Consider the following 72,089-nt stretch of genomic DNA (forward strand, 5'->3'; position numbering starts at 1 on the left):
GTCACATTTGGGTTCAATAACATTTCTTGGTTTCCCAAGACCAAGAAAAGTTCTGAGCCTTCAATCCTAAGATGTAGGGGCCAAGTGAGAGTTTCTTGTTTGTGCTTTGGTTACTAATCCGAGTCATTTAAACTTCGACATCGATGGCCAGATTGGTGAAAAATTAGTCTAACTTTGCCTCAGATGGTTTCCGTAAATTTTCTTGGTTTTTAGAAACCGAGAAAAGTTTTCAGCCCTAAAATAAGATCTAGGGCTTTGGTTACCATTCCGAGTCATGTAAACTTCGACACCAGTTCCAAGATTGATGAAATATTGGTTTTACTTGGCCTCATATGGGTTCGGTATATTTTCTTGGTTTTCAAAAACCAAGAGAAGTTCTCAGCCCTAAACCAAAGGTCTAGATGACAAGTGACAATTTCTGTCTACTCATTTGGGTTACTAATCCATATAATGCATACCTTGACAATAATGGCAAAGGTGGTTATTCTTTTATCTGATGTAGTCACATTTGGGTTCAGTATCTTTTCTTGGTTTTCAAAAACCAAGAAAGGTTTTGAGCCCTCAATCCTATGATGTCGTGGCCAAGTGATAGTTTCTTTGTTTGTGCTTTGGTTACTAATCTAGCTCATGTAAATTTCGACACCGGTGTCCTGATTGAAGAAAAATTAGTCTAACTTGGCCTCATATGGGTTCGATAAATTTTCTTGGTTTTCAAAAAATTAGAAAAATTCTTAGCCCTAAACCAAAGTTCTAGGGGACAAGTGACACTTACTCTCTACTCATTTATGTTAATAATCTATATAATGCATACCTTGACACTAACGACCAAGGTGATAATTCTTTTTTCTGATGTAGTCACATTTGGGTTCAATAGCTTTTCTTGGTTTCTGAAAACTACGAAAGGTTCTATATCCTAAACCAAAAGATGTAGGGGCCAAGTGAGAGTTTATTTCTTTGTGCTTTAATTCCCATTCCGAGTCATTTAAACCTTGACTCCAGTTGCCTGATTGATGAAAAGTTTGTCTAACTTGGTCTCATATGGGTTCGGTAAATTTTTTTGGTTTTTAGAAACCAATAATAGTTCTCAACCCTAAACCAAAGATCTACACGACAGGTGAAAATTTCTCTCTATTCATTTGTGTTGTTGATCCGTATAATGCATACCTTGACACTAATGGCCAAGGTGATAATTCTTTTTTCTGATGTAGTCACATTTGGGTTCAGTAACTTTTCTTGGTTTTCAAAAACCAAGAAAGGTTCTTGACCCTAAATCCAAAGATGTAGGGGCCAAATGAAAGTTTTTTTCTTTGTGCTTTGGTTACCATCCCAAGTCATGTAAACTTCGACACCGGTTGCCAGATTGATGAAAAGTTGGTCTAACTTGGCTTCATATGGGTTTAGTAAAATTTCTTCATTTTCAGAAACTAAGAAAACTTCTCAACCCTAAACCAAAGATTTAGACGACAGGTGACATTTTCTCTCTACTCATTTGGGTTACTAATCCGTATAATGCATACCTTGACACTAATGGCCATGGTGATAATTTTTTTTTATTTAGTCACATTTGGGTTCAATAACTTTTCTTGGTTTTCAAAATTTAAGAAAGGTTTTGAGCCCTAAATCCTAAGATATAGGGGCCAAGTGAGAGTTTCTTTATTTGTGCTTTAGTTTCTAATCCGAGTCATTTGGGTTACTAATATGGGTTTGGTAAATTTTCTTTGTTTTGGAACCAAGAAAAGTTCTCAACCCTAAACCAAAGATTTAGAGGACAAGTGACAATTAATCTCTTCTCATTTGGGTTACTAATGGCCAATGTGACAATTCTTTTTTCTGATATAGTAACATTTGAGTTCAGTAACTTTTCTAGGTTTTCAGAAACCATGAACGGTTCTGAACCATAAATCGAAAGATGTAGGGGCCAAGAGAGAGTTTCTTTCGTTGTGCTTTGGTTACTAATCCGAGTCATGTAAAATTTGACACCGGTGGCCAGGTTGATAAAATATTAGTCTAACTTACCCTCATATAGGTTCCATAAATTTTCTTGATTTTTAGTAACTAACAAAAGGTTCTCAGCCCTAAACCCAAGATCTATGGGACAAGTGACAATTTCTCTCTACACGTCTGGGTTAATAATACATATAATGCATACCTTGACACACGTACTGTTTCAATGCACAAAACAACTTATGGGCAAGCAAAATTAAAATCTGCACAACGTTCCAATCTTCAACAAAATAAGCATAAACTATGGGTAAGAGAATAAATGCACATAATAAAGATAGTAAAACATAAAAAAATGGCAGTAGAAACAGTTCTAATGTGAAAATAATACAGGATCATACCCGTAGCTGACCTCCAATTTCATATGTAATTTACATTTGCTATCTGATAAGTGATAGCAGCTCGATATTTATAATTAATTCGACAAGTAAACAAGAACTTTTAAACACATTGAAAAATTACAGGCATGAAAAATACGTTAACGATGCTTGACAAAAAAAAAAAAAAAACAAAAAAGAAGAACATTCGATTGTTCAGGAATTGACAGCCATTTGCTTTGGATTCTGGGTTTGTTTTGCGGCGCGAGTAGACAGAGAATCGCCACCACCTTTGACATTTGTAGCTCGAATGAGTTGCTTCTGAACTGTGAATTCTACTTCTTCATTGTGATTAATTAATAAGGGTTCGACTATGATATCGAAAAGATATGTATTTGAAAAATAACTGACAAATAAACCAGAATCATAAACGTAGTAGTAGAAAACATGGTGTTATTTTATCAAACATCAAAATTCTTTCCATATGTATCTTTTTCTTTTCATAGATTTTTCCAATCACTTAATATACTAGGTTTCCATACCCCAAATTTCAAACATTTTCCGAGAATCGCCATCTTTTCAGTTTGTAGCTCGAAAGCCTCGAATGTGAGAGTTGCTTTTGAATTCTACCATCTAAGAACCAAGAATATTAATAAGATGTTGCCTGAGAGAAACATTCGGCAAAACGTCCTTCGGAGACCCTGCTTTCTTCTCGTTAATATTCCATGCTGAACTACGAATAAGAGAGAGACGAATCATTCGAGAGTTTGTGTTTCGTGGTGCCAAGGTCAGTTGGTCTGTAACTGATAACAGAATGAGCATCGAATGCTCTTTTTTTATTTGGGAAAGTTGAGTAGTGTCAAGCGAGTATCCAACTTTCAATTGTGCCCGTGCAGTACTTAAATTTCCGAAACTGTCAATTTAGCTTCTACGTTAATAGTTCAAATTAAAATTTCAAAATTACTCATAAAAACACTGTTCATTATCTTCTACCATAAGACTGAACCAAAATAGACACTGTTCATTGTTTTTATTCTTATATTTGCTCACTCTACTGTGAATTGCTACATAAGTGACACCATGCCAGTGTATGAAACACCATCTACCTAATTTTTTTCTCAGATTTTCCCTCTCTGTATTCCGTCGAGTGATCAACGAGTTTGCCGGCAACCTTATGGAAACTTCGGCCACTGTTCACTTGTTACAGCAGCAAGTCAAATTCAACGTTCCTGGACAGAACCAATAAAGTCAAACCAAACAGCCACCCCACCGATTCACTAAGGCTATGTTTGGTTTGAAGGAAAAGGTAGGGAAACCTATACAAGGACCAGCGGTGAAAAAGAGGGATAACAGAGGACCAGCGGTTGTTTTGGGGGAGCCAAAGTATTGAAAGAAGCTGATACAGGTGTCTGGGAGTAGGAGAGTACGAGAGTCAAGGAAAGTGGTGAATTCTCATTGAATAAATTGCAGAGGTTACATGAGTTTATATAGGTGAAGATACAAAATTTGAAATTCAAATTTAAATGTACAGATAAAATGATAAGTTCAACAGGATAATGATTATAATAAGTTGATAACAGGATAATTGTTATATGTGATTGATAAGTCCCCAGATAACAAATTATTGTTGTTATCTAACTGATGATGTGGCTGATGACCTAGCCAGTGTGGATTTATCTCTAGCATCCCCCTTCAAGCTGGACAGGGGTGGACCAATGGTCAGCTTGCTCTTGAGATGAAGAAACCGTGTGAAGGGAAGCGGTTTAGTAAACAAGTCAGCGAGCTGATCACTGCTGGGCACGTAATGGATGGAGAGCAGTTTCTTTGCAACCGAGTCTTTGATGAAATGAACATCAAGTTCGGTGTGCTTTGTGTGACTATGATGGACAAGATTGTAGGCTAAGGATTTAACACTCATATTATCACACCAAATAGTAGTAGGAGAGAGCTAGACGCCAAGTTCAAAGAGGAGCATGGTAATCCAAGAGAGTTCTGCAGCAATTGAGGCAATGCACCGATACTCTGCTTCCGTACTAGACCTAGAGACAGTAGATTGCTTCTTCGAGCTCCAACACACAAGATTGGGGCCCAAAAATATAGAATAACCACTTTGAGACTACCTATCAATAGGGCAGCTTGAGAGTTTTGGATGGAAGCAGAGATAGTCCATGTGTGATAGTACCCTTCAGATAGTGAAGTATGCGCTTGACTGCTGCCCAGTGAACGGTGGTGGGAGCTTTAAGAAACTAGCTGACTTTGTTCACATATTGGAGCGCACCAACAATGCTCCTATAGAAAGAAGGATCAGAGAGAGATTCACCCTGTGAGGAGTCAAGCCTAGTGCTGGCAGACATCAGGGTAGGGGACGGTTTGGCTTCATGCATCTGAGCACGTATTAATAAATCTGATATATACTTATGCTGTAACAAATGAATACCAGAAGAAGAGCGAATCAACTCAACTCCCAAGAAGTAGTGTACGGGGCCAAGATCCCTCAAGGCAAACCGAGATGATAAATTAACAATGAGAGATGAAATAGAAGCAGAACTGGAGCCCGTAAACAGAATGTCGTCGACATAAACTATGAGAATAAGAGTCTCCCCTTTGGTACATCGAAGAAAAAGAGAGGAATCAGCCCATGATTCAATGAAGCCCAAGGTGAGAAGATAATCTCGAAGCCTAGTGAACCAAGCCCGCAGGGCCTGTTTGAGGCCATACAAACTGTGATTAAGCCGGCAAACATAAGAAGGGTTCCAGGGATCAACGAACCCAATGGGTTGCTTCATATACACCTCATCAGTTAAAATACCATGTAAAAAAGCATTACTTACATCCAGTTGATGAACGCCCCAGTTGTAGGAAAAATTTTTATTGGAAACAAGTAAATCATATTTGGAAATAATGTGAGAAGTAATCCTATGATGGGATGCCCCAAACGCAAGTGCCAAACATCCTTAGAGGTGCATTCTCCAATCAAAACTGCAGGACTGCTAGAAGAAATGGATTGCACTTTGTATAAGCCATCTTTAATTGGTCCTCTGAAGAGAGTCTTCCCCGTCATCCGATCCTTTATAAGAAAACCACAAGCATCAAATATAAACACTACATCATTATCCTTGCAGAATTGGCTCACTAACAATAGATTCTTTGTGATTCGAGGAGGTACATGCAAGATATTATGTAAATTAAAGGATCCAGAGGAGATGTGAATAGTGGAAGAACGGATGTGAGAGATAGGTAAATGCATACCATTACCAACAGTGATTTCATCAAAACCATTGTATGGATTATGTAAGGACAAATTATTGAGATCTGTAGTAAGGTGATTCGTGGCGCCAGAATCCGGATACTAGACTGAGTCACAAGAAGACCTTGCAGAAGAGGTAGTGCGAGAAGCCACATTGGCATTCTTGTTTGAAAATTTCTTCACCCCTAGAAGCTCCATTACTAACAGAAGTATCATTACCACTAGGTCATTTAGAACCATTGTTAGGATGTTTCTTCTTGTCCGAAGAAGAGAACTACCAAGGTTTGTTTGAATAATGCTGTTGTGAGTGGCTAGAGGTATTCCCCCCTTTCTTTATTGCAACATTAGTAGAGGGAGAATCTACAAAAATAGCATGGCGAGCTAGGCGCTTTTCAAAAGTAAGAAGTAAACTCCGCACATCTAGCATGGTCAAATCATCCAAATGAGCAGTAATAGTGATAACAAAAGTATCATACTCTGGCGGCAAACCACCAAGAAGATAGTGAATGAGATCTGAATCTGATATAAAGTAATTAAATGCAACAAGATATTGCCTTTTTTAATATGTGCTAACTCCAGCTTCAAATCATGGATGTTGGATTTGTTAGTGGAGGAAAACAAATGGCTAAGCCAGTCCCATACTTCCGTAGAAGTTTTGCATCCTACGACTTGAGCAAGAACATGCTCTGTGAGAGAGGAAAGAAGCCATCTAAATATGAGCTGATCCTATTCATACCGGGAGATGAATTCGGGGTTGATCTGTTGATCATTAGTGCTAGGAAGAAATTTCGGTGGACATGGTAGTGATCTATCGACATAACCAATGAGTCGATATCCATTGAGTGCAAGGAGAATTTGCATAGATCATAAGAGATAGTTGTATCTATCTAGGCGTACCGTGATGACATTCATGAAATTGAACAAAATAACTAATCCATTATTTCTGGAAGAGGACTCACCTTGAGAGTTGATCGAAGAACTTTGAGCAGACATGACGTTAGTCTTCTAGGGCTCTGATACCATATGAGAGTCAATGAAAGTGGCGAGTTCTCATTGAATAAATTGCATGAGTTTATATAGGTAAAGATACAGAATTTGAAATTCAAATTTAAATGTACAGATAAAATTAGACCTAGCAAAAAGTTGACACAACTTGTGAACCCGACCCAACCCAACCCAAAAAAACAAGGTTAGGGTCTCATATTTGCTACTCGAATGTGAAAATGACCCAACCCGAAAAAACTAGGTTGTCATGGGTCAACCCGCTAACCCGATTGTCAAATCTAATTGGGATTATTTATGCATTGTTAGAAGTTTCCACTCTTTAATTTTTCTATTTAGTCTTTACTTTTTATTGTTTACTCCTTAAATTGTTAAATGTTCAAGTTTTTTATTTTATATTTGGAATTTTAAGGTTAATTCTTTTAATTTTGACATTTTTTATTTACTTTTTTTATTTTTTTAAATTTTAATTAATTTTGGGATGACCCGAATTGACCCATGGGTCAACCATAACCTGAATATTTAGGGTTAGGGTCTAGCATTTGACAACCCAACCCGAAATCCAACCCGACCCAAAATCAACCCGAAGTACTTTGACCCAACCTGAACCCAACCCACCCAACCCAATTGATAGGTCTAGATAAAATGATAAGTACAACAGGATAATGATTATCGTAAGTTGATAACAGGATAATTGTTATCTGGGATTGATAAGTCCACAAATAACAAATTATTGTTGTTATCTAACTAATGACGTGGCCAGTGTGGATTTATCTCTAGTAGAGAGATTCTGGAAAATGGTGAGAAATCATCGAAGATCTGAAGAAATGGGGAGAGTATCACCGCTGTGAAATCTCCTCCATAACCAGTGAACAAGGGTATTTTAAATGCCAACTAGAAGAAGTGGGGAAGAAGAGAGAAAGAGGAAGAGGAAGGAGGAAAGAAACTAAGGCTCAGTTTGGAAGGAGTATAAGTGCAAAACCTTGTATTTTATATGCATTTACACTGTACATATTTGTATTTATACTCCATCCAAGGCTCAATTTGAATGTAGTACAAATACAAATATATACTAGACAAATACATACAAAATAATATAAAATAGATGATTCTACGCTTTACATATTTGTATTTGTACTCCTTCCGAATGGTGCATAAAAAGAGGAAGGGAGAGATGATTTGTCTATACTTACTGAAATCACCAGCATCACCGACAAGCACATCGATATCTGACGATACAGGGGTATTGCATGCACGGATGGATGTGTTGCACATCCTTGCGGTGTGTGAACGGGCCCCCTGACTGAAGTCGGGACACCTTAGATATAATTGCAACTACGGCTATGTTCAGTTGCAATGCAAATAAATTTGTACTGATACAAAACCATGGCAGTGCAAATGATTTGTGTAAATTCTAATTTTTATCCTATTTTTGTGTCAATTTTTAACTTATTTTGTTTGGTTGTAGTATAAATGAAGTAAATTAAGATATAAGCAGAATAAAGTAAAATCCAAAATAAAATTAAACGAGGATTTGAATTTTTTTTTACATTTGCACTCCCATGCATTTATACTAGTGCAAATAAAATTGCACTGCAACCAAACATGGACTACAAAGTTGCTAAAATCAAAGGAAGTTGTTAGAGATCCAATACTAATCATAAGAAAATTAAATGATAAACGAAGGGCAATTTTATCTTTGGAAAAGTATGGACAGGCCTAATGCAGATTTCTGATTTTCACTACTGAGCTATAAACATTCAAAATGTCAAAACCCACACTCTATACACTAATATCCCACCTCTAAATTGGCATCACTGCCAAACTGACACTCACCCCAACTGTATAGGGCCCAAAAATTCTAACCCTGGGTTGAACCATCATTTTCCTTTTTATCTTTTATATGATATATAATCCCTATTAACGATTTTAAACCAACTTGACAATTTTTAAAAGTTTAGATGCTACAATAACCCGATTTGAAGTTCGATACTAACTTTTCACCGCCCCTAAAGTAGAGGGTAGTGGTAATAATATGAAATTTTTCCTTTTTATTTTGTTAGGAATAATGGAGAGAGCATCGAATGCTCTCCTTTTATGCTCTTTAAAGCATCTTTACCTCAACGGTCCAGATTTTGGCTGGAGAGTGGAGAAGGTGGGAGAGATTGCCCCGTGGCTTTGGTGGCCCAAGTCAAATGGACCGTTATCGGTGTCCATTCACAGCCGTGTATTGAGTATATCTCCCCAACCATGATAACATAGAAGTACGGGAGATCTTTCCATGTGTGAAGAGCAAATCCAGACTCCCGCAAATTCGGGAACTGCTGGAATAATCATCAAGGTGTTTTTTTTTTTTTTAATTGGACGGTTCATCAAAAGTGGTCGCGCAAGTTGCATATTTGCTCGGATAACTTCAACCGTTTGATCTACATTTCAATAGTTCAAACTTCAAAGAGGTTTTTTTTTTTTTTTTTAATCATGAGCCCATATTTTGAACGGTGGGATTAGGCGAGGTTATGGTGAAAGAGTATAAAATCAGCCCCCCACAACGTCCCACACCACATCCCCACCGTGTATTGTGAACATCTCCCGGTTGTGATATCATCATTTCTGGTATCATCAGCGGGAGATGTTCTCAATACACGGCGGGGATGTGCTGTGGGATGTTGTAGGGGGCAATCTTGTGGGGGGGGTTGATTTGAACTCGAAAGAGTTGGACCATAACGTTGACATCATCCATGTAGGTTTTACCAATAAAAGGAATTTTCCCAATAGTTACTTTCTACTTTAGGCCGAGTGCCAATTTAGTACCTGAATTTTAAAATGACAATCTAGTACCCGAACTCTCAAAATCATGGTTTTTAAAACCGACCTGGAGACTGAATTGGTCAGGGGTCCAATTATCGGGTCGAATGGTCTGACCCAAACGGTCGGCCCGTTCTGACAAAAAAAATTAGAAAAAAATAAAAAATGGTCAAAACCGTTCGAATAGTTCAAACGGTTAACTACCTGGGTCAGCGGCTTGCTGACCAAAATCAACGGTTTTTATGGAAAACCCGGTTTTGGGGAAAATCGGAACCGGTCACCTGACCGGTTCTCGATTTTTCTAGTCCATTCGTCTGGTCCGGTCCGATTTTGAAAACCATGCTCGAAATGTGATAATCTAGTACTTGTTGTTAACTAGTCGTTAGTGTCATGGGAAAAGACACAAATGCCCTTCAAGTGCCATCTAATTTCCTTTATCAACCTTATGTTAATAAAACAACAACCATGTAACAAACGGCCTTCAGGTTAAATGCATCTCAACACTCATCAATATTTTAAGGGAAAACCGGGGGAAGAGAACCTGGCGGAGCCGGTTTGATGACAGCCGGTGCAATGACCTCAAGACTCAAAGAGCCCGTTACAACAACATACCAGAGATGTAAACCAATAGAGCAAATAGCAGAACACCACATTTCCGGTGAACTGCAGAAAGAACGATGTAGACAAGCCGCTTCGCAAAAGTGTGCAATTTTGGGCTGCGGTTGCCAAAGTTCACATTCTTGCTCCGGTTGTGGCGGAATCTTGGTGAAGAAGGAGGCGGAACCTGGCGGAGCCGCATACCGAGTCAACACATCCACGTAGAGCAACGTAATCAAGACTACCCAGACCACACTTTTGTTGAACCCTTTGAAACTTATAGCCCTAGAAGTGCTCTTGATTTTATGGAACTCCACCACCTGCTTGAAATATTTGTAGTTGGTGTCACCGAGAGTGGTCATGAAACCAACGTCGCAAACAGGATTCCATAGATCATGCTGCCCCTGATTTCCTTCATCAACCCATAGCACATTACTAGGAAACCCACAACACTGAGACAAAATGTGGGGTTTTGCATCTTTCCATTCTCGCACTTGCTAATAATAGGTTGAGTCTGATGTACACCTGTAGCGGTAGAAGTGTTTTGTATCGAGAGGGTTTTGGTTCTTGGAATCGGAGGAGTTGTAGCGAAAGCAGAAGGCAAGAGTACGGTGGCAGTGGCCATATTGGATGTGAGCAGAAGATGTCGAGCTGTAATCGCGAATTTAGGTTGAATATGGACCTAGGGAAGACGAATATCTAGTACTTCAGTTAGAGTTGGCCTCTAGTTTTGTTTTGTGGTGAACTTTCAGGTGGGAGAATATTGTCGGTGAACCATAGCCGTTATCACAAGTGACTCCTTCACTACACCATCAAGCACTTTTTACCTTGCCAACAGAGTGCCTACAGCGTGCCTTCATGGTGTCATCATGTGTGTCATGGGTGGGCTATATATGTATCTTGTAAGGGGGACTGCCAATGGTATTATTGTAATTACTTAGTATGATTTTCCACTCTTTTGATGTATCCTTTTGTCACTCCCCCAAAAGTTTAGCGTACTCTTTGAGGGGAGGTAGGTAGTCGAGTGAGTCATAAGCATGTAAAGGTTAAGCACGAGATCCCCTCGACACTAAACTATGTGATTGTACTTACCATCGATTAATGCAATACAAGTTGTCTTTTGTCTAATTTGTGTGCTTTCTTGTTGCCTTTTGTGTGTTGTTTCTTGTATTTGTAGGCTTTCTCGACTCCATCGAGCGTCTTATGGGGTCTCGTCGATTAGCCTCATGACAGTTTGGTGAATTGTGTAAACTGCAAAAGGCCCAGTGGCCCACCATTAACTACTACAGGTGTACATCACACTCCACCTATATCAATGATTGCAAAGCCGTGAGGGTTACCAAGGTGGAAGAACTCGGCTCGACGAGGCCAACGCCTTGTTGAGACTGCAAGCCAACGAATGCAATGAAAAGGCCGATGCCTACCTCATAGGCAAGCCAGACTGGCTGAGGGATGAGATGCGCAAGCCTTGCATGCAAACCAAATGCAGCTATCTTAAGAAAAACACAACCCTCCACCAACACTATCGTCAGCGCGGTTTGGTATGAGATGGAACCTGATCCATGAAACCCCACTAAGCCGTATGCAAATTTGCCCAAGTCTTCAAGAATGGAATAATCTCGGCACTGCTTTCCTGTAACGACAAGTACATCCTTCGTGTCTCGAAGAATGGTGTAATTGAAAAGATTGGCTCATTTTCTTGAGAAAGAAGATGATGAACAGTGTTTTGTTTTCAAGGGTAATTTTGGCATTTCCAAAAGTCTTAAATTGCACATGAGGTCACGTGATATACATAACTGACGGTCCATTAATGGTAGGTATTAGATTGTCGCATTTTAAAGCTCAGGTACTAAATTGGCACTCGGCCTAAAGTGCAAGGTACCTATTGGGAATTTTCCCAAAAAAAAAGACATCATCCATGTAGTTTAGACTTTATAGCTTTTGCAGAGTCTTGCAAAAGCTAAATTATTGTATAGGAAAAAATGAATTTGTAAAAGGTAAATTTTTTAATTAATAGATTTTAAGAAAAATGATTTACTAAGTAGAAACTTATGAATAATAATATATTTAATTTAATAAATAAAATAATAAATAAATAAAAATTTTAATTTTGAAGTCAATTTAATATAAGTAAATCAATTTTGTTGCTAAATAAAGAATACAAATATTTTTTCTCAATTTTTTGGTTAGGCTTTGGGTTTTATATGGGGGTCGAGCTTGGGCTCAAGATCTAGACCTGATGGTCCAGTCATGCTCAAGCTTGGGCTTGAATATATTCTGTTGATATAAAGGCAAAGCCTAGCGTGGCCTATGAATAAGTTTAATCCCAACCCCGAGGCAAAGAAAGGGGGACCCCAAGGATCCATGGACCCCTTATGGCTCAACAAATCCCCACTCTTCATGTATATTTTCCCACTCCCCACCCCAATGGTTCCCCTGCCCCCCCAATCCACTTATATTTTGGCACTCCTTATAAAATTTCCTAACTCTTCTCCTACCCAACCCAAGTCTAACCTACTGATAGCCCTAAATTACCCCCTCCTCCCCAATCCACTTAGATTTTAGACCCCCTCATAAGAAATTCCTAGCTTCACCCATGCCCAATACAGACCTAACTTATTGATAGCCCTAAACTATTAAACTTGGGGAGAAAGAGAAATAATTTGTTAGTAAAATAAATTATTAACTAATTCAATAATTTAGTAAATTAAATAAATAGAAATCTATGGATAATAATTTACTTAATTTTATAAAATAAATAAATCAATTATTTATTGTAATTAAATAAATAAGTAACTATTCATTTATTATTGGGACATGACTAGTCAAGTTATCTAGAACCAAACCCGATCCATTGACAACCCTAAATATTGGACTCATGTTGAATTAAATAAATAAAAATTATGGATAATAACATATTTAATCTAATAAAATAAAACAATAAATAAATAATTAAAATTTTCACTTTTGAAGTCAATTTAATATAAATAAATCAATTTTGTTGTTAAATAAAGAATACAAATCCTTTTTCTCAATTTCTTGGTCAAGCTTCAGGCTTTATATGGGAGTTGGGCTTAGGCTCAAGATCTAGGCCTGATGGTTCGGTCATGCTCAAACTTGAACTTGAATATGTTCGATTAATATAAAGGCAAAGGTCACATCCCGGCATGACCTATGAATAGGTTTAATCCCAACCCTAGGGGTGGAGCCAAGGGGACCCAAGGAAGCCATGGCCCCCAATTCCACTTACATTTTGGCCCCCCTCATAAATATTGGGCTCAATCCAACCTATTGATAGCCCTAAATATAGGACTGTCAACGGGTCGGGTCCGGGTCGGAACCAATTGGAATCGTAACCAACCCAACATGAAATGTTGAGGACCCGGACTCGACAGGGTTTGTAATTTTTGGAATGGAACCGAACCGATCGATTCTCAAGACAATCGGGTCTAACCTAACATACCCAATTATAATAAATAAAAAATAAATATTTATGTATAATATATATAAAATATTCTATATATATTATATGTATAGTATATATATAATTTATTTATTTAATATTTTATACATTATATATATTCTAAATTGATAGTAATTGGGACCCTCTATATCAGGACCCAAAATTGACCCATTGGTTCCAGTTCTCAAAACTTGAACTAGCTTAATCGGTTTAGGTCCATTGGGTCCGTCGGATCAGACCCGACCCATTAACAACCCTACCTAAATCTTGGGCTCAAGGGGAGAGAATAGTTTGTTAGTAAAATATTTCTAAATAAATAAATAATTTAGTAAAATAAATAAATTAATATCTATTAAAATATTTCTCTCAATGTTAAATCTCCTTTATTTTATTGATTTATGAATAATTTATTTACTTTTATTAACTAAGTAAATGCTTAGATAATAATAATAATAAAATTAATTAATTAATTAAAATAAATAAATAAATATCTATTAAAACCTTTCTCATAATGTCAAATTTATTTAATTTAATTAAATAAATAAATGCTTAGATAATAATAAATAAATAAATAAAAGTTGAGATAAAGAATAGGAGGAGAGAGAATTAAGCGAAAGAGAAGAGTGAAGACATTTTATTTTGTAGGATGTCATAATCGTAAATAATTATATACGACATTGCTTTAATTTTCGAATATCGTAGAGGCATTGCTGTAAATAGAGTAAATTTGTCTTATATGTGGCATTCCTGTAATTTCTGAATGCCTTAGAGTCAATTAAATTGGAAGGTTTGTCATATATGTGATAATCTTATAATTTTCAAATACCATAGAGGCAATTACAAGTTGGAAAGTTTGCCTCATATGTGATAGTCATGTAATTTTTGAATAACATAGGGGCAGTTACAAGTCAACCACATAAGGGGATTTGTCTTTATGTGGCATTCTTGCAATTTCTAAGGAAAAAAAGACAAAAGTTATTGTTAGATTCCATTTCTTGCATTCTCAAGCTTTCCATCATACACATTTCAACTTAATATATTTATATAGATGCACTACCTTAAAAGTAGGAATGACAACAAGCGGGTTTAGGGTGGGGACCATATTTCTCATCCCTAACCCTGACTTTGAAACAAATCCTCATTTTCGATCCAGATTCTCATTGGGATAAAAATGACTCTTCATCCCTAGAGATCAAATCTCTAGAGTTTTTAATTAAAATTATTTTAAAAAATATTTACTTAAAATAAAGAGAATTTTTTATAATGTAAAAATATTTTGATATAAATAATAGGTTACAACACAAAAGCCTCCCCTGAAGTTTCTGGCAATCATAAAAACCTCCCCTATAGTTTCACTTTAGCAAAAACATCCCCTCTGTTTTTTAAAAATTCAACAAATACCTCCCTTCCGTCAATGACCAAAACGAAAAAAACGTCAAAGAAATGATCATTTTTTCAAAATACCTATTTTACCCTTTTATGAATTAATGTGTATCTGTTTTTACTAAAATAGCCCTTTATCTCAGCAACTCCATAATCTATTCGAACGTTGTTCATCTTCTTCATCACTACGCACAGCAGCAGAATGGTGGTGCACTCCCCCCTCCAGACACATCACATCTTCTAATACCCAGAACATCGAATTTGCACCAGAGATTCTCTAGTACACCTTCTCGCTCTGCAACACTAGATCGATGGTGGGCACGGACGGACCAGTTCGCGTGATATCCATGCCTTCCGAGCTCAACTTCCTCTGACTGATTTGTTTTGGTTGAGGACAGAAGGGGGATAAATTCACTCTAGACCATAATTTCTGGTTATGGTCTTTAGAGGTTTTAGAGTTTCCTTTCGACCTTCTCTAATGCGTCTGTTGGAGGAATATTTATGACATCCGGCCAGCCATTGCTTCCATCATCTTCTTGTGCTCCAGAAATTTTGTATGTGGTGCTGTCTTCCACCATCTCACTCTGGATTTCTGAGCTCAAGTTCCTCCGGCTTTCTGGAGATGCGTATCAGTTTGTCTTTTGAAGGATGAAAATAAAACATAAAAGTGAACAATAATCCTCTCATAAATTCTTTTGATTGGTATTAATTTAAATTATTGTTCACAGACACACTTTGAGCTCCTCAAGTTGAGCTTCTATCAATCCACCATCCTCCTTAGTCCCAGATTTTGTCAATCCACCCTGAGCTCCTCAAGTTCACAAACATACCCAAATTTTGTCAATAGACATAGGTAACCAATTAGCCAAATCAATCTCAATCAGCATCACAGTAAAGAACGTAGAAAGAGATGAGTACCTGTAAACATGATAGTAAAGAACCTGTAAACATGATAGTAAAGAACCATGAAGAATCTTATTGTCTACCACGCACCTGAATCAAAAACCCAAACCAAGGGGTGTTTGACTAATAGTTTCATGATAACAACAAAATTTGCATTCCTATGAGTGCATGGTGCTTACCCTAGTATTTCTTTGCCAACATCTCTTGCATTGTACCTTGTATAACCTAAGCCAGTGTAGTCCCAAACCTAAAACTGACTTGTTAGAGATGACCAAATAGATAGTACAATATCATAAAAGTGTAAGAGTGCAAGAGTGCAAAAGTGCCAAATTAAACTACCATAAAACAAGATGCAATAACATGAAATTAAATAACCTTTTCAACTTCCAAGTCTCTATAACCCATGAGTTGCAACTAGATAGTAAATATAAAAACATAAGATACACAAATTAAAATCTACTAAGTCTCAAAGACTAGTCATTGAATTAATACATAACAAGTTCAAATTTCAAATCCATAAACTCTTCATCGACGGAGCCAACTAAAACCAGGTGGTGCATCATCATCATCTCCAGGTTGTGTTTCACCTTCATCTCTAGATTGTGTTTCATCTTCATATGCATCTAGATGATCATGTTCTGGATTTTCCTCGAACATCTCATTGAAAAAATTATATTCATCTAAAAAAATAAATAGAAAAAATTAGAATTCTACACACATTAATCATAAGGCTCAAGATTCAAGACTAAAGTATGAAACAAAGAATATGAGATGATATTAACTAAGTTACCTTCATCCCTAAATCGCTTGTTTGCTTGAGGTTCCAATATTGGATTTGTTGTACCATCACCATAAAACATATCATCCTTTTTAGTATTGTCATGTAATGGAGGATTCCCATCCTCATCTAGCACCCAATCTTCTAGAATATCAATATGATCATCTTCAATTGGGTCAAACTTTTGAATTTGTCTCCTACAAGTTATTATCACAAATGACAAAGTAAAATGGAGTGACATAAGAAATTAAGAATATATTAGACACTAACAAATAATAAATAATATGCATTATGAAACATAAAATGTATACCCATCCATCAAATGCAGGTTACAGTGAATGTATACAAGATCATTGAGCCTTTGATGCTCCAACCTATTCTTTCTCTTTGTGTGAATGCGCTCAAAAACACTCTAGTTACGTTCACAACCAGATGAACTACAAGTCTGGCAAAAAATCCGCACAATAACTGTTGTAAGAATTGGGTACCACAACCAAACCTCATCCACCATTCACCTATAAATTAGATAGATGATAGAACCAAATAAATAAAGTGAAATAAGAGATTATATAATAAAAATGAAATAACAAACATGTCATAAGAAAGAAAACTATTACCTAGAGCCATTCTCTTAACTGCTCTCAAAGTCATGTCCCTCCCAAAATCACCAAGACAAGATTCAAAAAGAGAGAGTTCTTTGTTGATCTGTATTTTCACATCTTCATTTCTATCTATGAGTCTTTCAATGACATAAAAAACAGCTGACATAACTGTTGGGCTTTTAATTTTTGAGTTCATATCATATTGAAAGGTTGGATTAAGATAATAACCTACAAGATGAAGCTTTTGACTCATTTGCTTGTCCCCTTTTAAAAGTTTTCTGACAATACATGCATGTCATTGAATTTGCTCACCTAATAGGATCTACTTAAGGGTGACATATTCCCATGTAGAATCAGTTTTGGCCCGAACATTTGACGAGGTAGACTCTAATGCTGGTTGTGGATTAGACTGATCATTATTTGTGCTTGATTCCATCTCTATTCAATAAAAGAATCACAAACACCTATCAACCAAAAATTAAACCAAACAACCAATTAAAGTGAAATATATGAATATATGATTACACAATTCAGCTAAACAACCAAAACTAAAATTGAAAAATAGCTAAACAACCAAAAAGTAAACTTATAAACTGAGGAATTCCCTAAATGCCAGAAACAACTCAAAGCATCTGCATTTTTCTAATTTTCTTTGATATATCTAAAAAACTGAGTCGATGAAAGAAATTCAAATTATATATCTGAAAAAACTCTCATTTTTCTTTCAAAATGTTGTTAACTTTTCGCCTTGATCCCATGAACTGAAAGAAATACCAAATATTTGGGATGGCTATCGCTGCAATGTAGATTAACCCAAGTAGACCATAGGTAAAGGCCCAAAATCGATTGTTGTTTGAAGTCAAGAGGGGGGATTTGGCAAATAGGAGTTCATCAATGTTGGCCCTTAAAGAAAAGTTTAGAAGAGGAAAGACCAACAGGAGATGGAGTGCATAGCTTAAGCGGACTGTGTCATTAAGAAATGAGTTGATCGTGGAACCGGAATTTTGATCGAAATTGACAAGTATATCAGACATGATTGAGTCACCAAATAGCAAGTAGCCAAAAAATCCCAACAGAATTACAGAATAGTATATGATGGAGCATACCTTTTTGGTTTTCCAGACTCTAGTTATCTTAGAAAAAATGCCAAATTCAAATAAGAAAGAAACATACCAGTTTAAGCTTCAAATCGAAATTGAAAATCAGGGGATGCCTCAATCTTAGATTCTGCAGTTGCTCTTGGCTCCAATGGATTGGTCACCGGTGCAAATGGTGGTTCGGTTCTTTGAAAAATCATAATATTGCAAAAAGAAAGAGTTAATTAAAAATCATTGAAGATTTGAAAGGGCTAAATGAGATATAAAAGATTAAAAAGTTAAAAACTGAAATCTAAACAGGAACCAACTCACTTAGTTACCTGAAAAATCACAGTGTTCACCGGCAGCCACAGTGATAGTCACCGGAGGTTGGAGTCCATAGTATTCACCGGCAGCCGCAATGAAGATAGTCGTTGGAGCCGTTCCTAAGAGTGAAACCTTTTGGTTTCACAGTGTTCGCTGGAAGCTGTAGTGAAGTTTTAGTCGCCGGCGAGTGATTGCTCGGATTCTGGGAAGGGTGGCACCGTATCGCCGTTGTCGTCTTAGGTGAACGCCTATCGTCGCTACAACGTCAAAACTCAAAACCCTAACTTCCTAAGTCTTTCGACTTTCGAGTTTCAAAGGATATGTTAGGTTTTCTTGTTTTATTTTTGTTTTAAAATTAAAAATAAAAAACAAAATTTATAATAAATCGAACCGCTAACCGTTGGTCGGGTCGAACGGATCGATAGTTCGACTGGCCAGGTCGACATTTTTTTGACTTTTTCAATGTTTTTCCACAAGATGACAGTTCGAGGTAAACCCGGAACCGTTCGAGTGGCCGGTTTCTGGTCCGAATGGTCCGACCGTCCAAGTCAACGATGGTTCGAAAACGTTGATAAAAACTAATAGATTCATAAACAAAGAACAAGGTTTTAAAAACTGACTCGAAAATGGAATCATTCTAGGCACCGTTTTCCGGTTCGGCAGTTCAACCGCGGGTCGAACGGTTCGACCCGTGACATCATAAATAAATAAAAAACAAAAAATATTTATATATAATGAAAAATACAATAGAAATTTAAATAAAATATGAAAAATAAACAGAAAAAAAATATTTTTTGGATTTTTTTCAGTATCTTTTGTATTCTATGTATTTTATTATTTTTATACTTAGATATTTTTATTTTTTCCATATGTTGTTCTTTTTCCTGTATTTTTTGTATTTTATTTAAATTTATATGGTATTTTTATTATATATAAATATTTTTTGTTTTTTTATTTATTTATAACATCACAGGTCGAACCATTCGACCTGGACGGTTGAACTGCTGAACCAGAAAACGGTGCCCAGAAGGTTCCGTTTCCTGGTCGGTTTTTAAAACCTTGGTTTTTATTTTCAGAGTGAAGATCACTATTTATTGTCCACTTGAATTTAGTTCTCCTTGAACAGAAAGCTATACAATTCTACTAATTTCCGAGAAAAAAGAGAGACAGAAGGGCAGTCGGAGAAGAACTTGAATTAGATTTAAGGGGGTCGATTTGAAACAGAAGTTGGCTTGTTGCCTGAAGTTGATTGTGGGTGCGCAATAGTGATGATGGGGATGTTTGAAGAAATGGTTTTTTGTAGGAATCTCGATTTCCTTGCCCCGTCGGTAACAACAGGAGAAGGAGATCCAGTGCCGGAAACTGAACCGGAGGCCACTGTGGAGGAATATACTGACGAATATGGATGTAGACGAGCTGGAGAGAAGGATGTGGAGGGACCGGATGCTTCTGAGGAAGCTTAAAGAACAGAACAAGAGCAAGGATGGTGTCGATACTGCAAAGCAGCACCAGTCCCAAGAGCAGGCGCTGAGGAAGAAGATGTCGCGTGCTCAAGATGGGATGTGTCTGGAGGGGGAGTGCACCGCAATTCTGCCGCTGTGCATGTAAGGAAGAAGATGAACAATGTTCTAGAGGATTATGGAATTGTTGAGACAGGGCTTAGTAAAAATGGATGCACATTAATTTGTAGAAGTATAAAATAAGTATTCTGGAAAAAATATCATCTTGGTCTTCGTCATTGAATGGAGGTATTTGTTGAATTTTTAAAAAATAGAGGAGAGGTTTTTGCTAAAATGAAACTATAGGAGAGGTTTTTATGATTTTCAGAAAGAAACTTTAGGGGAGGTTTTTGTACTTTACCTTAAATAATATTATATATTTAATATATATAATCAGGATCACGGTGGGATGGGGGATTCACTCTCCATTCTCGTTTCTGTTCCCGATCGAGTATCATTATCAATCCCCATCCCGCCAAAGGAAATCTCCACCCCGAACGAGGAAGCCAAGTACCCATTGGGGATGAGAAAATTGCCATCCCTACCTCAAAGCCACATGCAAGTATGGTAGATGTTGCCCATATGCGGCTCTAATGTCTATGAGGTTAGTTTGTGTGAGGAGTAAATCCAAATCTCCTAGGAATTTGAGAATTGTTAGAATAATCATCATGGGTTTGTAACTTTGTTTAATGAGTCAGGGTCACATGCCAATAAGATATGTTTCAACACCCTACCAATACAGTCCGATATCACACATCTCATACATGGTGGGCCCACTTTTATGGTAGGTTCCAATTTCATGGTGTTAGATGATGTTGGTGGGGATTGGAACATGCTTTGTTGGCATGAGATCCCAACTCTTGTTCAATCAGATGATTCTCACACATTCAACTGCATATCCACCCTTTACATGTCTTGGTGTCCTAGGGGAGAGGTTTAGTATTTGATGGTAGAGTGGCCATAGGCCCTCGTTTAATCCTCAACATGTTGGAATATCCAATGGCCATGTGACAAGCCACATGTTGATGGAAGATGATTATTTTATGGTTATCTCCATGCAACACTCTCACACACAATCATTCATTTTAAATAATTACCTATTTATTTATTTTCTATAAAAACAAATTTATTTGATTGTTTATTTGAAAACATTTTTATGCATGGAGATACCAATATTATTGGATTATTTGGATCCATATTCCAGCTCTTATTGGGTCAATGGATATCCATTTGACCCAGTATAGACTGGATGACCAAGTGGTTAGATCCTTGGTCAACATGAGACACTTGTCTCGAATCTGATGGAGAATGAATTTTACTGTTGGGGAACACTTATCTCAATTGGTTATTCTGGTTACTATTTGTTCCTAATAACAGGGAACTTAACGTTGGAGAAGCAACTATATAAGGGACCACTCCTAAGTGCTTCACACACATGACATAAGTTCTTTACTGAGAAAGGAAAATATCCTCTCAGCTTCATCTCTAATTAGATTAAGTAGTTCTCTCTTAGACTTTCTTCGAGAGGTAGGTGATTCGGATCCTATACTGTGCAGCTGCTATTATTCTCTCTTTGCATGCAGGTTTGATACATGAAGATCTCAGCCGCTCGCCTCTGCATGTACTTGGAGCATTAGTATTCAACATGGGGTCTGACAAGGATGCCCACTATCACTATATCTTTTCATCATAGCAAATAAATGATATTCTCTTTTGATTCATCGGTCTATCTCTCTATTCAAGCAATTTGAACGGCATTTTTATTGGTAGAACAAGAGCGAAGCTGAATCATATTATATTCGTCATGACATAATGCTCTACTCTTGACTATGTACTGTTTATAGTCAGGACAAGAGGTTAACTTTTCAAAGTCTTCACTAATGTTCTCCAATGGTGTTCATTCATAGATGGTGAGAAGATCCATATTCAATGATCTTCTTATGAGATAAAAAGGGAGATTATCTTGGAGACCCAATAATAAATTTGGGTGGTAACTAGCTAGATGCAGTGACTACATGTATAATTAATATTGTTGATAATTAAATTGACTTCTATACTACATAGTTTCAAGCCCAATTATCTCTCCACATAACAAGTCTACCTTAGCTCCATTCTTCCTTATCAAGTCTCTACTTCCCTTGTATCAAAAATGGTTTATAATGATCATCGTCTCAATGGAATTATGAGAGATTTTTGGCATGGTTACAATTCTAATGGAGCCCATATCTACCTCAAGGCATCAGAGAATTTCTTGATGCCAATGGAAGAGGGTGGTCTCAATTAATAGACATGAACCTAGTCAATTTGGTCATGAAATTGCTTTGGCATCTCGACATTTTGAGAGAAATTCTCAAGCCTAAATATAGTGCTGCAAATCCGATACCGATCCATTAAAAAGTCGATTCAGATATCCCTCTTGATCCTAACAAATCGGATCGGATAGGAAAAATCATTCGTTAATTTAATGAATCGAATTCGAATATTGGCTGATCCGATCCGATCTATTAATTATAAAATATTATATATTATATATTATATATGCACATTCTATATATTATTTATGTAATTGTATATTTTATATTGTAATATATTATTTATATTACATAATAAAAATATAATTTTAGTCTAATCAGATTCGAATCCGATATCCGATAATATATTCAAATTTAAATTCGAATCATGCTTTTGAAAATCCAAGGGATCCTTATTGGATTCGGATCAATTGGATTTTCTTAAAGGATCGAATCGAATATGCCCTTACTAAATCCGATCCGATCCATTTGCAATCATCCTATCTAAATATTGGAACTAAGGCTGCGTTTGGAAATTATTCAAATAAGTATGAATGCAAATATGTAGAGTGTAAAATGCTTCATATAAATTGCAAAATTGGGTTAGTTTTGCATTAACAAATTTACTTTCTTACCAAACAGACTTTTAGATGTAATGGATGCAAATGTGAATTCCAATAAAGCATATGTTTTTTTTTTATCAGAAGCCCACTTGAATGCAAATTTACTTCTTTTTTATTGTACTTTTACATCTTATTATCAATGTAAATATGCATTGGTTTGTCATTTGTCAATGCATAAATGTAATGTTGTCAAACACAGGCAAAAGTGAACCAGAGTGCAAATTTACCCTGAACCAGAATTTACACTCCATTTGCATAATTTCCAAAGCGTAGCCTAAAGCTCAATTTGAAAGGAATACAAATACAAATTTATACATTATATGATTGCTCCAGACTTTGGCCAAGTGTAATGGATATGCAACATTTTTTCACCAGGGGAGCTTGTTGGATAATTGGTAACGATTAGAATGTAAATGTATTATATGATCCATGGGTTTTCCGTACGTAATGACTTATAGTGCATAGTTTATTCGGAAAAGTACGGACAGGCCTAATGTAAATTTCTGATTTACACTGTAAATCTACAAACATTCAAAAGGTCCAAAAACCACAGTCTATGCATCCATACCTGCCTGTGAATTGGCATCAATTCCGAGCTAACACCTACCCCAACTATACTTTGTGCCTATGAATTCTGACCCTGGACTGAATCGTCTTTCTCCCTAGTTTATTTGAAGGATACAGTGGTTTAGATTTAGAACTCTAATGGAAAAGTTGGTAATCCCATGAATAGTGGCGGCTGACAATTATTTCATGTCGACATTGCTTTCGAGTGTTAGTGGTTTGACCGCTTGGGCAACAGTTTGATCGTCGAGTTGAACTGATGGCCCATTATAATTTAAAAAATTAAAATAAAAATGACCAAAAACCATTGTTTGGTCGACAGTTCAACACTTCAACTATCTAAGTTTATTGACCAAATCAATAATCTTTTTTATAAAAATAAAAAAGAAAAAAACAAATCAAGGGTAAAACCGATAATTGTCTAAACGATTTCCGGATCGAATGGTCTAAATGTCTAAGTCAACAATGCTTAAAAAATCATGATTTTAAGTACATGAAATTAGGTACAATGTCAATTCAGGTTACAAATCTACAGCTTAAGTCTACGTGGAAACAAAATTCAGTTCATCCAAAAATTGTTTATTTTGTTTGGCGTGTTTCAGGGTGATCCTACCTTTGAATAACAAAGTTGGGATCCCACTTAAATAAGGTGAGCCCTTTGTGTCCGTCATGTTTCTCTTTTGTTGAAGAAGGGCATCTTTTTTTTTTTTTTTCTTTAGCGTATTTGGAATAAGTCAAGGTGTTTAATGGGAAGGCTTTCTCACCTAAGTCAGTTATACACATGGTGCAAGTCATTAAGGTTTTCTTTGTACCATTGCCACTTCTACTTGCATTGTGTTAAGTTGGTCAAAATATATTTTATGAGAATATATTTTTTCTACCACAAATGCTTTGAGTTATCAATACAACACTTGGTACTGTGCACTTCTTTATGTTGATGCTTCTAATATAAATGTCCGGAAGTGATTATTTAATGCAATGTAACAAGACAATTTCTCAAAAAATTGTATTAATAAACTCAAAGCATTTATAGTATAAACAATAATTATACTAAACACAACCTAAGTGGAACAAGGTTTAGTTGAATGCTTTAGCTGTTCAGAAGGTTATGGAACCATCACCATAAATAAAATAAATGGAGAAGTATAGATTTCTGAATTCCACTGCAGATTTATAAACATTCAAAATGCTAAATACCCACATTCTATGCACCAATGCCTGCCTGTAAATTGGCATCAATTCCGATCTAGCACCTACCCCAGGCTGAACTGACATTCTCCCTAAAATAAAAGGGGCCTACACCTTTTACAGTGGGGTCCATGGCTTTATTAATGGCAGCCAAAGCGTGTAGAACCTCATCATTGGTTCCACAGCCAAAGTGTTCAGTTAATCCAAAGTAACCAACATCGACATTCACATGATTAACTCTCAGCAATGGTTTTGAGAATGGCAGAAGTATTACTTGGTGCAGGCCACGTCGTGAATGCTGCAAATCAATGTTGATGGGGCCGCTCGTGCATGACAAAGGTAGTTAGGGTTTTAATTCCAAATGAGGTTGGCAACTTTATTATAGGACAAGCTCTTTAGTCTTCTTGTAATCAAGCTTTAGAGGTGGACACCTCTGCTTCTAAAGAAGGCATCCTTCTTGTCTTTCATTTGGGGTTGTCTTCCTTTGTCCTAAAGGGTGATGATGCTTGTCTATTTTTCAGCTCCTGTTAGATGGTTCTCTTGAGCCTCCTGGCGTATCTATATGGCGGACTGTAGGACATTTTTAAGTAGTTTCACCCAAATATAAATCAATCACATTCCTCGATTAGCAAATGGAGTTGATGTTCACAAGATCCCGGTCGGCCCCAGAGTGGTGGATGACTGTCTGGGTGATGACTGATGAAGGGCATTCTGGTAATTCACTTTGCATTTGGAAAAAGATAACTAAAAATCTCGTAAGGATGGGGATCGGTTTCCTAATTTGACATTTTTACCCCCACAATAGATAAAAGACAGCACAGGGAACAATAATCTTTATTTTATGGGTAAAATATAAAAATCTCCCTCTCTTGTAGTATTTTTTTTTCGCTTCATGGGGCTATACAACAGGGGGTAGCCCATCTCCTTACCCTTAATCCCCCCAACCCCTGGTGGCAGCAGGATTCGATCCCAGGTCTCTACTCCGATGAGTCAGAGAACCTACCACCTGAGCCACCGCCAGTTGGCTCCCCTTGTAGTATTGAAAAAACCTGCAGTTACCTCCCTGAACAGAAAATATTGTCTAGTGCATTAGTTTTCAAAATTACCCATGTCACTCTTACACCTATCAATTTACATAAAATTAACTAAAATACCCCCCAAAAAAACTTTTCACTTTTAATTAAAAAAAGATCTCCAAGTTAGATTGAAAAGAATAAAATAATTTTTTCTTTAAAAGAGTTTGGTATAGTGAAGTTTGGAAGAGCGAATCTGAAATTTTAAACTATATTTAAACATTCCCTAATAAGTTGTAAGGATACTTTTGCAACTTTGAAGTCTTCATTACTGGAACAAAGATGAAAGCAAGGCAATTAAACTATAGGAGATATTTTTATGAAAATGAAACGTCAAGAGAGATTTTTATGGTTTATATTTTACCCTTATTTTATTGCAGTTACCGCTCACTTTAGGAGTATAAACACAAACTAGTGAGGGTGAGGGGCGCCCATGCTGAGAACCGGCGAGTAATGACAAGTAACTGGAAGAGTAAAGAAAAAGAATAACAGAAGTGGTTAAAAAACTAATTGAAATTCTTCTATTACAAACATCAAGCTCATGCACACCTTTTCCAGCATGATCCTATAAAAACTGGAAACATTATTCATGATGCACGTAATCTGGCAAGATCCTGTTCAAAATTTCAAATTCATCTCTTTTTTATTAGAAAAGATTTCAACTTGCTAGTTAGCACATACTCTAGCTATGCTTATTGTTCATCTTATTCATGGGATTCGAAGTGGAATGATTATCCTCCCTCTTGCTTGGTTTTCTTTTTTTTTTTTTAAATAAATGTTTCAAGGCAACCAAGCATATTAACACCGCAATACAAAAAACTGTATTCATTTGAATTGCAGCAGCACAAAGGTTGGGACTTGATTTCATGTGGGCCATCGTTGTTTAAGCTGCAAATAAATAATATAATTAAATACATTTTTTTTTATATAAACCAGAGATCCAAAACAGGAGCTACACACAAGAACATTATATGAAGCTTTTATATGGTTTGCTTTAGTCTATCTTTGGTTTTTTGTCCCCACTGTTGGGTCAAGTAACTACTTTCTTTGTTTTTTGGTAGAAGGTCAAGTGACTATTGTCACACAGCTCAATTTGCTATTAAGTGGTGAAACTTCACGGTGCTTCACCACATGCTCAGGTGGATCCAAAAGTGCATCACTCGTATGGTTCAATTGGTGGGCCACTTCTTTCATGGGAAATTGATAGAAAACGAGAATGGATATGTAATCATTTTATTAGTTAGACAACTCTGTAACAGTTTCAGATATGCAAAGGTGGCAAAGTAAAGATGATGTTTAACTCAACCTTCAATTTGTAATGAACATGTTAGATTATGACTAGTATGTGACTACAGAACAGTGACTCCCAAACAATTACAGGAGAAACAGACTCTTTATATCAGAACAGCCATTGAAATGCCCAAAAAACATCTCATGAGCGAGATCTGGATTTCATACAGACATTCCCTCAATATACAGATAACGAGAAAAGAGTGACAAAAAAAGTTGTTGACTGGTTGCTGCTTTTTTTAACATGATTATGCATGGTATGATGAAAAACATGTCAAATATCTAATGAAGCTCTGAGAAGCATGAAGATAATGAGAATACTATTTGACTATATTATATATAGATATATATATTTAAAATGTCTAAACTATTGTACACGTAATGGAGAAGAAGTCATGTTACAGCTGCTTCCATTCCAAGACTCAAATATGGAATCTGCTGATATAAATGCTCAGATGAGAACCAACCTGAGAATTGTATCAACCTCTTTCTGATGAAATAAACAACGATGATGACAGTAGAGATTGCTTTGCCCAACAAGAGAGGCCTATGATCTCTTGATGTACTTGCCACAGAAATGATGAACACCCAGTGACAAGATCAAACCCAATTCAAGTGGGTTGGTATCAGTCTATCAATCTTATAAATCCTGATTAATTGATTTGTTGGATGTGATCTACATTATGGTATAGATGCAAGAATCTGAGCCCCCATCATCAATGTCACTTGTATCACTACAATTACAAAAACAAGGTCATAAATGAGATTAAGGAAATACACATTAAAACAAGAAATAAAGATTAATGAGCAAGCAATTAGCATTCTAGAAATAATTATTCTTTCTATATCTATCATCTCATATGCAAGATTATATTCTTCACTGGAACCTTTTCTTTTACATGTTCAAGTAGAACTATAAGTGTGTTCATGAAGAGCATGAAATGAGTTATTTTTCATTCTAGATCTGACTCTCATTACACAGAAGTCAATTGCAATTTCATATACCTGCCCCTTTCATTACTAAATATAGATGCATAATTTAACCAATAGATTTATCGCATAGGCTCATTACTTATCTAGAGATTAAAACAATAGATTTATCACAAATTATGTGAAAACAATTGAACAATTAGAGCTCTTGGTCCTTGTTTAAACCCAAAATTTATTATATAGACCTCATTTAGTGTACTACCTGTCTCAGATTTAAACTGACAAAAATAAAGAGAGAGAAGGGGGGGGGGGGGGGGGGGGGGGGGGGCGAAGAGAGGGAGAGCAGTGTTTTAAAAGGCGTGGGAAGCGTACGCCTGGAGACACGCCTCCAGGCGAGGCACTCCCAAAACACCCTGAGGCGCTGACACCTCTGAGGCGTACGCCTCAGGTGCAAGAGGTGTACGCCTCATGCACTTTTTTCATGAGGCGTGCTAGAGGCGTACGCCTCATGCACATCTTATATAAAAAACAGAAAAAAGAAAAAAAAAGGGAAGGAAAAGAAAAGGAAGGGAAAGAAAAAGAAAGAGAAGAAAAAAGGAGAAAAGGAAAGGAAAGAGAATAAAAGATAAGGAGAAAGAAAGTGGTTTGCCACCTGCCCCTTCGGCTGGGGGGCGACTCCTTTCAACTAATGTTGTGCATCTTTATTCTTCTTAATATAAAATATTTTTATTAAAAATAAAGAAAATATGAGATCCCCCCTTCCTCTTCATCCTCCTCCTAACCCCCCTCCTCTTAAGGAGGCTTACGCCTCCTTGCATTTTGAACTACACCTCCTCCTAACCCCCCTCCGCTTGAACTACACCTCACGCCTCTATCTATATAGAGAGAGAGAGAGAGAGAAAGAGGGAGAGAGAGAGAGAGAGAGAGAAATGAGCCTCAAAGGAGTCATGTTGCATTCATCAACAAATTGTGTATTAAAATAAATTACAGCAATAGCTAATAGCTATAAGATTCCTCCAGAGGTCCCAGTTGTATTTTCATCTTCTGGAGGTGCACCAGCATGGGGATATTCAATTGAATAATTTCTCTTTCATGCCCTTTCATTGGTCTCTTCAAGACCACAAATGTCTGTCCTGATTTCATATCCTTCATAGTATCTAATAGGATTTTTTGAGAAAACCATTAAAATCTGTTCAAACCATTTAAAAACTATTCTTTGATAGTAAAAGGAAATTTATTCAAAAGAAAATAGAAGATAGAAACTATGGTGATCAGACATCACCGGAACAGTCAAAAACAACTAAACATAAAAAGATACAAACCACTGAAATACATATCTGAGATACATCAGCTGCTCTAAAGCATTTGAGACAAACATGTCATCTACAAATAGTAATAAAGAGTTTCTATTTTCTTCTCCAATATTTCCCTGTTAGCCAGGCCAGGGATGATCAATGAGAGAAGACATATTTACTTATTCAAGATTGGAGGGTTCTGAGATGGTAGCATATCCATGTTAGTGGAACAAATGGGAATGGCAACATGGGATGATCTTGAAGGCAGTAACTGCTATGATACCCATGTTCTTCTTTTGCTGTTTAATGGAGATTTAACGATTTCAAATCCCATTCTTATCATTTAATTAGAAAATGCTCACCTATCAAAATCAATGTTCTATATTTTAATAAGTTAAAAAAGAAGATATTATGACCTTCACTTGAATGAGTTGTTCACTTTATATGTCAAAACTCTTGTATCCCTTGTGTGATGTAGCAACCATGGCCCTTATGATATTCTCTGGAAGGACCTATGGTGTGAGGATAGGGTCTTAAAACTCTTGTATCTCTTGCTGGGCAGTTGTTCCCTTGCCATTTCTTTGGGCCATCTGGCTAGAAAGAACCCCTACAATTTTTGAGCAGGAAAAAAATCTGGAGGTGGTATATAATTCTGATATAGTAGCAATCAGTGACCATTTCTTCAACTGTAAAGAAGCCTTTAGGCCCTTTACATGATCATTATTCAAAAAAAAAATCCTTTACATGATGTTTGGTGACCTCCACCGGGAATATGATTAGGGAAATTAAAAAGCTTATGGGGAAGATGAGGACAAGAATGGAATAGGTCCCTGGGGCTGCTATTGAGAATATACAACATACATACACTGATACACCAAACAAAACAGAAAACCTAGATCCCAAGGACCAAATGCCACCTTCATACAAATAATATATTTTTATCAAAAAACCTGATGTAGTCTGGGTTTCTAATCAGACACTTAATTTGGCAGTTTGATCCTATTCTGTATAAAAGTGAAAAAATTTAATCTATCTTCTCTGTTAGCAGGTATATCCAGGGAAGATGGGTATCATAACAAAGATTAAATAAATTGAAGCCGAAATGGCATGGACACAGAAAAACAAAGCCACAGGTTCTTTCTTGTTTTGAAAATTTGACAGGCTGAGTATGTTACCATACTTGTATGTTCAAGAGTTAACTTTGGCTGTTGGGGGTGAACAGCCTATGCTGTTGAGAGCGTTTTTAGGCTGGACACGCTCACCAATTCACGCCCATGTCTATGTTTATGGTCAAAAGGAAATAGGGGCAATTACTATTTTACTCCATTCCCATGGTAACATGACATTCCCAAAAATGTTCTCAACAGCATAGGCTGTTTGCACCCAACAGCCAAAGTTTTTTCCTTCAAAGGTGGTTATTGTGGCCATGTATTTCCCCATAAGATAAAGACACAGGATCTACAGTTCTAGGTTACACAAATGCAAAAATTAATTAGAGTTATATAGGTTAGTAGAAAGTTAAATAAAAAAATTGTAGTCCTAAAATAAATGAAGCTGGTAGTGATAAACAAAGAAATAAATAGAACTTATTTGCAGGCTAATCAGTCAAAATAAATTCTCAATTGTCACACGTTCTTGTTGTCATTCCCATTTTCCCTAAAGCTGGCTCAAATTCATATATATCCATGATTTGCACAACTGCAAGAAGGAATTGATTGAAGATGGAATGCAGTATAGATATGCTAGTTTTTTTTTATATTTCCTTTCGTGCTTGTGTGTTTTATTCCATTTATCTCTGTTTTCACGTTTTACTAATAAAATTTTTGTTACTACTGACAAAGAAAAACCACCTGGTTAAAGTTAAAGGAGAAACACCAGTCCATGTCCCTGAAGTGCTACCAATTTCTATGATTCAAGAGAATCTTCAAAACCTATGTTCCTGAATATACAGGAAACTTATTAGTCAGCTCTAGAAGCACCACCTTAGAAATTGGAAAACCTGGTATCTGAATAGAACATCCATCTAAGTTTAACTTGATTGCATCTTGGGGAGGGGGACCCCACCTCATTGATTGCTTCCAAGTACAGGAACTTGCTATTACTTTGCCAACTCCATTTATTGTAAGACCTTCTATGGACCCATTGGATTTAAGGATTCAACCATGACAGAGATCCTGTCAATACTTCAGACACTCAAATTGATACACTTACGGGATTTGACCAATTTAAGGTGAAGGAAGATCAGCAAGTGGTTATTGGTTAGATTTTTTTATCTTTCAATCAATGTGGTTATTAATCGGATTAAAAAGGGAACTGTGGGCACATGGCTCTTATATCACCTCATCATAGAGGCCAGGGGGTCGTTTCATAACAGCCACAATTGCTGAATTGAATGATTATTGCTCTGTGTTTTAGTGGATAAATAGTCATTTAAGATATAGAAATCAACTCAACATGCTATCCAGCCCTTCTTTTTCTTTTTCTTTTTTTGATAAATGGTGATTTTATTAAAAGAAGGAATCAAAGAAGCCATTCATTTCAGCCATGTCAGCTGTTAACAAAAGGCCCCTAGGTCTTTGACATCCAAATTGAAAATCACATTTAGATGGATCCCATGATCATCTATAGTTCATTAGGAGACAGCTCGCTTAGGGGAGAGGTTGGGAGGAGTAAGTTTTACTGGGTAACTCTTGCTTGAAATGGTTTCCACATGATTTTTCTGCTACAACATGGATGTATTTCTTCAGTGTGGAAGGAATGCATGTAACAAGGAATTGGAGGTGGCTGAGGCCAGTTTAAACTTCTTAGGGTGTTCAACATACTTGTAATATTCTAAAACAATACCAATTTGACTATTTTCAACTATCTTGTTGTTGCTTTTGTCTAATACTGTGTCAATGCTGTCAAACTCATACTGGACACAAAATTGTTTTGGTCACTTGGTCAAGGTTCAATAGTCTGATCATCCAGTCCTACCATTTTAAAATAGAATTTGAGGTAGATTTAGGATTTAGTGGATATAAGGAAATTAAAACCATACCTATAATGTTCCATTTTTCTCGTTTTTTTTTTCATTTATGCATGTATGTACCCTCATTTGTAAACATTCAATATTGCTTTACCCTATCAAAATTTTATTTTTCCTTTCAACCTATTTTTACTTTTCATTCACACCCTGTATGCAAGAAGCACAAATGCATACTGAAGGTATTTTTGTTCATGTATACAAGGTGTTAAAAGTTATTAAAAGGTTTTAATGGTAGCCATACAGGTGTAGAAAAGACATTATTATCCACTCACAATATGGCAGGCTACCTACATTAATGCAGACAGCATTATTGGATTTAATTGCTGGTTTCAGAGTTTTCACTGGTTGGAGAAACCTGCCTCAAGCTCTCACTCCATGGATATTATTTTGAAATCTAGATTCTAGACTGGTTGCAGAATTCTACTTTGGACTCCATTTATCAACTTAGTCAACTTCCCTGAGATCCATCCATGAAGTATCCTTGCTGAACGCCGCCTGATCTTTCATTTGAATTGAATAGCTCAACATTTTTTTTATTGGAAACAGTAACTTTCATTAATTCTTTAAGAAACTTGGTACAAACTGTCACCTTCAAAAACAAGGTGACCCCTCATCAAATTACAAACAGGCCCTCATCAAATTACAAACTGTCACCTTCGCTAAAGTATTGGCCATTGCATTGGCTGATCTCCTAGTCCATCTAAACCTGACTTCAAGCTCCCTTCTTAGTTGCACAATCTCCCTTACAGGTTGTCTACGGGACCAGGCACCTAACTTGTTTGTTCGCATCCAACCTATTACCAGTTTCAAATCTCCCTCCACTTCCAACTGCTGAAAACACAGCTGTTTAGCCAGCTTGAGCCCTTGTAGGAGTGCCAGAACTTCTACTCTAAGAGAGTCCCCCAATCCTATCGGGCCAGAATAAAGGGCCAGGACTTTTCCTTCCCCATCTCTAAAGACACCCCCAATTCCAGAGGGACCTGGATTACCTACAGAACTGCCATCAAAGTTTAGCTTAACAGCCTCAGATAACGGGGGATCCCTTCTATGAATTCATGTGCTGATTTTTCTTTCCCTTGAAAGATTCTGTTATTTCTCTCTTCCCACACTGCCCAAACAACTGCTGCCCTTGTTGCTCTCCACATTACCCTTCCTCTTTTCTTTGACTGACGAAAAAAGATAGATTCAAAAAGATCCACCACACTTGTAGGAGGAACCCACCTACACCCAAAGAGTGAGGAAAACCAATCCCAAATAGAAGTAACAAAAGGACAAGAGATTAGTAGATGATTAACCATCTCACCACTCTTCAAGCAAAGGCTACAAACACGAGGGGATAAGAACCAATTTGGTCTTTTTTTTCTGAAGCAAGTCCAAAGTGTTGATTTTTTGGAGAACCACTTCCCAACAAAAAGCCCTCACCTTTGGAGGTACAGGAGCACTCCACACTTCTTTTACAGGAAAAGAGTAAACTAAATTGGAAGAGTGCACTAGAGCATTGAATAAAGAAGAGCGAGAAAAACAACCGAACTCTTCTAACCAAATTCTGTTATCAAGACAAGAATGATCCAAAAACACCAAATTTAGAAGAGAGAAAAGATCATCTGCCAACCCTATTTTTGACTCCCTCAACCCTCTCTTGAATCCTAAATCCCAGGACTCTCCAGAAACATAAAAGGTAGAGATGACTTTAAATTTGTTCAAGGACAGGGAGTAGAGGGCCAGGAACCTATCCTTAAGAGGCTGATCCCCAACCCAAACATCCTCCCAAAAAAGGACCTTATTACCTGAACAAGCATCATACCTGATGAAAGGACAAAAGCCAAGCAGGATACCAACAATGTCTTTCCACGGAGAGGAACAAGAAGCCCTTAGGTTTAGACCAGCATCCCATCCATTTGCTACCAATCCATGTATGCTTTCTATCACTCTATGCCACGAACTTTCTCGCTCCTTGGGAAACCTCCACAACCACTAAACTAAAAGTGATCTATCTATATATATTAAAGCGGGATGGGCCTTCGTTAAGACAACATGGCCTCTTCTTCCCGCAAGAAATGGTATCCGCACGTAATTTTCATTGAATCGTGCGAATAGGGAACAAATGAGGGTCCCAATTCTCCTGAATTGCTTATTCACATGTTATTTTTTTGTTTTTTTTCATTTGCTATCTCACTCACGTGTGAATGTATGACATCATTATTTGTCTTTCACCACACTCCACCGTCCACCGATTCCACATTCCACCGTTGACATTTTTCTATTCTTAATTTGCAATAGCTAGTAGTAGAGTTGGTAGTTTTCTGATGGATTTCACAACATACCCAAGGCAGCCACCAAGGGATATAATGGTCAATCACAAGGCCAGGTGATCGACAACCTATATGGCTACTGGAAAATTTCTCCCACATCTATGGCCAAGAAGCTCAAAGAAGTCTACAAGCAATGCGTTCTCTCATAGTTCCCACCCATATTTGCAAGGTTCACTGGGTGGGATGGTCCTTTCCAGTTCCAGTATGCATCCGGGTGAATGTTTTGCAGGAGTCTCAACCATGGGGCTCTAGAACCTAATGGTTCGATCATCAGCACCTCAACGGTGTTGTAGCAAACAACATGGAATTTCAAGGAAAATGAAGCTGGTAGCAACTCGCAGGAGATTCCACGTGCTCTAGGCCTTGGGCAACTCTCATAATCCATTGACGGTCAGTTCTCCGGTGAGCTTGAATTTTCTCAACAGGAGAGCAGGCAATATATGGAACTTGGGAGCTCAAAGGGCTTATGGTTCTTCTACTCATCAGATGCATCAGTCTCTTTATGAGACCAACTTAGAGCTTAGGCTTATGCTTCCCTGTGGATGTCCTAATGCCTTTCCCAGCTTTGCTCAAACTCCATATTTTGATTCCAGGGCTTCAATGACCTTGAAAATAAGTTTTGGTATTTGCTCAGACTTCTTAAAATACACTTTCTTTCAATTGGAGCTTATTACTGGACAAGTTGGTATAAATTAGGGAAAAAAAAGAAGCTGTTTTCAATTTCTATTAACATGATCTCTATTCGATGAAATGACAAACATTTTGTCCAGTATCACTCTCGTGCTCAGCACAGATTACTCCTCTAGTGTGTTTCATAAATGAATATTTCCGATCCCTAAACCCCATTTGTCTTTTGTCCTAGAGACCCCTTTCCACTTCACTAGGTGATCCTTTTTTGACTCCTCAGGTTCCCAGAGGAAATCTCTCATTACTTTTTCCAACTGATTTGCAAACTTGGCAAGCACTTTGAAGGTAGATAGGAAGTACACTAGCAAATTTGCTAGTGTTGACTTAACTAAAGTGATTCTACCTCCTAAAGAGATGTAATTGCTCTTCCACCCTGCTAATCTCTTTGTGAATCTTTCCAACACTGGGTACTAGAAACTTTCTGACTTTGGGTTTCCTCCCAGAGATAAACCCAAGAACTTCACAAGCTAATCACTCCACTCACAACCTAGCCAAGGAAGACACCTCCTTATCTGATCTATTAATCCCCACCACACAACTTTTATTCCAATTCACTCTCAAATTAGAGACCTTTTCAAAACCTTCTACCAACAATTTCAGATTGACCATCTCCTCAGGCTCTCCCTTACAAAAGAAAATTATATCATCTGCAAATTGTAAATGAGTAACCACTACTTCTTGCCTCCCTACTCTCCACCCATTAAAAAGATTTCTGGAGTCAGCTCTAGAGATCATAACAGTCAAAACATCCACTATTAAGGTAAAAAGGAAGGGAGAGAGAGGGTCCCCTTGTCTTAGACCTCTCTTTGCAAGGAAAAAATCCCTGGCTATCCCACTCACCAAAATAGAGTAATGGCACGAAGCCACACAACCTTTTACCCATCTACACCACCTCTCTCCAAAATCTTTGTTTCTTAAAACTTCCAGTAAAAGATCCCAATCTACCAAGTCATAATCCTTTTCCAAATCAAGTTTGCAAATCAGCCCCTTCTCTCCTTTTCTCTTTCTGTAGTCAACACACTCATTGGCAATAAGGATTTGGTCCCAGACACAAAGGCTCCTTGGTTTGGAGAGATCAGATAAGGAAGTACCTTTTTAATTCTTGAGGCCAACACCTTAGAGATGGTCTTATACGTGTTGCCAATCAAACTAAAGGATCTAAAATCCCTTGGGTGTCTTGCATCCATCTTTTTGGGAACCAGAGCTAAAAAAGTAGCAGTGGCGCCTGAGTTAATCCTACCTCTCTCAAAGAATTCTAGAAACACCTTCGTTAAATCCCCACCTATGATTTCCCAGCAATCTTGGTAAAAAGCCATCGTGAAACCATCTGGACCCAGGGCTTTAGATATTTCCATTGAGAAAGCAGAATCTTTGACTTCTTGGGTCTCAAAATTTCTTTCCAATTCCTCCATTAGTTCTCTACTCCCTGTTTGCCACTGAAAATCAGAAATGTCCTCTCTCATTCTGCTCGGACTGTCATAAATGGTTTTAAAGTGGTCCACAAATGCTTTTGCTATCTCTTCCTCCCTTGTAAGCACTTCTCCATTCCATTCCAACCTCTCCACAATGTTCTTCCTCCTCCTACCATTTTCCAAGGAATGAAAAAACCTAGTATTTCCATCTCCCTCCTTGAGCCATTTGCATCTAGACTTTTGTCTCCAACTTATCTCCTCTTTTCTAATGATTTCCTCTAATTCTTGTTTCAAGTTCCACCTTTCTTCTACTCTCAATCTTTTCTCTGCTTCCTCTATATCAATTTCTTGAATCCTTTTAGCAATCCATTCTTTTCTCTCTTCGACTCTTCCAAATTCCTCTTTGTCCCACTCTTTGATCCTAGCTTTCAAAACTTGTAGCTTTTTGTAGAATCTATATCCTTTCCATCTGAACTCCACCTGATCTTCTTCCCACCACTGTTGTACTTTCTTTTAGAAATTCAGGATGAAGTAGCCACATGTTCTCAAACTGAAATGAACAAGGTCCTCCTAATTTCTCTTGTGAAAGCCTAATTGGACAGTGATCCGAAGTTGATCTAGGAAGTGCCCTTACTACCATTCCCCTCCAAGCAGTCTCCCAATCTGCAGAGAATAAGAATTTGTCTAGTTTACAATATAGGTGTTGTTCTTCTTGAAAGTTGGACCACATGAAACTGGCTTGTAGCATGGGCAGCTCTCTTAGCTCAAAGGGCTCCACAAGTAGGTTGAATTTCCTCATGCTAGAGGTGATCATATGGCTAGGATTAGTTGTTTCATTCACAAATCTAATGACATTAAAATCAACCCCCAAATACCAAGGACCACTCCAAAGCCCCCTTATGGCTGCTAGTTCTTCCCAAAACTCTTCCCTTTCCCTATATGAATTTGGACCATAGACATTAGTTAAAGCCCATTCTAACCCATCCTCTTTCCTCCTAAACTTCATTGTGATCGTAAAGTTGCCAAGCAATTCTTCAATGTCGTCCATCTCCTCATTCTTCCAGATTGTTAGGATGCCTCCTGAGGCTCCCCACGATAGTGAAAAAGCCCAAGTTAAGCCTCTTGCTGACCACAAACTTCTCACCCATCTTCTATCCAGCTCTTCCAACTTTGTTTCTTGAATTAGTACAATATCCGGCTTCTCTTTCCTAAAAACTTCCTTAATCACCCTTCTTTTTCTTTGACTCCCCAACCCCCTAACATTCCAACTGATTATCTTCATGGGAAAAATCAGATGTTGAGACCCTGAGGTTTTTCTTAACCTAAACCATTTTCCTTTCCTTTCTGCTTGTACCTCCTTTTTCATAATCAACTCCACATCTCAGCCTCTCCACCTCACTCATCTTGTTCTTTCTTATTTTTTATGACTCTAACTCCTTATTTAAAGAATTGATTCTTTTCCTTTCTCCTGCCTCTCTCTTCTGTTGTTTTTTCCTGGTTTTTTTTCCTTTTGTGTTTTTAACTCTCAACCCACTCTTTTTTTCTTCCTTTTCCTTCTCCAAACACACCAGATCTGGACTGCTACCTTCCTCCTCCAAACTCACTCTAGACTGTATTTCTACCTGAACCAACTGATCAAAGAACTGCATTATTAGCTCCCATATTCTCTCCCCTTTCTCCTTAGAATCATCTACAACCTCAATATCTCCTGACACTTCTGTTGCCTCCAACGACACACTAGGATTGGCAACTGCTGGACAAGAATAGGTCTCACATGCAAGCTGGACAACAACCACAGAAGGAGGGTGAGGAGGATTAGCTGAAACACAAATAGAATTATCTAAAAATTGACAAACCATACCAGAACCCAGAAACAGAGTAGGACTGTCATGCAAAGGAGGCTGACACTAAACAAGGCCGATGTTGGGCGAGTTCTCCTCCAATCTAACCCTCAAACCACTAGCAGGGGAAGGGGAGCCATCTACGGGTTTGCTTTCCGAGTGAGGAGAAGCTGTAAAATCTCTACGATCACCCTACTTTTGACTCTCAAAATGGGAAAGATCTTTTTTGCCTTTGAATGAGGTGTTTTCTCTTCTCAAGGGAGAACCTTTCAAACCGCTGCTCTTCTGAGGTTCCAAAGAAAGTTTGGTTGGGGTCAGCAAAGAGTTTTCGAAGAGCAATCTTGTTCCTAAATCTGCATCCTCCAAAAGAGCTTTCCGTGGACTGCTTTTAACGTTGCCGATACTAGACGTAGGACTCTTCATCTGATTTCTCCTCTTCACAGCTTACCCAATCCGAGTCAAAATCACCATCTTCCTCTTTGTTTCTATCATACCATGGATTTTGTCATTCAAGGGTGGTTGAGTAGCAAACCAACCTTGGCCTCCATGCAAACTTCTCCACAGTAGAGCCTCTCGGTTGAGAAAGAATCGAAACCGGTTGGATGGGGGATGATGATACACCCAAGATATTGTCCCCTTCTTTTTGTCTTTTTCTAAAGTCATATGATGACTTAAAGTGGCACGTGACCTCCTCTCTAATCTGCCTGGCCCAATCAGTGATTTAAAAGGCGCACCTAGGCACTTAGGCAAAGCGCGTTTTAGGGTAGGTGCCTCACCCAGGTCCTAGGGGCAGCCCATTCAAAAGGCACACGCCTAGTGCACCTTGCGCCTTGTGCCTTAGCCCAGGCGTGAAATCTAAGAATTTAAGACCCTAACATGGACTTGTTTGGGCTTGCCTCGGGGGGTGTGGCACAAAGGCGGCTCATAGAATTAGGAATGTAATAGGTCACATTAGCTACTTGATGCAATTGAGAAAAAAAAGAGATTGTTGGTTTTATATGCTTGAAAATGTTTTATATGTTTGATTTCATTTTTAAATTCTCATTTGAATATGCTTTACATATTATATTTATGTATTTTAATTTTAGATAATAGGTTTTTTAAAACATTTATTTTAAAACCTAAGTTTATATTTTTATTAATATTATGTTTTATAATTTTTTGCTCTTTTTTGAATTTTTTTGAACTTTTAGCTTTTTTTTTAGTTGTGTGCCTTGCCTCAAAAAGGCGCGTGCCTCGAGCACAAAATGGCCCTTGCGCCTTGCGCTTTTAAAACACTGGGCCCAATGCTACTTGCCCCACCTAGCCCATTAACACTTATTCCACCTGGCCCATTACCACTTATCCCACCTTGCGAACCCAACAACTTGTCCTGCTTTGTAAGCTCATTTATTACTTAATCTAAAGTCAGTTTAAGTTTACCCTCTCCTTGGACTTTCAAATTGGCCCTTCTCTTTGTTCAACCCCCTTGTCAGTCCCACCAATCCAAGAGCCTTGACAGTCTGGTTTTGCATTTAATGCACTTGTCACAACCTCTGCAAAGGTTCTTTTAAACTCTGAAGCTTTTCCTTTGCTTGCACTCTTTCCATTTTCCTCTTCGGGTAATCCTTTCTTGTTGTTTCTCCTTAAGCTTTCCAATTCTGTGATAGTTTCAGCTAATTTGAAATGCACCAATCTCTATGATCCACGTAGGTAGTCTTCTTCTACCTCCTCATCTTCCTTCCTCCTGGACTCCTTCCACAAAGCTGCTTTATTAGAGATCAATAGCCACACCGAATAGAAAGCACTCGGCATAAACCTCAATCTTCTTGGGAATTTCTTCAGGCTTTACTCCGCTTGCTCTCATGGCTGTTGATCGAAAATCTTTTAGAAACACACCTTCCAGTTTAGCTTTGCACAAGGAGGCAATGGATTGAAATAATTCTAGCTTCCACAAATGGAAGGGTAGGCCAGCAAGCCTTATGGTTACCCCATCCTCCACTGAGAAGTCCATCACGTTAGAACTAGGAGACTACCTCATCACTGTGGCTGCTCCAGTCTGCAACTGGAAGTTTGAAGCACTAACTACTGAGACATCCTCCAACAGATCTAAAAGTGCTTTACAGTCTTCATAAGGGGTGACAATTACTGGACCTTTTACCTTCAGGTTCTTGAGTAAATCTGCTACTACTATCCTCCAATCTTCTGGTTTCTTTTTAACTTCAACCACCAACTTCTTTTCCCATTCTATCTTCTCTGTATTGAAAACCATCTTGTCTCTTCCCAATCCATTGACCAGAATGTTCCCAGAAATTGCTTCCTTCTCACTTAGGGATCCTCTTATTTCTCCAGTAATCTGAACACCCTCGGTACCTTCCTTCATCTCTTTCATGAAGTCCTGTAGAATGTTTTTTATCTCCCTCCAAACCATGTTGTTTCTACCTTCAGGAATGCAGATGAGTTGTTTCTTTCCTTCTCCAAAAAAAACTCAATCAAAGCAACGAATCTACCTTCTGTATTCCATCTTCTTTCTACTACCTTTGATCTTGTTGTTCTCTAGAGCTCTTCCAGTCTGTAAGTTTGCCTGACTGTAGTGCTCCTTCCATGAACAGTTTGAGCCACTCAACCACCTCAATACCTACCAGCATAACCATGGCTTTCCTCACTTCTCTGATCTTCAACGTTACATTCCCTTTTACTTTGAACCTCTCAAAGAAAAAGATTTTAGCTTCAGCCTTCAGAAATCTTCTCCAGGTTGCTTTCTGCATAAACTCCATCTTATTCCAGTCTTCAGCTTTCACGAACTCCTTACTTTGGTGGACTCATAATTAAAGAACATTGCCTTTCCAGTTTCATTTGTCCTCTCTCTGTATTTTGTTAATAGTTCAACATCACTGTTGGCAAATGGTTGCAAATCTGTACAGTCAAACAGAAATCTCTTTCACATTCCATAGATATTACCATGGTTTTCAAAACCAGACCGGACCGGACGGACGGACCAGAAAAACCAAGAACCGGTCCGGCTCCATTTTACCCCAGAACCATTATTTCACCAAAAACCGTTGATTTGGTCAGCAAACCGCTGACCCAGGCGGTCGAACCGTTCGAACCATCCAACAGTTTTGGCCGTTTTTTATTTTTTCTATTTTTGGTCAGAACGGGTTGTCCATTCGGTTTGAACGGTCGGACCGTTCAACCCGGGAACCGGACCCCTGACCGGTTCGTTGTCCGGTTCGGTTTTAAAAACCTTGGATATTACCACAAGCAATGATTAAAATATGGGATACTCAGGTATCAGTGCATATCAATATAGCCAACTCATCTTTTTTATTTTTTTTCTTTTTCTTTTTTATTTTATAATAATGAGGGGGGGTTGGGTAAAAGGGCTGAAATGGTTTAAAAGTTTTAAAAAAATGCATGGGTTTATCCAAATGTATCTAGGTACACCGATACCGATACAATACGCCCTATATGGGTGTATCATATCAATATTTTTATCCTTGACCACAAGTATGGAGCTATTAGATAATTTACATTTTATATTATTGATAAAAGCTCTGTTTAGATGGAATAAATTCTGATTTATATGCCTTCATTAATTAAATTGGGCATATAAAAATGATATAGATCAAAACAACAAAATCTTGCAAATGCAATCTAAATAAAAAGTGAACTCATAAATGGAATCGAACAACATTTGCACAGATCAACTTCAAGCTATATAAAAAGAGAAAAACAGAAAACAGTACATACATGAAAGGGCGAACTCAATTTTGATCAATCACACATCTACCACAGTATGCACATACAAAAGAAAAGAAGAGATAAAACCCAAAAAAGACAGAAATAAGAAGGGGAGAACCCAGATCAAAGAAAAGAGGTTTCTTATGGGTCTTTTTTATAGATTACCAAACTAAAACAGATCAACAGACCCAAGTTGCATGTCGGAGGCCAACCATGGCAGCCACAATGGTGATAACATCATTCCATTCAGTTATAGAGCTCTAAGAACGGGAAAAAAAAAAACATGGAACATGCTGAAAAACCTGACAACCCATATCTAATACTTACCTTGACTGAAAAATGGCAGAAACAAGCAGTTGATAGTTGACCCTTTGTGGTTTGTGCAGCAGACAAGCTTGCTTTCTGACAGGTCGTGAATTATTTTTTCTCATCTTTCCTTTCTCAGTAAGATTGCAAGGAAAAACTTTGGTTGTTTGGAAGCTACAAGCACATGACACCCACTGAAGTCCTTATTAGTCTTTCTTGGCTAAAGGAATATTGATTGTAAATATTCCTTGTTAGAATACTCCAACATATGACACAAATCATACTGGAACTAGTTGGAAAAGTATTTTGTTGTGAGCAGATCCCAGCTCATTAAACTCGTCAACAGCCAAGTAAGCATCTGTCCCTGCATTTTATAAATTTTGCAAAGAATAGAGAAGAATCAGTTAAGAGAAAAAGCAAAAAACAACACACAAAAAAAAAAAAACAAAATACTGCTTAAGGCCATGAACAGAGTATTAAAATGAGAATTTTGAAAGAAATGTGGCCTTAAAATAGCTGAATTGACTGAAATGTATAACTTGTTGCATTATCTTTTAGTGGCTAAAACAGTTTAAGGATATAAAGTAATCAAGCCTTACAACCCACTTAATGACTTGCCTTCCAAAACAGACAAAGCAATAACTTCCTTCACTTCAGCCACTTTAGCTGTTAATTATCAAATAGCCCCCAAGACTAACACTCATCTGAAATGCAATCTCCAACATTTTATCTAAAATTGCAATTTCAAATGTTAGGGTGGGCAGAGGAATTTACCAGCCTGCGATACTTGAGCATAAAATATCTCAGGTCTCCCAGCGCTCAAACAGGTTCAGGAATGGGAAGGGCAATTTTCACAGGTACCCTACCCGTTGCCATTCCTAATCACCCTCCTTTGGAGTGTTCTATCAAACTCCCCATTTACTATTTTTTGAGAGATGGTTTAAATGAAGAGAAAAATGCTTATTTAGTGGCATGGACGAAGGTATGTAAACCCAAAAGAGAAGGTGGAATTGGCATCCATTCCCTAGGCAAATTAAATAAACCTCTCCTAGCTAAATGGCTATGGAGATATGGCGAAGAAAAGAACAGCATATGGAGAAAACTCATTGGAGATATACAAGGGAGTTTTCCAATGAATAGGGATCCTGCCCCTGTTAGAACCTCCTATCACTCAAGCTTATGGAAAGGAATCGTGAAAGGAAGTGACATTTTCTCCAAATTTATCCATTTTGATCCAAGGAAGGGGGACTTTTTTTTTGAAAGTTCTGTTGGTGTGGTGAGAGGATCCATTTTCAACTTAGCAGAAAATGAAGATGCAACCATTTTGGATTGTAATGAATTTAGTGGTGGCACAATAGTCTGGACCATCTCTCAGAAATATCTTTGACTGGGAAGCAGAGAGGTTGTTGAGGCTTTTGGGGAAGTTAAATCAATCCAGAATTAACCCTGTTAACAGAGATAAAAGGGTTTGAACCATTTCTAAATCAGGACCAAATCAAAGCAAACACCCCTCAAACATTGCTCCCTTGCATCCATGTCGAGCCAAAAGTTGCATTTCTTTCCCCATGAACAAGACCCTGAAGATGTAAATTTGAAACAGAACATCTCACCATCTCCATTCTCCATCTCCCTGTTTCTGTTGCTTGTGGTAGACATCATACCACTAATACTGTCTATCAGAAACACTATTGCTAGGTCTCTTTTCTGCTTCCTTGGGATGAACCAGTTCCTCTATGACTGTATATGGAGATGAGGTCATTTTTGGTGGCTTCACGCAGATCTTAGGAGCTGACATAATAGATCCTGGAGTAGGAGAAATTGCATGAATAAATTTCTGAGAAGAAGGTACATGCACACAAAAGTTATAATATGCCTAGAAGCTAAATCCAAATGCCGTAAACAAAGAAAACTTTGGGCAGGTTAGCAGCAAGTTTTCTCTACAAGCAGAACAGTTTCACTTATTTTAGAGTTTAAAACAAATGCACAGTTGAAATATATGCTTGATGGATTACACAGTGCTATCAATTTGAGCAACAGAAAATTTTACTGAGAAGCAAAGGGCATCATAGAGATTCCACAACATTGTTACCAGATTTTTTTGGATAAGAACTAAACCTGTTTATCCTTATTTCCTACAGAAGCAAGACCCAAGAAGCAGGTCACATGTGGGACCTTACTATTAGACTATGGTTCTTGTACATAACATACACCCTATGTGCCTGATATCAGTGATGTAAAAGGCATGCCTAGGCATTCAGGCGAAGCACATACCTTAAAATGCGCCTCGCCTAGGTCTTAGGTGCAGCACTTTCAAAAGACGCACGCCTGGTGCACCTTGCACTTCAGCCCAGGCATGTGCCTTTTCTAATTTTTTTGAACCTTATGGCTGGGCTGGGGCCTCTGCCACCGGGCCCGACCAAGCCCCTCAAGGCAAGCCCAAACAAGTCCATGTTAGGGTCTTAAATTAATCCTTACACAAAAATAAATGACTTTATAATGTTAATTGGATGAATGAATGAACAACATTAGCAAATAAGGGGTTCTTGGAGCTCCAGTGGGCTTGGTACAAAGACAGCTCATAGAATCAAGAATGCAAATCACACTAGCTATTTTAACTAATGCAATTGAGGAAAAAATAAATTGTGGGTTTTACATGCTTGAAAATGTTTATATGTTTAATTATTTTTAAATTTTCATTTGAATACACTTTACATGTTATGTTTTGTATTTTAATTTTAGATAATAGGTTTTTTAAATATTTTTTTTTTGGCATTTTTTGAAGTTTTTGGCCACTTTTTGTATTTTTGCGCCTAACTTCGAAAAGGCACGTGCCTCGCCTTGCACTTTTAAAACACTGCCTGGTATTTGATAGCTAATTAGCTACAGACAAGATAACCATCACAATCAGAAAGAAAGCCTACATTATATCTATATATAAAATAGCATTTGGTAGCTATTCAGCATTACATGTACTGCAGAGGAGAGCTACAAAAAGAAGGGCAAAGCAAGAAAATGTGGTTATAATTCACTTCAGAAAAGTCAAACAAAATAAAGGATATGAAAACGATATCATGTTATAAAAGATAGTAGATTCATAAAAGATTTGCAATATGTTTCTGTTAGAGTTGGTCGAGTAGGGTAACTTAGTCTTTTCATTATAGTTTAAGTAGTGTAGTGATGTGGCAATTCTGTTTTGTTTTTTATTTTTCTTGTCCCATACTTAAGTAGGGGTATATTTGACTTTGTACCCTTATTTTAATATAATAGAGATTATGGTCGACTAGGAGGGTTAAGACTCTCTAGTTCAACAGCTTCCTTCTTCTTCTTCTTCTTCTTCTTCTTCTTCTTTCTCTTTGAACAGGACTTATCTGAACCACTAAAACATGATATCAGAGCCCTAAATAAAAGAGAGGAAGGCTGCAATCTCAAGTTCCTGGACCTGCGATCTCTTCTCTTCTTCTTTTCTCCTTTTCTCTGAGGTGTGATCTCAGTTACATGGGTAGAAGGCTGCGGCACACCCAGTAGAAGGCTGCAGCAACCCTTTTTTGGTGATCCAGGACTGCCACAATCCCCATTACAGGTGTTGGGAAGGTGCGGCAGCCCTAGGTGAGTAGTTCTCAGATTGCTGTCACCATGAGTGACAGCCCTAGTGGTTGTGTGGTGGTGTTTGTTATGTTACAGACCCTCTACTGAGCAGTTTCAAGAGAGGTTTTTTCTTCGTTTCTGTTTGAATGGTGATGTGAGAAATAGTGTGGTTAACAGTAGTGGTGTGAGAAATCAGGTTTTTTTTATGAAGGAGATGGCCGAATGTGTCTGAATGGTGATATAAGTTAGTGCTTTTTTATAGTGGCTGGTTGAGAAAGTGCCATAAGGTGATGTACAGATTGCAGCAGTGTTTATTGAATAGCAGAAATCCTTTTTGTTGGTTGATAATTCAGAACTAGGAGAAATCTAGTGTATTGAGAACATAATGGCAGCAACCGGAGATGGAGGTGGTGATCAAAAATCTAATGTGGTGATCCCCTCTGACTATTTAGGTATGCAGATGACATCAATTAAACTTAATGGTGAAAATTATGTGCCATGGGCCAAGTCGGTGGAGGTTTTTCTCAAGGCCAAGAGGAAGGTGAAACATGTGAAGGAGGATAAACCATCAGTTGGCTCTCCAAGGTTTGATGATTGGGAACAAGAAGATGCCCAAATCATGACATGGCTATGGAACCCAAGATAAGTGTAAACTTTATGTTCTTAGATACAGCCAAGGAAATATGGGAACATGCCAAAAGGCTCTATTCAGGACAGGATAATACTACGAGAGTGTATCAGCTCTATTAGGAGTATTTTAATTTGCAACAAGGAAATCAAACCCTTGAAGAGTATTATGCCAGTATGAGGAACCTCAGAAATGAACTCAGTGTCTATCATCCCCTAACTTCAAATGTTAAAATTCAGCAACAACAAAGAGAGCAACTTGATGTAACCAGGTTCTTAGTGGGGCTGAAATCAAAATACAAAGCAGTTAGAGCACAAATATTGGGAGGTTCTGCTCTTCCTACACTTGAGGAGGTCTTTGCTCGGTCTCGTAGGATTTCCTTGGGACCCACAAAGAGTATCACAACGTCTAATAGATCAATGTTTGTTGTAGCGAGAGTAGGTGGACATGGCAATAGAGGGGGAGGACATACATTTCGACGAGGCTGTGGTAGTCCCATGTTTGGTCGTGGTGTGGTGGAGATCGTGACTTAGGGGGAGGCCATGGTAGAGGAAGAGGGCACACTACTAGAAAGTGTACACATTGTGGCAAAGATGGACATACGATTAATTTCTGTTATGATCTACATGGGCTAATCATGCAATTGTTGGTGGTGGTGATGTGAGTGATAACCAACAAACAAATCAAACACCTTCCACATCTACATCTGCTTCTGGGAAGGAAATGATGAGTGTACCACGAGATGAGTATGAAAGGTTCCTTCAGGCCACTTCACAACATAACACTGATACTCTTGCACACTCAGGTATGGCCTATCTGGCATCCAAACCTTTTCACTGGATGATTGATTCTGGAGCCTCTAATCACATGACCAAGACTCCAGGTGTGCTTCTTCCCTTTCTAAAACTTCCACATCACAAACTTTTACCCTGGCCAATGGATCTTCTTCCCCCATTTACGATGTTGGTGATGTTGACATTGTATCGCTTTCTTTATCATCTATTCTATATGTGCCTAAATTTCCATTCAACCTCATGTTTGTTAGTAAATTAACTACGGCCCTTAATTGCTCTATCACTTTTTACCCTTTATCTTGTGTTTTTTAGGATCTCAAGACAGGGAAGAAGATTGGTGGAGGGCGTGAAGCCAGTGGATTGTATTCTCTTGGCGGTGGTGGATCTTCAGTTGCACTTCAAACTTCCCTGACTCCTCTTCAATGGCATTGTCGGTTGGGACATCCATCTCTCAAGGCTCTCTAGCTACTAGTTCCTTCTTTGAGTCATTTGTCTTCTTTGTAGTGTGAATCGTGTCAGTATGGGAAACACCATCGGGTTTCCTTCAGTCCTAGGGTTGATAGTCGTATGTTGAGTCATTTTGCTTTAATCCAGATGTTTTGGGTCCAATTAAAGTTGAGCCCTATAATGGTTACAAGTATTTTGTCATTTTAATTGATGATTGCTCAACGATGACATGGATTTATTTAATGAAAGAAATGAGTGAATTGTTTTCTATTTTTCAAAAATTCCATGCTGAAATACGTACACAATTTGGTGTTCCAATAAAAGTTCCTTGTTCTGATAATGGTTGTGAATACTTTCTTACTTCCTTCCAACAATATTTAGAACAACATCGCATCATTCATCAGACTTCGTGTGGATCCACCCCTCAACAAAATGGGGTGGCTGAACGAAAGAACCGTCATCTTCTTGAGGTTGCTCAGTCTATCCTTCATCATATGAACATTCCTCAACATTTTTGGAGTGACACGGTACTTACGGCTTGTTTTCTCATTAATCGGATGTCCTCCTTCATTTTTCATGGTCGATCTCCCTTTTCTATTTTGTTTCCCACTTTGTCTCCCTTTCCATTAACCCCCCGGGTCTTTGGGTGTGTGTGCTTTGTTCACAATCTGGGCCCTAATTTAGACAAGTTGGATGCATGCTCTATTAAGTGTATCTTTCTTGGCTATTCTCAGACCTAGAAAGAATATAAGTGTTACAATCCTATCACTCGAAAGTCATTTGCTGCCCTGATGTCACCTTTCCACTTCACATCGCCAATTTATTTCTTTGTTGTCCTCTATATGTATACCCAAGGATGTTCAGGAGGCTCTTACTTCACCGGGGTGGCATCAAGCAATGGAAGAGGAACTCTCTGCTCTTCAACACAATCACACGTGGGATCTCACCACTCTTCCTCCTTGTAAGCATGTTGTAGGTTGTAAATGGGTGTATAATGTTAAATATTTACCAGATTGCAGTGTGGAACAATTAAAGGCCTGATTGGTTGCTAAAGGTTATTCTCAATTATGTGTTGGATTATATGGAAACCTTCTCCCCTGTGGCTAAGATTGGTTCAATTCGTGTCTTGATTTCTTTGGAAGTTATGTATTATTGGCCTTTGTTTCATCTTGACATTGAAAATGTCTTCTTCCATGGTGACCTTTTGGAAGAGGTCTATATGGAACAAACACCAAGGTTTGTTGCTCAGGGGGAGGATGGTAAAGTGTGTAGGCTCAAGAAGGTAATTTATGGGTTGAAACAGTCTCATCGTGCTTGGCTTGGGAAATTTAGTGAAGTGAAAAATTTTGGAATGAAACAATATCAGGTCAACCACTTAGTGTTCAGCTACAATTCTGAAGCCGGAAAGATTTTATTAGTGGTTTATGTGGATGATATAGTCATAACTGGTAGTGAAAAAATTAGGAATTGATAAACTAAAGGCCTTTCTACAAGAACATTTCCAAACAGAAGATCTTGGGAAGTTGAAGTACTTCTTGGGTATAGGAGTTTCCAAGTCAAAACAAGGTATAAAATTGTGCCAAAGAAAATATGTTCTTGATCTGTTGGAAGAAACGGGATTATTAGGTGTGAAACCAGCTAAAACACCCATAGCATAGAACCAAATGTTAAGTTGAGCAGTAATGCAGGTGAAATGTTTGATGATCCTGGAAGATATAGAGAGTTAGTGGGGAAGCTGAACTACCTAACCATTACCAAACCAAACATCTCCTTTACTGTTAGTGTGGTGAGCCAATTTATGCAAAACCACCGAGTACCTCACTAGGATGCAGTTCTTAGAATTGTACGGTACTTGAAGGGAACTCCAAGTTGGGGGTTATTGTACAAACCAGGGGGAAGACTTGAGATAGTTGAGTATACAAATGCAGATTGAGTAAGCTCAGTGTCTGACAAGAGATCTACTACACATTATTGCACGTTTATTGGAAGAAATCTAGTGACATGGAAGAGTAAGAAGCAAACTGTTGTGGCAAGGAGTAATGTTGAAACTGAATACAGGGCCATGGCATACACCACATGTGAATTAGTATGGCTAAAAAATCTTCTGCAAGAAGTTGGATTCTCAATGAGCAAACCTATGAGATTGTACTGTGACAACCAAGCTGCAATCCACATCTCATCTAATATGGTTTTCCATGAAAAGACAAAACATATAAAGGTTTATTGTCATTTTGTGAGGGAGAAAGTCCTTACTGGAGAGATAAGCACAAAACACGTGAGTTCAGGTGATCAATGGGCAGACTTGTTCACAAAAGGTTTGAGTTCAAGGAGAGTGAGCTACATATGTAACAAGCTAGGATTATATGATATATATTCTCCAGCTTGAGGGGGAGTGTTAGAGTTGGTCGAGTAAGGGTAGATTATACAACACTAAATCTAACTGAGAAGACTATACAAGGTCTCCCAAGTCCTAAAAAAGAAGAAAACGCCAAAATAACGTCAATTGCTCCTCTACCAAGATGGATTTAGTATTCCCCCAAGAAAAGGATCTAATTCTTAAAGGAGATCCTTATTTCTTTTTTGCCTTCTTTTTTGTTTGTTTGTTTCGCATTTCTCCTTGAACAAATACAGGAGTTCCATTAATGGGGTAGAGACATATGTCGATTAGTACAATTGTTGACAACTAATGAATATAATATATACTGATATATAATTATAACAAAATTTTAATAAAATTTCATTTTATTTGGAAAGTTAAATTTTCATTTTAATAAAATTTCTTCTTTGAAAAGACGTGTTGGCCCAACTCCAAACCATCAATAAAATGAGATGTTGAGGCAAGATCAGCAACATGAGAAACAAATTACATGCAATTTTATGGTTATACAAAGATATGAAGAATTTACCAGAAATCATGGTGCTTGTTTTCTGATTTTGGACAGAGTACAGAAATCTTGATATGGCTTAAAACCTTCCTGCCATTTTGCAAACTGCCTCTTCAACAACTTATAACCTTTCAGCTCCTTAGGCCCAAAGCTCAATGAAGAAGAATCAAATTGCAAATTTACAGGGCACAATTCATCAAAAAATTCTAATCCAACCAATTCCTTATTAGAATTTGGAACAAGTTTCGGTTGCATTTTGGAATCCTTATGTGGATTAGGTGCAAATTCTCTCTCAGGCCTTTTACAAACAAAGGTTTCAAACCTCTTGTCCTCAAAAATAGTCTCATCTTGTGTGGAATTAATGGTAGGTCTCTTATCTGAAAAGGCCTGAGGCTTGTATGTAAAGAAAGGCTTTGGCTCTTGCTGCTCTTCTGAACTACTCCACCTCTCATCTCTATGATCAGCAAGGGAGACAACATAGGAATCACTAAACTCAGAGCTGGATCTCGGCAATGTCATCTCATTAACCACTTTGATGACCTCATTGCATTGGTGAGTCAATTCCGCCTCAGCTGAAAATGAATCTCCTTCATCCATAGCTGAACTTCTCTGGCTCTTATTAATCTCACAAAGTGAAAGAAGCACAGGAAGAGGAAGTACAGGACCTACAAGAGCATCATCAGACTGCAATTTGAATGACCACTTATTGCTTTGGCTTGAGGGCTTCCTCAAGAAAAATGGTGGCCACTGGGGCAAACTAGGAACATCCAAGAACTCCAGTGAGACCTTCTTCTGGTCTAAAAGAACTTCAAGGAGTTCTGGGTAGTTAGAAAAAGCCAACTGTAAAACATTCATTGGCAGCCCTGCCCACATTCTCCTCGAAGCAATCTCATATGCACTTGCAGGTAATCTGATATCATTAAGAACATCAGTAAGAACAGGAGAAGACCCCATTTGGATGATGCCAGAAGCCTTCAATTTGTCACGAATAAGTTCACACCAGTCTTGAGTATATGGAGATGTTTCAGTCAAATCCATCTGAGTATTTTGCATATTTGATTCCATGAGCTTGGTTAGATATCCATTCAAATACCCAAGGAGATAATCAAATTTCAGATGTTTGAATCTCCTAGGAAATTTATATTTCTGATCACCCAATGTATATAGAAGAGGATCTTCAACCAGCAACGAAGTGGTCTCATTGACTTCTCCCCCCTGCTTGTTATTAGCTAAATCCCATGAAGCATGGTATGTCTGTGATTCAAGCTTCCCTGAAGACATTAGCCTAATCAGCGTGAAGCCATCAAGAGTGCCTGTTTCAGATGCTAAGGATGAGAGATCTTTACTAAGAATACAAAAGCCCAGAACTATTGCTTTCTTCTGCCGCCAATCAACCCACACAGGAAGAGTAGCCTTAGAAAAATTCTCTCTTAAAAGACAATCTCCATGGTAGCACTTCCGACCTGACAAGGAGAGCTCAGAAGGGAGTTCCCATGCATACAGGGTATTGGTGAACTTTGAAATTTTAGAAGCTACTGTCTCATCTGGAGTTGGTAAAGAAGGTCCATAGCAGAATAAACTGAATTCGCAGTCCCAAAAAGAACCCACCAAAATGACTGAACCAGATTCCGAAGCCCACTTATACTTATCCTCTTTGGGTGCTGACCTTAACTCTGACAACCTAAACACATTAATGTAACGTGGGCTATCAAGGCCATGAGCCCACTGTAAAACAGGCATCAATGGCTTCCGAATGTCAAAAAGAAGCAACCAATATTCAGTAGTAACTGCAAAATAGAAGCCATCAGAACCAGCTCTACAAAATGCAAGAAACCTGTCCACTCCCATTGATGGCTGAAACATCTCAATCTTTGCTAAAATACTCACATTGCTTTCCTCAAACCTCAAGTCCACTAAGAAAACAGCACTAGTGTTAGTGACTATCAAAATTCGGGGATGCCAACCAAATTCACAGCATAACCATTCACCTTTCTCCAAACTATCCAAATCTATATCTAAATCCTTCCATGAAACTCCAACTCTACTTCCTCTCATTTTAACGGGAAAAGCACTGGCATTAGAGAAAGAACCCAAAGAAAACAAGAATAATTCACCACTTTCTAACAAAACCACACACTCTTCCGACAGATGTGAGCTCCAACAAGCATGTGCAACATATCTGCTAAACTTCTTCATACCCAAATGAATCAAATCGGGTCTTCCCAAGTTTGATCCCACGTTGTTAATATCAACGCGGAACCAATGAACGGAATACAAAGTACAAGCTACCAAAAACCCAATACTTACAGAATTACCTGTTAATGAAGAAGAATTGGAACACCGAGCATTAATAGATGTTACAAACATTTTAAGAATCCGATGAATTAATCCGTCCGTAGACATAAAGATATTACCACTTTTATCTGTTCGAACTTCCCAACTTGATTCCGTTACAGACAACACAACAGAACCAACCCGGTCCGAATTTTCTCCAGTCGGGAATAAAAACAGAAATTCTCCGTTCTGGCAACGAAGCATTTGAAGATTGTTACCGGCTATAGGAGGAACGTCATCGGACTGACGGCCAAAATCGGCAGCAATGGAAGTACGTACACTATCTGGAATTTTAGTGTCTTTGGAAGACAGGGAAGCTGCACGCAGGGATGTTTGAAGAGGAATGGCAGGAGGGATTGAAGGGCATAAAGAGGGGGAAGAGAAGAGAAGGTTTAGGGTTTTAGGAGACGGGGTGAAGAAAAGCGGGCCCAACGGTTCTGCAGAGGGGCCGGAGAGGAGGAGAGGTGGAGAGAAGACAGATGAAATTGACCAGAGCGATTTCCACTCTTCTGAGAAGTTCATATTCTTTCTGATTCGTCTTTCCCACCTGGAGGGAAGTCTAGAGCAAAGAAGTAGCTTTCTCCTTTAGCACTTAGCCCTATTTTTGACTTTGAATCTTTCTGATCAGAAGCTCGATGCTCTTTTAGGTGATTTAGGTGATAGAAATAACGAAAGAGGGAACCGGGAAACAAATTGAAAGCAAAAGCTAAGAAGGCTGTTCATGTCGACTATGAAGTTCCCGTTCGAGCACCACTTGCAACCTTTCATTGAGAATATCTCTCATGAAATAGATCACGTAAGTACACGGAGATATTTTCAACGTAAGGCTGTAAAGGCTGTTGAAACGGACTGGGATCAGACCGTGATCGAATCCGAATATATTTTCACAGAGCGCACCTCACAGCCCCATCAGACCGTGTATTGTGAGATACTGGGATCATCTCATGTACTTTGTGTATTTATGGGGAGAATTTCGCAATACAAGATGGGATGGGGGCCGTGGGGCTGTCATGTGACGTCTGTGTGAGGTGTATTATGTGAGGAGCATATCCAGATATTCCAATTTCCGAATTCAAACAAAAATTGGATTTGCTTCTCAAAAAGTGCTCTTTCACACCGATCTCACGGTAAATCGTCGCATCTTTGAATCGGAAACGTCTCCTCGTAAGAATAGGAGATGAAAGCACGACGATTTTGCTGTATTTTAGGAAATAAGCCTAAAATTGATGAGATCGGCTTCAGATAGTGGAAGGTCTGTTCGAACAGTCTTGCATCAGGAAAATCTTCTTACTTCTATACTTTATTTTTCGGGAGATATTTTTAATACAAGGTTGCAATGGCAGTTGGGATGGGTTCTGCATTGACAAAGGGGTGTTATATAGTGTGGATGAGAAATTAATGGGTGTAGACTGGTTCACACTATACTCTGTGACAAAGACCAATTCACACATCATAGTCCACAGTTGTTTTGAACTTGGACAAACTGTGTGAACTGAACTGTACCAGTCCACGCCCATAGTGATGTTCTCTAAGCATGGGGTGGACCAATCTACATCACACTTTTTATTCCATGTATCTCATATACATTTATGAATGATCTACACCAATGTTTTAAAAAACGACCTAAAAAAAGAACTGCTCTGGCCACCGGTTTATGGGTCGACGATCTAACCGTCTGGTTCGAACAGACAGTCTGTTATGACAAACAAATTAAAAAATAAAAAAATAATAATTAAAAATAAAAAGCGGTCAAAACCGTTGAACAGGTCAACGGGTTGACAGTTCGACCGCTTGGGTAAACACATTGTTGACTTTTTCAATGGTTTTTGGCCAAATATCGGGTTTGGGGAAAAACAAAACCACTTGCCTAGATGGTTCCCGAGCCAAACGGTCTGACCGTCTGGGTCAACGGCGGTTCAAAGACCTTGATCTATACAGTTATTCATAAATATCTAATTTTTACATTTTATATGATAAATATATTAAAAAATGCATCAATGAATTAATATTAACCAATAAATATTAGTTTTTTATAAAAACAATAGTAAAATAATATAATTAAATTTAAAAAATATTTTTTTTAAAATATTTAAAAATATTATTTTGTTGATAAAAACATTAAAAAAATAAAATATTAAGTAAAATAATTAATATTTTATTGATAAAAAAATTAAAATGTGAAACAAACAATAGGGTTTTAGCCTTTCATGGAGAACGTGAAGCAGGGGATCAAAAATAGAGCGTGGACGGGCCCTAACCATGAGTTCTTGCCATAGATGAGAAATTGGGGTGTGGACGAGTGTTCATCCCATGAAATGGTCCCGTCCACGAGATGAATACGGTGCCGAACGCCACCTGAATTTGGTTTCAAAATTGATTCTTAAAATCAATCCGTTTTCATGGATCACTTCTTTGATTATTTCTAACTAATTTCAATTTTTTAGAATGATATGGTATCCAACATATTATTAAATAATAACTCTAATACAAAAATAATAAAACCCTTGAAAATCATTACTAAATAGACTTATAACCGATTTCTCAAAAATCGACTTACATGGCAAAAATGATATCAAATAACAAAATTTATCGAAATAATCAGCATCGGTGCCAAACATCACCTAAATCCTCCAAAATTGGAATTGGAATCACTTATTCCTATGCCTATTTGATTCAGTCAGGAATTAGATCATATTCCAATTGTTGTTATTTGGTTCAATGGGAGTTGGAACCATAATCAATTGAATTTTTTTTAATTGTGTATTAGCCTATTTATTATTTTATTATTACTTTATTAGTATTTTATTAATATATTATTATTTTATTATTACAATAATAATATTTGTATTCCTAATTTATTATTTTCTTATTAATTTATATTGTTTTCATTTGTTATTTTAACATTAATTAATTATTATTAAATAATGAATATGTTAGTATTTTATTATTACTTTAATTATATTGTGTTAATATTCTACTTTATTATTATTATTATTATTATTATTATTATTATTATTATTATTATTATTATTATTATTATTTAATATTTAATATCTTAGTGTTTATCATTAATGTATGAATTTTTTACTAACATGTGATTATATTATTATTACTTTAGTAATATTTTTATTACTATATTTTATTAATGATTTATTACTTTATTATTATTTTCTCATTATCTTATTAATATTCTATCATTTTTATTATTTCTAAATTAATTTATTATTGTTTAATAGACAATATGTTAGTATTTTATTATACCTTTAGTTATAATATATTAATATTTTATTTGCACTTTATTATTTTTATTTAATAAATAATATCTTTGATTTTTATTATCAATCTATTAACGTTTTATTATAATGTTATCATTCTATGAATATTTTACTAACATTTTGTTATTATATTTATGGGTTTTTATTATTCAGACCATCCCAACAAATCTTAGCTCCACTATACAGTTGGGGTAGGTGCCAGCTTACACAGGCGGGTATTGGTGTTGTAGGTGGGGGTATTTGAAATTTTAAATTGTTGTAGGTTTACAATGGAATTTAGAATTCTGAGGTGGAGTGCAATATAGTTTTTATTTGTATTTAAAAATGAATATCCTTGTAAGTTATTATTAATTTATTAATATTTTATTATTTTATTATTAATGTATTATTTTTATTATTAATATTAGAATTTGGGGGTTTTTTGTCATAAATTCTTTACTTCTTGACATAATCTGGAACGGGATTATGGGAATCTCATTCCCCCAAACATGGGAATCAAAATCCCATTCCATTGAAACAAGTTAGTTGACATTCAAAATCCCCAAACATGGGAATCTCTAAATGGGAGAGGTTCATGCGGACATTCAATTATCAAGCTGATATCCCTTGAAACAAGTTAGTTGACCATCTTGACCTAGGAGTTTTTTTATCCATTGCCTAACTTATTGTTTGATCATGATGGGGCGATTAATCTCGAAAAGCCCATGCATAGTGCCAATAAATGATAATCTATGGAAGGGCCCAATATATTGCCCAATGACGATGTTCAAGGAACCAAGCTTTTACATGCAAAGTGGGTATGATCAATTCATACTTCCCCATTCATTTTAGCTTTAGGCTAGGTTTGTTTGGGGTGGAAAATCAAACCGGGGTAAACTTTACACCCTAGTTCGATTTTACTGGCGTTTGATAAACATGTAATTACATCGATAATCAATGTAATAAATACATCAAAATTATCGATGTATTTATTACATCTCTCTCTCTTCTTCTTCTTCTCCTTTTCTCTCACTCTCTCTCTCTCTCTTCTCCTTCTCTCTTCTTCTTAGGTGAATTTCAAGCTTTCCGTTTCAGTTGATGTATCTAACCAAAAGGTTACTTCATCGCCGTCGTCCACTAAGTCGATGCATTCTAAACCAGTTCCGGTTAACTCGTTGAGACCCTTCAATCATCACAATAACCAGCATCGCTATCATTCTTCTCCAATGGGGTTTCGTCATAATCAGAGGGGGAATGGATTAAATAAGAGGGGAGGGAACATAGAGGAAGATGGGTTGTAATCAGAAGATTTGGAACTATTCAAATACGTGTCACTAGCTTCGGGGCTTTGATGATTGGAATTCCATTCAAGGGTTCAATCTCTGGCCGAGAAACCCACATCAACTGTTTCATTGATTTGTTAATGGTCCTGCAGGGTTTCTTCCGCCACCGCCACCGCCACCTCTTTGGCATTCTTTCCCTCCTCCGACTACAATTGTCAATCCTCCTTATGTCAATGTTCTTCCTCCATCGACCCCCTTGGACCCCCTCCATTTTCAGGCTGCATGCCTCCATATGGGTATTATAATAATGCTTACTTTCCACTTATAGATGAATACTATGGTCCACTGGTGCCACCACCAGCAACTTTTTCTCTTTTCGTCACCGCCACAACAACTGGTTGCAGTAGCAAATCTGAACCCCTGTGACCTGTTGGGTTGTTGTAGAAGTTGTGAGCTTTGTCGTTCATGGTGGATATCTTGTTTTAGGGCTTGTTTCGTGGTTTTTACTTTCAGGGGTTTGGTTTGGTGGCAAGGTGAGACATAGTGGAGAGGTCAAGAGAATGCGTCCGGTATGAAATGGAAGATTTGTCTCTCTTCCGGTATGCAATGGTAGATCTCCGGAGAGGTCAATGGAGAGGTGAGACACAACAACAGATCTGTCTCTCTTTCTCTCTTCTCCTTCTCTTTTTTCTTCTTCTTCTTCCCCTCTTCCCTCTTCCTCTGTAGATCATCTCACCGAATTTACGCCTTGACAACCAAACGAGGTAGGTGTATATTTTCAAAAGGAACCGGTTTTAATTTCCACCGATCACTAAACCGATTCATTTTTTCCATGGTGTAAAATTTGAATTTACACCTCAAACAAATGCAGCCTTAATGGATTTTCATATGTGGGTCTACATATGAGAAATGTTAGTTGTATGATTCTATATACTTTCCTGTTAAGCAAATAAACGTATAAAAGAAGTGCTATTTATGGCCCAACATGATCGACCTACAATAGCAAGCCTAGTTATGCACTTATGCTGTACAACCCTTGAATAAGGTCCCTTTGGGCTTGGTTGATTTTACTCTGGGTGGCCTAATCCTCCTTATACCCTATACCAAGCTTGGTCTAGGCCTAGTCAATTGCTTATTTTCACCAAGCCATGAGGAATATGAATATTTTGTCATTAATGAGAATGTTAAGACACCACCTCATAAAGGATGTAGAACAAGAGAGTAGTAGAGGGAAATAAATGATGGTAGAAGTAGGGGTGTAAGTTGGGCGGGCCCAATTCAAGCCCAAATTGGGATGCAAGACTACAATTTTATACGGATTGGGCTTAGATTTTTTGTCCTCAGGCTGGGCTCGGGCCCAAGAAGTTGGGATTTTTTATTTTTTGGGCTGGTCTTGGGCCTAGCCTTAGGTAGTCTGAACCTTGTCCAAGCCAGGTTCAATTATACATTTATAGTGGGTTCATTGACCAACCTGAATGCATCAAATTACAGTGCGGACTGGGCTTGGAATGGGAAAACAGGGCTTAACCTTAAGCTCGATCCGGGTTTGGGCCTTAAGCCCAAATTTTTAGGGTCGGGCCTGGGTTGACCATAAAGCCAGCCCAACCCTCCCAACTTGCACCCATAAGTAGAAGCACGTTATGATAGGCTTTACGATAAGAGTTAGGGTAAAAAGACGTAAACCCCCTTAAAATTTATCCTAAATAATAAACCCTTCCCTCTCTCTTTAAAATGGTTTGAGACCTTCCCTATAAGACAAAAACCTCCCCTCCGTTAACAAATTGATTTACATGTGATTCGTTCGCAAGTTAATTTTTTTGAAAGATCCATTTTTGCCCTAGTAGTCCCTTTGCCTTATAAGTGATTGACTTTGGACAATGACTTCTCCTTTCGCTGAGAAGACAAACCATTTGGCATCCATTTCTCATAGATTTGGAATTATACACTAGATTTCAATTGGAAATTTTCTTTCATTCAATTGGGAGTTAGCATAGTAGATAAAAATATATTGGAACGTTCTTATTTTCCCTCCTCTCTGCAAAGAAAGCAGTGAGAAGTTGTTAGTGGAAGGTCACTGTTACAAGGAATACTAGCCAAAATTTGACGTTTGGCTTTTTGTGATTTTTGTCCTCATGGATCTTCTACAACACCTCTAAGCTTTGAAATCTATGGTCCAAAAGTCCAAAGGGATTTTTGGACTGCAATCCCTCTTAAAAATTGAATTTGCAGCCCCCTCCTAGTCTACTAGTAGCTAGGGGTGATTATGGGCTAGGTCGGACTTCGCACTTATGATAAGGGCTATAGCTTAGGCCCAGACATGATTTTGGGCCAATGTCTTTCCTATATAAAACATTACATATTTATAATATTTTATATTAAATGACATAACATGCATATAAACTTATTTTATATATTATATAATATAAAATATTACATATAATATAAATTATACATATCATCATATAATATATATATAATATAATTTAATGTAAAATAACATGTATACATATGTATATAGTATACACAAAATGTGTAAGTTTAAATATATGCGGGCTAGGCCGGGCCCAGGTTACGCTTGAAGTATTAAGCCCAAGCCCAGCCCAAAAATTTGCGGACCTGATGTGAGCCCGGGCCTGAACACAAAACCCAAGCCCAAGCCCGGAATTTTCGGGCTAGGCCGGGCTAGGCTGAAATGATCACCCCTACTAGTACCCCCTCCCTATAAACCACATCCTACCCGTGAATTTGGCATCAATCCTCGGATAGGATTCAGTCCACCCCTAGTCTAGTAGTAGCTCCACCTAGGGGTGGACTGAATAGTAAAAACCCCAAGTCCAAATGCAACTTTCAAGTACCCAATAATGTGTGCCCATGGGTACATGTCCATGCAATTCTTTCTATAACAAAATTGTGTGCCAAATTGACTCTCGGCCTTTATCTTTCCATTATTATTATTAGTATTAGTATTAGTATTATTATTATTATTATTATTAATAAAATAATAATAATAAGAGAAAAATTTATTCACTAGAAGCCAAAATACCGGGAGGCCCTTCAAGTTACAAGCAAATTCTAGGTAGTTAAACAACTAAATGAGATCTCTGAACCATAGAAAATAGGGTAAATTATAGATAGGCACCTTGTACTTTGGGGGCAGTGACAGATAGGTACCTGAACTTTCAATTGTAACACTTGAGTACCCTGGACTCTCAAAAATAGACACTTGGGTCCATCCGTTAGTATTCCATCAGTTAAACATTACATAATACCAAAAATACCCTTCTCGTGTATTTCTAAGATCACTCTCAGGTAACTAAACATTTCCCCACAATGACGCTCTCACATGGACAACAAATAATAGATTCAAAATTTCTAACGATGACATTCTCTGGTGATGATTCTACTCCATATAATGATCCCAAAAGTACATGAGAAGGGTATTTATGACATTATATAATGTTTAGTGGAAGGTCACTGTTCTGGGTACCTATCTATCACTACCCCCAAAGTACAGGGTACCTATCTATAATTTACCCAAAAAAATGCTTCTCACGAGCATTTTGGGCACAAAGATGGGCAAGCCCATTCCTGCTTCTAGGACTGAAACAAAAATAGGCTTGCTATAAGGAGGAGCTTTGCCGAGAAATGTCATTTAAAATCAAACTTTTGGGAGAGAAGGCAATGCTCTATGAAGAGGAGATTTCTTTGATTATTGATTTCGCATCAAACTCGAAGATGATAGATGTAGCTTGCATCTAGAGGGCTATGTCACATCCTGTATTAATTGCTTGAACTTCGTCATCCATTTTAGAGTTGGCCAACATGCGTTTACCCTTGCTTATAGGGGTGCTCACAGAACTGTGGGCCTTTTTTTGTAACTGAACCGGTACTATCGGCTTTTAGAAAACTAGTAACTGAAGCCAACCGATTGACCAGTTCAGTTAACCGTTAGTTCAATTCGTTAGTTTTTTGATTTTTTAATTTTTACAATATATTATATATATATAAATATATATATATATAAAATATTATATTTTAAATAATAAATAATATATCATATGTTATAAATATATATTTATATTTATATATCTAATGCATATTTATTAATTTATAATATATACAAATATAAAATATATATAATATACATAAATATATAAAATATATAGAAATATATGTATACCGGCCGATTCGATTAACCATTGATTTTTTATATTGGTTAACCGAAACCGAACCGGTACCTTTTGTTAGACAGTGTATGCCCTTAGCTCCAATTGAAATGATGTACCTTATGACATTTAATGTAAATGAATAAAGTACATATTTGATTCATGTTATTGTGGTGTGTTTCTATGTAATACACTTAAACTGGACACATATGAGACTCGTGTTAGTTTAGAATGTTCACAGCCGTTGGATAGATCTGGGGAGATTTATCCTGATAAGGCTGACACTGATGTGCTGCCAAGTTGGTTGGGGTAGCCTGTCTCAGCTGCTAGGGCGAGACCCGAGGTACATGCAGTGTAGGTTTACTTGAAACCCTGAACCAGACCAGAATTCCAATATTACCCTGGACCTTGGTGATTAGTGGGCAAAACTGAAATGTTACACTTGACCCCTAGACTCGATTATGATACTGCACTAGGTGTCGGATTGGGCTATCTTTGATATGCCAATCAGTGAGATCCTTAGAGGGGGTCAAAACCTGAGTATGTTGGGATAATTCGAGAATTCATCTGAGTGGATGATCATAGTGACAAGATCAGCCCCTTTGTCGGACAAAGGTAATGATCGGGGATGCACTCTCTTTGATGGAAACCAAAGCTGCCGACAGCCGATTTCAATCGTTGAAATTTGTTTTTGCAAAATATATTTATATAAAGATAGATATATATATATATACGATTTCAAAATGTTTGCATATATATATATATATATATATATATATTATGATTTCAAAAATGTTTGCAAAAGGTTTTAATTCCCGGGATTCATGTGAGTAGAGAGTGCAACAATGTTCCTTGCAGCCGAGGGAGAGGTCCTCTCTTGTCGGGCAGTGTTTGATCATTATGGGCTGAGAAGTTAAGTGTAAGACCATTGAGGGTAATACCTGATGGGCTAATCTTGCATCTGCCCACAGTCCCTAGGTTTTTATAAGGTGGCTTGGCCCAGGGACCACGTAGTGTAAGTGTTGGGCCCATTAAGAGCCCATGGTGATGGTCTCAAGAGTTCACTGCCCATAACAATGAATTCGGCTAGGCCTTGTGACAGAGGCTAGGCTGAACCCATGTGACTGATGTGTATATCAATGTTTGGGTCCCACGCCATACAAAGAAGCCCAACTGGGCAGTAGTTTGGAAGGTTAATGAGCACATAGACTTATTGGGCCTAAAGCCCATTTCGAACTAGTCTAATTTGATTAGTTAAAGAAGGGGCGGATCTGGGATTTGGATCAACAGATAGGATAGGGAGTTATCCCTATCCACTCAGAGAGTCTATACCCAAATAGAGATTTGGATCTGGAAAGCTCATAATGAGATTACGAGGACTGATCTAATCTGCAGATAAGATAAGGGTTTTTCCTTATCTCTTAAAGAGAGTCCAGACCCAGATAAGGATTTGGATCAGGAAACACCTAATTAGATTAGGAGCTCTCTTTAAGGCTATAAAAGGAGGAGGGTGAACCTTCAGAGATATCAAATCATCAGATCTTAGATCACAGAGAGAGGAGACAACAACAGTGTGACTGCGCCATCTTCTCCCTGCGTCCTCCTCCTGTTGCCGCCATTGCCAGTTCGATCTCCATTCTTGTAGGAGCGATCAAGAAAGGTTATTGATATCAGTTTTTCTCCAAAGACTGATATAAAGTCGTGCTCATAGCCTCCATCGAGTTCTTGCTGAAGGATTTTGTTATTGGGAAGAACATTGCTGATTCTGCTCCACCCTACACTGTGTCATCTTCAGTGGGAGCAGTCTTTGGAGATTTCTTTGGGCGTGAACACCTTTTTCTACTCTATATCAGGTATATCCCTCTCCTACCTTTTGGTTTCAGATCTGATTCAGTTTAGGTTGAAGATTGATCCTTGAAAATGCAGATTTTCTAAAACAGAGAATGTGATTCCTAGATGGGAGAGAGAGAAATTTTTGAAATTTCGCCCAACCTTCCTGCAGAGTTTGGCCATCCATATGATTGATCTCTCATCCCCTCACCTTCGGTTTTTTAAAAGCACTGAACCGAAACTGAACCAATTGGTTCGATTAACCAATTTTTTGGCTTGGTATTGGTCGATTCAGTTTTTTTTGCTCACCCCTACTTGCTTGCTCCAACATTTCTATAGTGGTCTCTAGCAATGGCAGCTACGCCTGCATATCCATCCTTCAACAGGAAAGCTACATCACAATTTATCTTAATGCATCCCTCAGGAGGTGGCTGTCAGGAGGGAGGGCTAATTGTAGTGGGGGTGGGACAGGGGCCTACTAAAAGCTCCAACAGGGCAGAAGAAATTTTGCAGATAATTGAGATCATAGACTCAGTCAAGTTCTTAAAAATAAGTGCATTATGGGCTTTTCAAAGGTACCGACAAGAAAGAGCTTGGGAAGTCATCCATGTAGCATTGTCTTCACCATAGAGGGAGGTCAAAGAAGTGTAGGAGGTGATCTAGTCTTTGAGATTAGAGGTGCAGAATTGGTCCAGTCTAGTTGGGAATGAGCCAATCATCCACACAGCTCTAGCAAAGGGACAAAGGAAAAGGAGGTGATTTAAGTCCTCCGGTGTCCCTAAGCACCGAGGATAGTGACCATCCACAACGACACCTCTACGTGAGAGTTGGGTACCAGCAAGAAGATCGTTATTACAACATCTCCAAAGAAAAAACTTAACCTTTGGGGGAAGTTTCAGTTTCCAGATTGAGCTCTAAATACTTGGTTGGGGAGAAGAAATGGGGAACTCCTCTTTATAAGCCAGAGCATATCCAGATTTGTTGGAATAGAGACTATCATCATTGTAACGCCAGATAAGGCGATCTTCCTCATCGTCATCGTAGAGGGGAATTCATAAGATGCCACCGGTTCCAGCGATGATGAGAGCTTAACATGAGATTAGTCACCCTAGCAACACCTACATTTGGAGGGGAAGGGGAAAAAGGTTGGCCTGCCGGGAGACCTAGAACCCAATTGTCTTCCTATATTTTTATGGAGACTCCATTGTCCACTCTCTAAACCAGCCCCTTTTCAAGGAGATATTTGCATACAATAATGCTATGCTAAGCCCACAATGCACAATGACCCATGGTCGCATTTTTAAAAGGCACATTGGGAAGTAGATACCTTTTAAGAGCTTAGCCCAGGGGGAATCTAGATTGGAGAGAAGGCGCCAAGCCTTCTTCAGCAGGAGAGCCAAGTTGAAGAGGTGCATCGGTTTGAAGCCTAGACCTCCCAAGCCCTTATTTTTACACATCTTGATCCGAAGTGACCCATTGAATTTTCCTATTTCCTTTGTCTCCTCCCCAAATGAATATAGCACAATGCTTGTCAATTTGATTACTCATTGAGACAGGGAGGAGGAAGTGACTCATTGCATAGGTGGGGCTCGCCGCAACCACTAACTTGACCAAAACCTCTTGAGCTGAGTAGCTAAGAAGCTTCCTTTTTCAACCTTGAAGACAAACTTGAATTTTTTCTATCATAGCGGCTGCAACTTCTTTTTGGGCATTGATATGGGAAGGGGGACCCAAGTATTTGGAAGAAGCTTCAGCAATGGGGATCCACAAGAGATGAGAAATGATTCGCTTGATTCGTCTTGGGGTGTTGGCCCTAAAATGGAGCTCAAATTTGTGGTAGTTTATGTCAAGGCCAAACAATTATCATTCCCTTATAAAACCACGTAAATTGTGTATTGTTAGTACTTAGAGCTGTTGTGTTATCTAGTTAGAGGAAACAATGGGACAAATGTCTGGCAAGATTTCTAGCAAGAGAAATTCCATTCTTATGAAAATTTGAAAAATTAAGAAGGGTGAAAAAGAGAAATTTTAATGATTATATTAAATATAATTCTCAAAGGGGAGGTCTTAATCCATTTTGAAAATAGAGGGGAGATTTCAGTATTTATGAGAAACCTGAAGGGAGGTTTGTCTTTTACCTTAAGGCCCCATTCGTTTTTCAGTAAGTTACTTACCTAGGTAAATGCAATTACCCGGGCAAGTTTTTCTTGGGAAATACTTACTCGGGTAATGAATAAGTGCATTTACCCATGTTCTTTTATTTCCTAGGTAAATAAGGTAATGACCATTTTAGCCATAAAAATCCATTATTGAAAGGGGCATTTTTGTCTCTTTCAAGTGTTAGCAACTTCCCCCTAGGTGGAAAAGTTATTTACCCACCTAGGAGATGGGTATCACTTACCCGGGTAAGTGATACCCAAGAAAACAAACTTTCCCTGGTCCCCACATAAATCTGAAAAATGAACATGGGATTCTTGGTCAATGAGAACCAAAATCCCATTGACCAACTTTCCCCCCTCTCAAAATCCAAAAAAAAGAACACCCCCTAAGAGCTAAGATAATCGCCTTCTTAAAAAGGAAGGAAATAATGATAATTACTTATCAATAGATATGCTAGGAATAAAATGTACCATAACGTTATCTTTACTATAGAACTAACAAGTAAATCCATGCAATGCAAGGGTTGAATAAAAATTCAATTAGGTTTGGATTGATAATTTTGGATTTTGATATTAGTTTGGGTCTAGCCGCCTAGGTAGACTCCATGTCTATTATTAGTTTTGGGTTGGCTTGGCCCCTAGCTTGACCCAACCCATTTAATGCATACACCTATTTCATTAAGAGATCAAAATGTATCGAGAGAGGTTTAAGATAAATGAAGGGATTTAATGGGAATCTATCACAATCTATTAGTTTCAAATTCTAAATTCTATTGTTCATTAAGACCATCAACAGGCACTCAAAGAGTCTCCGTCTTTCTCTCTCCCTATCTCTGAGAGGTTCCCTCTTTCTCTTCTCTAAGAGAGTTTTCGTTTCTGGGTTTCCAGAGGTTCCCCCCCCCCTCTCTCTCTCTTCTTTGAGAGAGTCTCCATCTCGAGGTGTCATCAGGTTCTTTTCTTCTTTCCATTTCAATTGTTTCTTTTCTTCCCATTCTCTCCCTTTCCTCTCTGTTTTCTTCTTCCCTTCTCCTTTTCCCTCACTCCTCTTTCTTCTTCTTGATTAACTCGGTCAATTCTCTACTCTCTTTCGTTTCTTCTCCTTTTTTTCTTTTTCCTTGTTTTTTCTTTTGTTCTTTTTTTTTTTTTTGCAGGGATTTTAGTACATGAAGCGGAGTGTTGGGCGGTGGCCTTAATCGCTACTTTGATTCATTGTTGTTGATTGTTTCCTTATTTTACTCCATCAGCACTTACAATTCCGGGTGGATCTAGTTCCAATGATAACAAATCCATGATTACAATTCCGGGTGGTTAACATTCTAGTTGGTTCCTGTTTTGGCGACAACAATTCCGGTAGTTTCAGTTCTGGGTGGTTAAAGTTTCAATTGATTCCACTCCCGACGATAATAGTTCCGACAGTCTCAGTTCCGGGTGATTAAAATTTTAGCTGGTTCCACTTTCGGTGATAATAGTCCCGGCAGTTACTTTTACTGAGTGGTTAAACTTCCAGTTGGTTCCAGTTTCAACGTTAACAGTTCCAACAGTTATGGTTCTAGATTTTTAAAGTCCTAGTTAGTTCCAGTTTGTTAAAGTTTCGATGATTATGATTCCAGATGGTTAAAGTTATAACGAATCACTACTGTATTTATCTCTCTTTCGATGGTTGGAGATGTGTTCATTTATTTCTTTTGTTGGTGATTCTGCCTCACCTTTTGTCTATTACAACAATTTCTTCATTTTCTCATTTATCCACTGTGAATATTTTGTTCTTTCTAGAGACTTGTATTCTTGTTTGATGTTGTTACCACTTTTCTGTTTTCATACAATGCTTATGTACTTTCTTGCTTAGTACTGTAACCACTACTTTGTATTTATACGAATTTCATAGTTGAATGAAATATGATGTATTGCCTTAAAAAATGGGGATTTAATGGGAGAGGGGTGTCACAAACATTAATTAAGAGAATGAAGGGGCTTAAAAAACCACTAACATAATGATGGGTTTTATTTGAGAACTAGCGGGGCTCCATGTGATGCACAAGAATACCTAACATCCAATATGTAAAAATTAAGACCTATTTATTATGACTTCTTATAATTTTAATAATTTAATTCATAATTATATAACTACAATCTACAAGTATGAGAAATGAGAGGAAAAGCAGGTCCCGTAGTGAGCTTTTGTGGTGAGTGGACCCTTTGCTTTCCCTTTCCTCTTTCTAATATAGATATAAATGCTGATAGTTTCGTGTAAAATCTATTCCATTCATTTTATTCTCTCCCCCACTCTAGGGTTCGAAATGCACCTTGATACACTGGATGGGAGTATCAATACTTTAAACGTTTCGCTTTTATTTTTTATTTTATTTTTCAAAAATTCTAGGAAGGTAATATTTGATATACTTTATTTATTAAAAAAAAAACAGAATTCAGCAAAACTCCCTTAAAATATATGTATCATTAGTGAGAATAAACAATATAATGCACCAATACAAGGCATATCATATCGAAATTTCGAACCGTGCCACACTGGACTAATTCTTACCTTTGCATGTGCTACTAAAACAATCTATATAGCAGAAATTCAATAAATTAATTATGTGATAAGGGCTTAGAATGTAAAGGAGAGATGTTGGACCTTAATTTAAGCTTATTTGCTAAGTGACGAGCTTTCATGGGCCAATCATGAAAATTACTATGGTTTGATCCTGATGCAGTAAGTGTTTCATAGTCTTCATGAGATCCCTCTTTGTCGCCCATTATCCACAGTTGAGAGCTTTTTGGATTTCGTTTTTAGTTATGTGCCTTGAAATATTATAGGCACTCAGGCAGTATACTTAAGCTTCAATGGTCCCGATGTCAAGATTAGACCTGTTTGTTTTCGGCCCAGCCCATAAATACTTTATACTATTCTGGGCTCAGGCTTCGGGTCAGGTCTATTCAAATTTTGGTAAAAGTTAAGCCCGAGCCTAAGCCCCTAAACAGGTCTAGTCAAAAGATATTGAGTCAATAAAATTAAGGGTAAAATGTAAAAGCCTCCCCTGGGTTATCTGATAATCATAAAATCCTCTCCTATGTTTTAATTAAAATAAAACCTCCCCTGTATTTTTGAATAAATTAACAGTTACCTACCTTCCTTTACCTTATCAAACAGAAAATGCTGACGTTTCCTACTTATTTTTTAAATGTCAATTTTACCCCTTACAACTATCCAGTAACTCAGTAAGATGTTGATTTACCAAAAATCCCTCGAAATAACTTTAACTTGGTTCCACCTCCCACTCTTGAAACTTCATCAACTCTAGAAACCAAACAATATTCGTCCATAGTAGATCACATCAAGAACTTGGCCATCGAAAAGTTAAAAAGAACACACAGATGACTGGAAACGTGAACACACTGTCCTTTTTAAAAGTCGAACAGTTCAACGGTGAGTGAACCGAACAATTTTGATTTGAAGCAATTAGTGTTGCATTTGTGAACCCATCCATCCCCTCAAGCCAAACTATTGTTCTGATTGGAAACAAGTAGCGGTGAGTGAACCCATCCCTGAAACTTTAAGGCATGCTATATATTTATATATAATGTATTATAATGATATTAAATTTCATAATATAATATATGATATTATATATATTAATTAAATTTGGTTTTTAACCAAAAATTTCGTTTTAGTTATTTTGGTTATATTGTAATTTGGTTTTGATTCGGTTTTCATTTTTTATTTTAGTTTTAAAATTTTTTATTTATTCGGTTCGGTTTTTAACCGAATAACTCACCCGTAGATGCAACTAATGAATTTTCGGGTGTTTATTACTCAACTAGTTATCTTTTAGTTGATAAATTATTTATGATTAGTGAATGTTTTGAAAAATATAGGAAAATCCACAATTTCAAAGTATTATTGAAATAATGGAAAATAAATTTAAAAAATATTGGGAGAAATTTTATTTCCTTTATTGGTTAGTTACAATATGTTAGATCCTAGGATTAGGAAAGATGGTTTAGAAGTTTTACTTGAATCATATTGTTAAAATATGAATATTGAAATTGGAAATAAAAAAAAAAATTAATTTGAAATGTATAGTTTATATGAATCTCAAGTGGTAGGGCATAGGAAATCTTGTACAGGTTGAAGTTTCACTTTTCAAAACAGCTATTTTCATTAGTGGAAAAAACAAAATTCAGTCTCCAATAAATAAGAGGCAGAAATCTACTAACACTTCATCGATAAATTCATTTACTAAATTTAATTTTTATTTACAAGAAAGTTTTTCTATACTTTAATTGATTCCTACAACTCAGAGGAATGGAATAGTTTTGATATTTTAGCCTGGTGGAGAGGATATGAAAAAAAAAGTGAAAATCTATCTAGTCTTAGCCGCTATGGCACGTGATTTACTAATCCCTCCGGTGTCTATAGTTCCATTGGAGTCTTGTTTTAGTGCATGCACTAGAGTATTGGACGAAAAGAGAAGCTACATGAATGATGAAAGTTTAGAAATGTGCATTTACCTTAAAGATTGGTTGGATGCTGTGGATAGATTACAAGACAAAAGAGGGCATGACATTACACATGATGTTTCACCTAAAGCAGATGATGAAAATCAAAGAGATGATTAGATGAAGATGCAGTTGTAGGTGGAACCTAAAGAAAAATGATGAAATCATTTTTTTTTGTATACTCAATATTTCAATTATTGTAATTTTTTTCAGTTTTTAAAACTATTATAATTTTTTTCAATTTATTTAAATTAGTTGTTATTTGTTCAACAATGTAATTTTTTTACTTTCAATTTATAATTGTATTATATTTCATTCATCCATTGATCATTGTATTGTTCAAATTCAAGAAATAAAATTCTTATTTTTTCTAATTTATTGTCCATTTTGTATTTTGTTAAGTATTAAAGACAAAAAAAAAATATAAAAAAAAACAAAAAAAAAAGACTCAATTCGGCCCAGGCCCAAGACCCAGCCCATAGGCCAGTCTGACACGGACCAGGCCCGCAGCACGGCACAGTGCGGGCCCGTGTCAGAAAGTGAAATCTGTTTTTCTTCAACAGTTTTCCATTATCATCATTTGCAGCAATATTGATGGTTGAGACTTGAGACCACTCGACCAGCCACGTTCATACGTCCCAATGACATACGTGTATTTAGCTGATTTAGCATTTTTGTTTCCGTGGGGATGAATTTCACGTAGAATTGACACATGTCCCCATCACTAAAAAGCAAAAGCAAAAAGTTTCAACAAAGCAGTTGCCCAGTTGGAGGGGACAAAAATAACTAGCTTGATTTAGGTAGAACAAATATTCATTAATTTACAGTCGTTCAAATAATTAATTAATTGTAACTTTATGAGAACTTTTTTTTTTTTTTTTTTTTTTTTGGGGGGGGGGGAGGTTCTTGTATGCACAAAGCGTTACGAGATTTAAGGAGCCTATCGGGACCAATAATGTACTCAAATGGTCCAAACATTCTCTGAATTATAAATGACAATTAGAAAAGCCATTAGTTATATAGTAATCGCCAAAATGATAAACTTGTTAATTCCACACACATGAAGGAGCCAGAGATCAGATATATATTCTACCTCAAAAAGAAGTGTCCATGTGCATTCAGCCTTGGCGATATATTTCTTTAGAAATTTCTCAAAAGTTTTAATTGTGACTGGTTATACCTTACATTAGTGTTTCTTTTGACCGACTACCCTCTTGGCGCGGAACAAAACAAAGTTGCTTGGCACTTGGCATACGACAACTATATATATATAACAGGGTTTAGGATGGACCAGGCCCCATTGCGAGATATTGCGACTTATAATTGAAGGCGTCTTCTATAATTAACTTGAGGCCCATTTCTTCTTAACGTGCGATTCAAGAGAGAGGACAAAATTTTCTCCTTTTGAAAAGGAAATAGTTAGTGGACTCTGTAATAGCACAGCAGACTAGCCCATAATTAATTTGGTTGTCACTACAGACGTGGCTGAGAAATTGTTTATTAATGGTGCGACTGCGACACAGAATAGGGTGGCAATTGGAGGCTGAGGTAAGCGGTAGGTAGATACCAAGTATTTTTTGTATATTGGGTATCTGTAAATAGCCCAGCCCAGGTGGGTTCATCGCGTCATCGGTGGAGTGGATTATCTGCTGCTTTCTGTC

At 37.5% G+C, this 72,089-nt stretch overlaps 2 protein-coding genes across 13 annotated transcripts; both read right to left on the minus strand.

Annotated features, from left to right (window-relative positions):
• Positions 1 to 16,020: 16,020 nt before the first annotated feature.
• Positions 16,021 to 18,804, minus strand: LOC148804216 (uncharacterized). 9 transcript variants are annotated; one of them, XM_088903737.1, is made up of 6 exons: positions 18,516 to 18,804; positions 18,272 to 18,381; positions 17,411 to 17,536; positions 16,808 to 17,011; positions 16,509 to 16,693; positions 16,021 to 16,398 (listed from the first exon to the last, which is right to left on the minus strand). In XM_088903737.1, the coding sequence occupies exons 4-6, from the start codon at positions 16,813 to 16,815 to the stop codon at positions 16,244 to 16,246; spliced, it is 348 nt and encodes a 115-aa protein (XP_088759863.1). In that variant the 5' UTR covers positions 16,816 to 17,011; positions 17,411 to 17,536; positions 18,272 to 18,381; positions 18,516 to 18,804; the 3' UTR covers positions 16,021 to 16,243. The 9 variants fall into 9 exon arrangements, with proteins under 9 accessions (XP_088759863.1, XP_088759861.1, XP_088759857.1 ...); XM_088903735.1 differs by having other exon boundaries at positions 16,808 to 16,941; positions 17,411 to 17,562; XM_088903731.1 differs by having other exon boundaries at positions 17,411 to 17,562.
• Positions 18,805 to 27,021: 8,217 nt separating this feature from the next.
• On the minus strand, positions 27,022 to 54,128 carry LOC104600263 (TATA box-binding protein associated factor RNA polymerase I subunit C). Of its 4 annotated transcripts, XM_088895490.1 has the most exons (5): positions 53,317 to 54,128; positions 50,924 to 53,217; positions 44,174 to 44,366; positions 42,585 to 42,927; positions 27,022 to 27,763 (listed from the first exon to the last, which is right to left on the minus strand). In XM_088895490.1, exons 1-2 carry the CDS (start codon positions 53,756 to 53,758, stop codon positions 50,930 to 50,932), a joined length of 2,730 nt encoding a protein of 909 aa, XP_088751616.1. In that variant the 5' UTR covers positions 53,759 to 54,128; the 3' UTR covers positions 27,022 to 27,763; positions 42,585 to 42,927; positions 44,174 to 44,366; positions 50,924 to 50,929. The 4 variants fall into 4 exon arrangements, with proteins under 4 accessions (XP_088751616.1, XP_088751615.1, XP_010261425.1 ...); XM_088895489.1 differs by having other exon boundaries at positions 44,174 to 44,397; positions 50,924 to 54,127; XM_010263122.3 differs by having other exon boundaries at positions 27,023 to 27,763; positions 50,924 to 54,126.
• Positions 54,129 to 72,089: the final 17,961 nt, after the last annotated feature.

This window comes from Nelumbo nucifera, chromosome 1 (genome assembly GCF_055504915.1).
Source record: "Nelumbo nucifera cultivar China Antique chromosome 1, China Antique-T2T, whole genome shotgun sequence".
In the NCBI taxonomy this organism is placed as follows: domain Eukaryota; kingdom Viridiplantae; phylum Streptophyta; class Magnoliopsida; order Proteales; family Nelumbonaceae; genus Nelumbo; species Nelumbo nucifera.

What these genes read in the sequence shown, in the direction of transcription:
- LOC148804216 (XM_088903739.1), bottom strand. An exon ending in CAAGCGATTTAGGGATGAAG is followed by an intron (nt 16,399 to 16,508) that starts GTAACTTAGTTA and finishes TTATTTTTTTAG; the next exon opens with ATGAATATAATTTTTTCAAT.
- LOC104600263 (XM_010263123.3), bottom strand. Translation starts at nt 53,758, where the DNA reads ATGAACTTCTCAGAAGAGTGGAAATCGCTCTGGTCAATTTCATCTGTC.